The 61,752-nt window shown below is 42.0% G+C and overlaps 1 protein-coding gene across 1 annotated transcript; it reads left to right on the top strand.

Annotated features, from left to right (window-relative positions):
• Positions 1-4,018: 4,018 nt before the first annotated feature.
• Positions 4,019-32,810, top strand: LOC126457720 (alpha-amylase 2-like). The gene is made up of 11 exons (XM_050094255.1): positions 4,019-4,239; positions 11,319-11,470; positions 12,841-13,006; positions 20,111-20,226; positions 25,321-25,448; positions 25,545-25,667; positions 25,986-26,107; positions 30,727-30,943; positions 31,305-31,423; positions 31,501-31,656; positions 32,454-32,810. Exons 1-11 carry the CDS (start codon positions 4,066-4,068, stop codon positions 32,466-32,468), a joined length of 1,488 nt encoding a protein of 495 aa, XP_049950212.1. The 5' UTR covers positions 4,019-4,065; the 3' UTR covers positions 32,469-32,810.
• The last annotated feature ends 28,942 nt before the right edge of the window (positions 32,811-61,752 follow it).

Below are 61,752 nucleotides of genomic sequence, written 5' to 3' on the forward strand. Positions count from 1 at the left end.
AAATGTCTGACAGACAGCACAATTAGTTTGAACTCCTTCTATGCTATAGATGAATTCTTGAGTAGGAATAAATAAATCTACAGGTATAAGATATGCGTTTTGTGCTATTTAAAGGAATGGGGTAGGTGAAAAAATTTTAAGCTTGAAAAAAAAAAAAACCTTGATTCGTGAGTGCATATCTTATGCACTTGACACGTCCCAGATCATAGCGGTTGCCGTGAGATTGATCAATGTAACACGTAACTAACTAACTGACTTAAAGGTCCGAGGAGAAGCCCTGTTTCGCTCAATGGTTTAGAAAAGATGATAATGACAGTCGAAAACACGGGTGAGGTTGGTATGGCACCCTTAAGACGAAGGCGTCTTATCCCTTTGGTACTTACTGAAGACGTTGCTGTTGCTGTAACTGACCATGCAGTATATGCCCTTGTAAGTGCTAGGACTCGTGAATTGACACGATAATTGTCTATCCCATGATCCACATTACGGAAAATTTAGCAGTCTATTTTACATTGTTACCCGTACCAGATCAAAACGGTGGAGCAGCTGAAACCTCAAGGTACACTGCAACATTCTGAATTTGCTCTACCGTGCCTGGTATGGCTCGAAGTTGATTATATGTGGCCGAGCAGTGTTCTGTGTAGTGACGTGGCACATTTTAGACTACAGGGTGCAATGAAAAAAAAAACTGTTGAATTTTGAGTCCTGTTAAACCGTATGTTGTGCTCAAAGAGCCATTGCACTCGCCGTATGTGACTGTGTAGTGTGGATTCAAAAGCACCTTTATTCTCGGTCCGTCCTTCTTTGAAGGTAATACACCAACAGTGCACTGCGACGCCTGCTCGTTATCGAGACCTTCTTGTACAGCATTGATTCCTGCTTTGGCAGAGAGCAACTGTGTGGAAACTACTATTTTCATGACAGATGGGGTAACTTCTCATGTCACTCGCCCAATGAAAGATATGCTTATTGCGTGTTATCTCCAGATGGTTTTTCAGGTGTGTGACCTGCAAGATCAACTGATTTGAATACATGCTAATTTGGCTCTGAACATATACAAAAGAACGCGCTTACAGTGGACACTTTCGGTCTCTACTAGATCTGAAGGACAGTACACAGGAACACTTTGCTCAGATTCCACCGGAACTACTGCGAGCAACTGTTGGTAATATCGTTTTATGGATGCAGCATCTCGTCGAGGTCTCTGTTTCCCATACTGAGAAAACTCTGTAAGCGATGGTTATTAATTAAATCAACATTGTGTGTTTTTCACTTGTTTGACCTGTTCTGCCCACGTCCCGTACTTAACCCTTTACATATGGAAACATTTCTATACGTCTGTTTTGCATTCATAGCGCCAGATTAGCATCTTGTCACCAAAATTGGAACTACTTCTTTTCATCATTAACACACTACTAAGTTTCGCTGCCATACGAAGATTACAGCCCACTGCTGTATTTTGAGTCCTGTTAAACCGTAAGTTGTGCTCAAAGAGTATTTTAATTATTATCTCTTAAAATCTCTAGAAACTTAACACGGACTTGTAAAATTTATATACACACATAATCGCCGCTTTTTGGACTAAGACGCTATTAAGGAGATAGTAATGATATTTTGGCTCAGGTGTATTAAAAATATGTTCGAAGCCTACTTTTCACTATATAGGGTGATTTTTTTCCACCGTGTACTAACTCCACGGTCTGATCGATGAGAGGATATGCCAAAAAAGGTCTAATGAACTTATGTCCTGAATTGCATGCATGGTTTCCATGCTAGAGACCATTTATTCAGTCATATTTTGTTATAAAAATGGTTCAAATGGCTCTGAGCACTATGGGACTCAACTGCTGTGGTTATCAGACCCCTAGAACTTAGAACTACTTAATCCTAACTAACCTAAGGACATCACATACACCCATGCCCGAGGCAGGATTCGAATCTTCGACCGCAGCAACAGCGCGGCTCCAGACTGGAGCGCCTAGAACCGCACGGCCACCGCGGCCGGCCTACTTTGTTATAGGAACAGCAGTCTAATACGCGCTGTACCACGCAACGTTAGCTACAGTACGCATGTTTGCCTCCTAAAGGGTGGTACTGTTCCTGTACTGTTCCTCATACATTATGTCCTAGCGTCCTCCCCTGCCATAGTAATTGGCAATGTGTCCGTTCACTTCTCTTGCTGACCCATCTTGTAATGGATGTGTTATACAGTGTTGTACACAATAGTTCCGTATTCGAATCGAGAGCTTGCCGACATGGTCTTTACTTACAGAAAGGTAAATAGCAACGGGCGACGGGTAGCAAGGTTGTATCACACGACCTATCCACCCAACAACAAACACAGCAGTCAATGTTTGCAACGGTGATTCCCCGTTTGTCTGGATCGTTTCTGGAAGCAGAAAATCATGAAGGCCGTACCCGAAATGTTCAGACACCGGACTAGGAGGAAAATGTGATTAACATTGCGACCGGCGTGTCAGTAACAGGCAGATGACACTCCAGTAAAGGGTAAGCCAGACGATCGTGTGGAACATTCTCCATGACAATTGTTACTACCATTATCATTTACAGCATGTGCAGGGCTTACCAACGATTGACTTTTCACATTGAGAGCAGTTTTATGACTGGTTTCTTTACCAGGCGACCAAGATTGCGGGATTTTTGTCACCCATCTTATTCACAGATGAGGCCACCATTACGCGGAGTGGCATCTTCAACTTTCATAGCAGTCATCTGTGGGATAGTATGCGGAAGTCACATGGTATGGTGACAGTGAATCATCATAATCGGTACAACTGGAATGTGTAGGCCGGGATAATTGGCGACCTTATTTTGGGACCAGTCTTCGTTCCACGTCGCATAACAGACCGGAACTATCGGCGTTTCTCGCGGGTGTCTTTGCCTCCACTGCTGGAAGAATGATGATTCGAAGGATTATGTGGCTGCTACATGATGGTGCTGCAGTCTGCTTCACCGTTAAAGTCTGGACGCATCTCAGTCGTGTCTTCCCTGGTCGACGGACATCAACCCGTGCGAATCCTGGTTATGGGGCATCTTGAAAGTACTGTGTATGCAGAGCCCATTCCAGATGTGGAGACAATGGAACAGCATAGTCATGCTCCCTTTGACACTGTTCGGATGCAGCCTGGCCAATGTGGACGAGTGTGACAGAACATGCCACGGTTCGTACATGCATGGTAACCGTTTTCAACGCATACTATAACTGGCTGCATGGTACCGTGCGTATTAGACCACACTCTCTGTAACAATGTATGATCGAATGAATGGTCTCTAGCACGGAAACCATTTCCGGCCATTAGTTCATTGGACGTAATTTTGTTCCGTGTCCTCCCACCGATCAATCCCTAGAGTTTGTACACGGTGGAAAATATTACCCAGTATAATCTAACTGAAACAGTAGGAACATCATATCTAACAGAAATGTATATTTGGCAACAAAATTCTTAAATGACGTAAGGGAACCTGATGATAATGTATTGCGGAAAATACTTGTATCAAGCTGTAAATGGACATAAAAGGTGACTTAATCGTAAAATGTGCGAATTTATTAGAATTGCGTCAGATAGAGGTTCACCTCAACCGAATCCATTACAGTGTGAATAAATTTATAAAACATCAATGTCCTTCTCTGGAAAACTTATCCATGAACTTTCCCCACTTCCTTCTTGTGCAGTTGTAGCAAATAAATACGACGGAGAGGAAGAACAAGAAATGTCAGTTAATAATGACGGCCTACGACTTGCCACTCGGGCGGCTCTCCCGGCAGGAACGGAAGTAAACATTACGACGTTCTCCCGCTTCGAGGTACAAACACATCTGTATGTCGCAGGAAAAACAAGCTAGCAGTCATTATCGCTAACGAGATGTTTGTTCCTTGCCAGAGGCGTCCTTTACTTCATCGTTTGGAAAGTGCGCCACGATGCAAGAGAGCACGTTGCACACAGTATTGTTGATCAGGGGTGCACATTCTGTTAGTGGCAACATATAAAAGTGCGCCTTGCCTTCACCTGGCGGCTGCATCGATAGCGGTGTAGTCAGAGAGCGATGCTGTCCTTTCTGTGTCTAGTGACGGCTTCGTTGCTGGGCGTCAGAGCCCAGTGGGAACCCAACGTCGTGGACGGTCGCAGCACCATTGTCCACCTGTTCGAATGGAAGTGGACGGATGTCGCGGTAGAGTGCGAGAGGTTCCTGGCAAAAAAGGGCTATGCTGGCGTACAGGTGAGACACGAGAAAATGACACACTTTTCTTTGTCAAGATATAACGTCATGACGCAGAAGGCAGGAGACAATACTTTCACTTGTCAGCTATAATCATCTGTAGAGTTTCAAGAAAAAAAATCGGGTTTTAATAGATAAGAAATGCAAGGTAGAACTGAGACAAAAATAGAATAAATAGACCAATATGAGCAACCTCGTCAAAGTCAGTAACAGTGGATGACCTATTGTTGTTGTTGTTGTTGTTGTTGTTGTCTTCAGTCCTGAGACTGGTTTGAAGCAGCTCTCCATGCTACCCTATCATGTGCAAGCTTGTTAATCTCCCAGTACTTACTGCAACCTACATCCTTCTGAATCTGCTTAGTGTATTCATCTCTTGGTCTCCCTATACGATTTTTACTCTCCACGCTGCCCTCCAATGCTAAATTTGTGATCCCTTGATGCCTCAGAACATGTCCTACCAACCGGTCCTTTCTTCTTGTCAAGTTGTACCACATCTCCTCTTCTCCCCAATTCTATTCAATACCGCCTCATTAGTTATGTGATCTACCCATCTAATCTTCAGCTTTCTTATGTAGCACCACAATTCCAAAGCTTCTATTCTCTTCTTGTCCAAACTATTTATCGTCCATGTTTCACTTCCATACATGGAAACACTCGGTGCAATTACTTTCAAGATGTTAACAAATTTCTCTTCTTCAGAAACGCTTTTCTGGCCATTGCCAGTCTACATTTTGTATCCTCTTTACTTCGACTTTTATAAGTTATTTTATTGTCAAAATAGCAAAACTCATCTACTACTTCAAGTGTCTCATTTCCTAATCTAATTCTCTCAGCATCACCCGACTTGCCGAGGAGTTCTAGGCGCTAGAGTCTGGAACCGCGCGACCGCTACGGTCGCAGGTTCGAATCCTGCCTCGGGCATGGATGTGTGTGATGTCCATAGGTTAGTTAGGTTTAAGTAGTTCTAAGTTCTAGGGGACTGATGACCTCAGAATTTAAGTCCCATAGTGCTCAGAGCCGTTTGAACCATTTCACCCGACTTAATTCGACTACATTCCATTATTCTCGTTTTGGTTTTTTTGGTGACTATGTTATATCCTCCTTTCAAGACACTGTCCATTCCGCTCAACTGCTCTTCCAAGTCCTTTGCTGTCTCTGAAAGAATTACAATGTCATCGGCGAACCTCAAAGTTTTTATTTATTCTCCATGGATTTTAATACCTACTACGAATTTTTCTTTTGTTTCCTTTACTACTTGCTCAATATACAGATTGAATAACATCGGAGAGAGGCTACAACCCTGTCTCACTCCCTTCCCAACCACTGCTTCCCTTTCATGTCTCTCGACTCTTATAACTGACAACTGGTCTCTGCACAAATTGTAAATAGCCTTTCGCTCCCTGTATGTTGCCCCTGCCACCTTTAGAATTTGAAAGAGAGTATTCCAGTCAACATTGTCAAAAGCTTTCTCTAAGTCTACAAATGCGAGAAACGTAGGTTTGCCTTTCCTTAATCTTTCTTCTAAGATACGTCGTAAGGTCAGTATTGCCTCACGTCTTCCAATATTTCTATGGAATCCAAACTGATCTTCCCCGAGGTCGGCTTCTACCAGTTTTTCCATTCGTCTGTAACGAATTCGTGTTAGTATTTTGCCGCTGTGACTTATTAAACTGATAGTTCGGTAATTTTCACATCTGTCAACACCTGCTTTTTTGGGATAGGAATTATTATATTCTTCTTGAAGTCTGAGGTTATTTCGTCTGTCTCAAATATCTTGCTCACCAGTTGGTAGAGTTTTGTCAGGAATGGCTCTCCCAAGGCCGTCAGTAGTTCTAATGGAATGTTGTCTACTCCCGGGGCCTTGTTTCGACTCAGGTCTGTCAATGCTCTGTCAAACTCTTCACGCAGTATAGCAGCTCCCATTTCGTCTTCATCTCCATTCTCTTCCATTTCCATAATATTGTCCTCTACAACATCGCCCTTGTATAGACACTGTATACACTCCTTCCACCTTTCTGCTTTCCCTTCTTTGCTTAGAACTGGGTTTCCATCTGAGCTCTTGATATTCATACAAGTGGTTCTCTTTTCTCCAAAGGTCTTTTTAATTTTCCTGTAGGCAGTATCTATCGTACCTCTAGTGAGATAAGCCTCTACATAGTTGCATTTGTCCTCTAGCCATCCCTGCTTAGCCATTTTGCACTTCCTGTCGATCTCATTTTTGAGACATTTGTATTCCTTTTTGCCTGCTTCATTTACTGCATTTTTATATTTTCTCCTTTCATCAATTAAATTCAACATTTCTTCTGTTACCCAAGGTTTCTACTAGCCCTCGTCTTTTTACCTACTGGATCCTCTGCTGCCTTCCATACTTTATCCCTCAGAGCTACCCATTCTTCTTCTACTGTATTTCTTCCCCCCATTCCTGTCAATTGTTCCCTTATGCTACCCATTCTTCTTCTACTGTATTTCTTCCCCCCATTCCTGTCAATTGTTCCCTTATGCTCTCCCTGAAACTCTGTATAACCTCTGGTTTAGTCAGTTTATCCAGATCCCAACTTTTTGCAGTTTCTTCAGTTTTAATCTACATTTCATAACCAATAGATTGTGGTCAGAGTCCACATCTGCCCCTGGAAATATCTTACAATTTAAAACCTGGTTCCTAAATCTCTGACTTACCATTATATAATGTATCTGAAATCTGTCAGTATCTCCAGGCTTCTTCCATGTATACAACCTTCTTTTATGATTCTTGAACCAATTGTTAGATATGATTAAGTTATGCTCCTAACAAAATTCTACCACACGGCTTCCTCTTCCGTTTCTTACCCCCAATCCATATTCAACTACTATGTTTCCTTCTCTCCCTTTTCCTACTCTCGAATTCCAGTCACCCATGACTATTAAATTTTCGTCTCCGTTCACAACCTGAATAATTTCTTTTATCTCATCATACATTTCATCAATTTCTTCATCATCTGCAGAGCTAGTTGGCACATAAACTTGTACTACTGTAGTAGGTGTGGGTTTCGTGTCTATCTTGGCCACAATAATGCGTTCACTATGCTGTTTGTAGTAGCTTACCCGCACTCCTATTTTTTATTTATTATTAAACCTACTCCTGCATTTAATTTTGTATTTATAACCCTGTATTCACCTGGCCAAAAGTCTTGTTCCTTCTTCCGGCCGGAGTGTCCGAGCGGTTCTAGGCGCTACAGTCTGGAACCGCGTGGCCGCTGCAGTCGCAGGCTCGAATCCTGGCTCGGGCATGGATGTGTGTGATGTTCTTAGGTTAGTTAGGTTTAAGTAGTTCTAAGTTCTAGGGGATTGATGACCTCAGAAGTTAAGTCCCATAGTGCCCAGAGCCACCCATTTTCTTGTTCCTCCTGCCACCGAACTTCACTAATTCCCGCTATATCTGACTTTAACCTATCCATTTCCCTTTTTAAATTTTATAACCTACCTGCCCGATTAAGGGATCTGATATTCCAAGCTGCGATCCGTAGAGCCCCAGTTTTCTTTCTCCTGATAACGACGTCTTCTTGAGTAGTCCCTGCCCGGAGATCCGAATGGGTGGCTATTTTACCTCGGGAATATTTTACCCAAGAGGACGCCATTATCATTTAACCACACAGTAAAGCTGCGTGCCATCGGGAAAAATTACGGCTGTAGTTCCCCCTTGGTTTCAGCCGTTCGCAGTACCAGCACAGCAAGGCCGTTTTGGTTAGTGTTACAAGGCCAGATCAGTCAATCATCCAGACTGTGGCCCCTGCAACTACTGAAAAGGCTGCTGCCCCTCTTCAGGAACCACACGTTTGTCTGGCCTCTCAACAGATACCCCTCCGTTGTGGTTGCACCTACGGTACGGCTATGTGTATCGCTGAGGCACGCAAGCCTCCCCACCAACGGCAAGGTCCAGGGTTCATGGGGGGGGGATATTTGTTAATCACTAAAATTGTTATTGATTGGCACTCGTGGTCTAGGTGTAGCACCTTTTGACTAGCAATGAGTGGGGAAGAGGGGGGGGGGCAAAACAATACCTATTATTTCGATCCACCAGAAAATTTCGTGTGCGAAGTCTATCAGAAAAGGTATACCCTGAGACCACGAAGATCCGTGCTCTTTCTCTCCTCCGGTGTGGGTATGTGGAAGCTCCGCTCCTTTTCGCTTTCCGGTGAACCAGAAGAACTTGCTTGCAAATTAGTCGTGCAGTTCCACTGAGGTGGTGGAGTAGTCAGCGTAAGCACACAATCCATGATCATAAGCCAAAAAGCACTTTAATATGCTGTTGTAAACACTTCCTCGGTAATGGAAATGGTCTCTTTTCGTTTTTGATAAGTTTTGTTTGTGTTGATAAACGGAAGATGCTATGACATTGTGACGAAGGCTACTGTCTCTTTCAAATGAATTAAAAAAATTAAAAAAATAAAAACTAAAAGTCGATTTTTGAAATATTACACATAACACTCAGGTATATTTCAATATTGGTGCTTATAGATACAAAATGTATGTTACGTTTTACGTATAAAGCATTTCATGTGAAATATACCACATATTATATATATGATTTTGAAAATCAGCCTATTAATTAGTTAGCTAGTTACTTCTTCCACATGTCATTTGAACGATTCTTTTATAGAAATGATGTAGAACGAGTCAGTTTACAAGATATGTATACATGATTAGTGATGAAACAAATAAACACATGTTTTTAAAATCCTGCTTATGCAACGTGGTCACTGAAACATCATAGAAGGATATGTCAGTCAATGTTGTATAAAATCACAGTACGGATGTACATCTACATGCCCGGAAAAGCAATGGCTATAATTGTACGGTAAATACTTCCAGTAAAGCAAGTAATCCTTTAAAATGGAACTTAGGATCGGTAAATTCTCAGTTATTACCAAATGCATCTGAAGCCTTGCTTATCTAGCGACGTCGTAGCATCTCGTTTGCAACATATTGCACTTCATTTCTGGCTGCGCCACGTTTTACCTGGCTGAAATCGTATTATGATGGTAACACCAACAGCAAAAGGAAATGATATAAGGGGATTCATTAAGATCAGGAACGTAGGGCAGAGAGTGAGTGACTGCCAATAGTTAATTGACAGGCTTGTTCTCATCCAAATAATAGGTAACCGAAACCACCAACAATAGTTCACTTGTACATGCCGACGTCACAAGCAGAAGACGAAGAGATACAGAAAATATATGAGGATATTGAACGGGTAATTCACTATGTAAAAGGAATCACATTTTAATATCCGTGGAGACTGGAAAGCGGTAGTAGGGGAAGGAATAGAAAGATTTACTGGAGAATATGCGCTAGGTAGTAGGAATGAAAGAGGAGATAGGCTAATTGAGTTCTGCAATAAAATTCAGCTTGTAAGAGAGAATAAGTGTTCAAAATTACAAGACGGGGAGTTATACTTGGAATAGGCGTGGAGATACGGGAAGAATCCAGCTGATTACATCATGGCGTAATAGAGATTCTGAAATAGAAAATTGGTTTGCAAGCCTAGTATCAAACATCAGCCTTAATCTGAGAAAGAAATTTTCGAGGACGTACGTTTGGGGCACTGCGTTGCATGGTAGTGAATAATGGAGTGTGGGAAATAGAAGAGAATCGATGTTGTGCAGTAGAAGGATGTTGAATTTGATAATTAGGTGGGCTAGTAAGGTAAGGAATGAGGAGGATCTCTGCAGAATCAACTAAGAAAGTAACATACGGAAAACACTGACAAGGAAAAGGGGAAAAACGAAATGACATTTTTAAAGATATCAGGGAAAACCTTCCATGGTATCAGAGGGAACCGTGGAGGGTAAACACTGTACGGGAAGACCGAGACTGAAATACATGCAACAAATAATAAAGAAAATTGGATACAAGTCTAATTTGAGATCAAGAGACTGGCACAAGAGAGGAATTCGTCGAGGGCCGTATCGAAGCAGTGAGGGACAGACGTCACAGCTCGAGAATAGTCACGTTCATTATTTGGACAGAGTGAAAAATAAATTTAGATTTTATTATATGTAGTTTTTCATTTCCATATGAATAAGGTGATCCGACGGGAATCAAAATGACGTCTTTTTACAGTGTACAATGAATATTCTTGATGTGTTAATCCGTTATTCAGGAAAGACTGCTTGTGGATCCAATCGAAAGAATACGTTACCTGAAACGATGAACCGCCGCTCCTACAGGCTTCATGCTGCATTAAATTATGAATACCAATAAAACTATAGATATCGCCACTGTTACATCCTTAAATGAGTTTCTCATATCGGGGCAAATCAGTTTAAAATTACCTATAAAATTTCACTAGCATATGGTATACATAGCGTTCATGACAGGTCCTAAACAGTGGTTGCTTTATTTTAAACCATAAATGTTGTTTATGTACAAGAATTTAACAACAGGTACGACTTGGTAAGTTAAGACAGTGTTTCCATTTCCAGCTCTTTGTTGATGTTCACTGACGTGGGTTACGTTTTAAGCTTTAATTGCAGATTAAAACAGAGTTCTACCCTCTTTAACAAGCTGTTACTGGTACTGATATTCTCCATATTCATCTTTGGACAGTATATGGAACTTCGTTTTTGTAATTACTGGAGTTATCCGCATTTTCAACTTATGACACCTGGTACTCTAATTGTAAAAGTGAGTGTAATTTGAAGTATTATACCAAGTAATGTTCCAGATGAAACAATTACGATCGTTACATTTACTGGGAATTCTACGTCCATGAATTCCCTCGCTAGTGAAAAAAAAATTAAATTTATTTCAAAGAACAGAGGGCCCAAACACACCTGAGAACCTTTATATTTCTGTATTTGTCGATGTGAATAGTATGCTATTAAAAGATTATCTTCGTTTAACGTCTGATCTGCTTCTTCCTTCTCGTATGAAAACTTCATGTGCCGGGAGAATCAGCCCATTCAATGACTATCGTTGCTTGTCTGTTCCTTAACTTAAACATGTAGTATTACTAATCTACGTTTTGAAAAGCCAATATTTTTCAATGTGCACGAGTGACAAAATTGCTTGCTTGTATCTACATCCGCTTTTCGCTACAGGTTTCTCCTCCTAATGAGTGCATGGCTATTACCACCAAAAACAGGCCGTGGTGGGAGCGCTATCAACCCGTGTCTTACAGGCTCGTCAGCCGTTCTGGATCCGAAGCAGAGTTCGGTGATATGGTGAAACGTTGCAACAATGTTGGAGTCCGGTAAGTAAACAGCAAAATCTTCGGTACTAATTGCTATAGAGCATGAAAAATTGTAGAATGGAATAAATTTAACAATCCCCTATTCACTTTCTGTAGGTGAAACTGAAATTAGAAATCGAATTATGTGGTGTAATTAGCAAAATGATACAGGAAACTGTGTGAAGAGGTATCGTAAATAACTGAATGGATCTCAGACTTGCTATGACTACGCCAGAAGTATTCTGTACCTTCAGTCGAATTTCTTGTGAAAGTACTGAGCCGAGAAATACCTGTGTGATGTATAGTCACAAGTGGTACAAAGAATGGATACTTCATGATTAGGCACATGCAATTTGCGAATTTGTAGCGAAGTGTAATATTACTCGAATTAGTAGGCCTCTTCCGGTATGCTACACAGTTCACTATGAGCAAACGAAAGATACGACGAAAGTGATCACCAATAATGAGAACAAATTGCTTCATACAAATAACTGGAAATTTGATACCATAATGAGTTTAACAGTATCACCACATAAAATTAGATGTTAATTACTTCCCAAGCCATGAGAGCGTAGAACAGCTGATAGTGCGCTTCTTTCCGAGCCATAACAAAGATCAATTATCCGTTACCGGTCTCTAGAAGGTATTATTTGTACCGTAGACGAACAGGTTCGCCAAATACGTTAACGTATGATTCCAGCAAATGAACGGCTTTGAGAGCACAGCGGCAGGTGGTATAGCAGTGTTATTAATACTTTGTGGGCAGATTGTGCTTTCCTGTAAGAGTGGAACAGTTTTTCACGCAATCAGTTATTTGTATTGTCTGCGTACAAAGGTGAGAGATTAGTATGTGCAGCGAAAACCGCTCTCTCATGTAGCTCATCCGGCCAAAAGAGTTGGGTATGCATTAAAGCTATTGTACTAATCTTGGTCTGCCAAAAATTTCAAGCAGCACAACTAAACAGAACGTACTTTTCCAGAGATTTTCCGTTAATGGTTAAGGTCAACGCCAGTTCGAGTTCTTGAACTTCGAGAAGGGTAGAGGAAAACAGTTTCGACTAGAAGGACTACTTTCCCCAAGACATTTGTCATCTCATTACTACTTGTATTTGTAGATCACTTTTCCATAGGCTTGATCTCGAATCGTAAGGAGAACAGGATAAGGTATTGTGCATATTCTGGGTGTGAAAACATTGTTAATAATGATACGTAAGACTCTAGAGAATCCATAGTAATTTTAAAACTGTATGCTGTATTTGCAGTTAGACTCAGCTGATTTCGATTTCACGGAGCCTAACGTTTTAACACAGCTCTAAGGCCATCAGTGTAAGATCTTTTCACAACAGACACCAAATGATGATTCTGTGTAGGTAATGTTTTGCACCTTGCAGAATCTACGCTGACGCCGTTATCAACCACATGAGTGCGCCCTGGGACGGTCTGAGCGGTGTTGCAGGCAGCAAACCGAGTGGTTTCTACTACCCTGACGTCCCATACGGCCCGAATGACTTCCACTATCCTTCCTGCGAAATCACCAACTACCAGAATGCTAGCAATGTAAGTACTAAGCAGCTTCATACATAACAAACCAATAGTTCTCAGGATATTATTGTTGTTTTCAATGTACCAAATGAATCCATCAGATTGTCTGGACAGCTCACGACGGAAATTAGAGATCACTGAGGTGCAGCGACCGTCAGAATCTCTGAAGAGCATGAAAATTAAGCTTTTAGTACGATATAAGAATCCTAAAACATTTCTTTGTCTCAAATCAGCCTATCGTACAGGGTGGTAGCAATTAATACATTAAAAAACTAGAAACCCGCCTCGACTGCGAAAACAGCACCTAGTGTTTACCTAGGTTTCGGCGTAGATAACTACACCTTCTTCAGAACAATAAAACCCACAAGTGCCTAAAAAGACCTTTGTCAATTATTAAAAGAACATCATGGCTATACATTTATAAACGAAAAAAGGGGAACACAAACAGTACATATGTACAAAGTCTAAAACCGTTACTTAACTTAATGGTGTAACCTCCACCTCACACCGGCTTCTTTTAATAATTGACAAAGGTCTTTTTAGGCACTTGTGGGTTTTATTGTTCTGAAGAAGGTGTAGTTATTTACGCCGAAACCTAGGTAAACACTAGGTGCTTTTTTTTGCAGTCGAGGCGGGTTTCTAGTTTTTTAATATATTAACCAACGGCTGCTGACGCGCTGCAATGTTGAAGGTTCTGGTTGCAATTAAAGTGCAGCTATTCACAGAGGTTCACTGTGGCCTGAAATTATAGTACTGTAGCGAAATTTGGTAGATATTCTAACGCGTTAATGTGGAATCCATTTACCTGGGACAAAAATTAGTCCCAATTTTGGCCACCAGCGTCAAATCTGGCGCTGTGAATGCAAGCAAGACGTATAGAAATTATTCCGTAAGAAATGGTTTAGGAAGGGGACGTGGGCAGAAAAGGTTAAACAAGTGAGAAAGGCATAATGTTTATTTCGTTATCAACCGTCGCTTTCGCAACATGTTCAATATGAGCGCTGGAGACGTCGACGAGATGCTGCATCTGTAAAACATCATCAACAATTGGTCGCAATAGTTCCGGTGGATTCCAAGCAACGTGTTCCTATATAATGGCGTTGCTTTAGATATCCCCAGAGCCAAAACTCACATGGATGCAGATCAGATGAACTTGCGAGCCATGCATCTGGGAAACCTCTGCAGATAACACGTTAGTGGAAGGTTATATTAACCAGATCTTTCACTGGGCGAGCGTCATGGGGTGTTGCTGCATCTTGCTTTAAAACAGTAGTTTCCACAGTTGCGCTGTTCCAAAGCAGGAATCACATGGTGTTCAAGGACGTCCCGTGTGCATTCTTTTCAAAGAAGAACGGACTGAGAATAGAGGTGCTTCTAAACCCTCACCACAAAGTCACGTACAGCGAGTGCAATGGCTCTTCGTGCACAATACGTGGTTCAACAGTACCCAAAATTCGGCAGTACTGTGTATTCACAGCACCCTGTGTTGTAAAATATGCCTCGTCACTGCATAGCATATTGCCTGGCTGCATGTCATCCGTACCAGAAACCGAAGAGCAAATTCAGAAAGTTCTGAGGATCATGAGGTTTCAGTTGCTGCACCGTCTTGATCTTGTACGGGTACCAATGTGGAACAGACCGTAAAGTTTTCTGTACTGTTGACCATGGGATGGACAAGTCTCGTGGCACTGCACGAGCATTAGCGCTAACCAGGGCATGTCGTCCACGGTCAGTTATAGCAACAACGACCTCATCACTAACTCCCAGTGGCATAGGACGCCTTCCTCTTCCAGATGCCACACCAAGCTCACCCATGTCATCAAATTTCATTATCGTCTTCCTTAAGCCATTTAATGACATCAGACCTTTGAGTCGGTGACGCTCTCTCAGGGCAGCACTGTAACTACTGCCACTGACGTGAAACTGTCAATAATAGTGCATAGTCTTCTCATTAGCCATACTGTTCACGCAAGTCATGGCTTTTAAAATGACAGCATGGATGTCATACAATCATGCAAACAATGTACAGTGTCAGATTGGCACCTGGTAGCCAAAATTGGAACCAGCTTTTACGGACCGTAACATGGTTCCACATTAATGCAATAGGTTACCTACCATCTTTCGTTGCCGTACGATAATTACAGCCCGCACGGTAGTCCCGTGGGTAGCTGCACTTTCATTATAACCACCCGGTACTTGTGAATGTTCTATAAAGCAACAGTAAAAATCAGAAAATTTGTTGGGAAACATTTGTATCTCATCAGTTGTTCGAACAGTATTTCGCTGCACATGTTGAAATACTGGTCTGGGCTGTTTGTTGCTGCTACAGCATAGTGAGCCAAGTTTGTATCTGTTTCATAAAGATGACGATATGGTCAGTTCGTTGTTAGTTTATAATGTACTGTATGTTTGATTATGGAAATATCGCGTAAGCTACGTCTTTCTCAAAATGATGCTACAGAGCTTACAGCACCTGAGTGCTCGGATTATTACCAGACAGGCAAGGCTAACTCGGTGAAACACGCCAGTAGAGTGGTAATGAACAGCACAGGCAAGGAATTTCTCCACCAGTGGGATTCAGCTGTCTTGCCAATACCGTGAGTAAAGCGGCGCATTGCCATAACACGTCAGCTGCTCTCTTGAATATATAGCTGTTATTTTTGTAGAAGTTTCGTTCGCAGCCCAGCAATCTATGAGGATGTGGTGGCTATGCCACATAAGGGGACCACATGGAGTTACCAGCGGCAGCCATGAGTTCTGGTCTCCAAATTTGTACCGGCTTCTATCACTAAGTTTGCTTTTCCTACTTAGAGACACAGCAATTTGTGCCTTCTGGGCCCACCCCAGCAGCAGCCAGACTCCTGCCCAGGAGGCAGCATGTCACATCCCATGCACGGCAGCGGTCTCCTGTCACTGAAGTGTGCACACGTCTGTGGTACGCATCTACAGCCCCCAGGTTGCTGCCATCCACTGCTGACCTACCACAGCAAGATTTCTTACTGTCTTGATGCACTGCTGATGCCAGGTGTTTGTGATGTGGGTCACACAATGGAGTTACGTACCATGTACTGAGCACAATCATCAGCAAACCTGGGTGCTGTATGTTGCAGCCAGCTGGCCAGATGGTAGATGACATTGCCAGCAATCTGGCTCTTTTCCCATAGACCCGATAGATGGTCTCTACATCACACCAATGCAGCACTGATGTACAAGTTTATCGAACACCAGTAGGCTACCAGGGTAATAGACGAGAGCAGTAATCCATGGGTGGTTATGCCTAAGAAGCCTACAGATGGTTCCAAGAAGTATTGGTTCTTCTGACTACCGCCACAATAATAGAAAGAGGTGACAGATGCACACCCCATATCCAAAATCACATATATAATCGATATCTTGTAGCAGTGCCAGTATTTCTATCCCATGGATTTAAGTAGCGGATACCATCAGATGGAGGTGGACCAACCGAAGACAGCATTCACATTACCCAGGCCCTTTAACAGTACTGTAAGACGCCATTCAGACTGAAGACTGCTCATAAGATGTTTCAGCAATTGTTGGATGGAGTACTAAGGTGACCGAGGCCTCAACAATGGCTATGCGTTTGATATGTTTTCTTGAAAGAAGTAGAGAAAACTTGAGCTGTAAGTGTGATATGCTGTTGATTGGTCTTCAGTGAGACCCGACGAGCGGTGGTGGGTGCGCCTCCGCACTTGACAGGAACAGCCCCAGCACGCGGACGTCCACCAGCTGACTACCACAGCAAGATTGCCGACAGTCTTCGTGCGCCGCTGACGTTGTGCTGTGACTCAAGCAATTAGTTCGCGTGCCACACACTGAGCACAGACATGAGAAAAGCTGGGCAACAGCATGTTGCAGTCAGCTGATCAGATGCTAGTGGGAATCTCGCAAGCCATTTCGCCGTTTTTCTGTGGAGTGGGGACGTGTTTGTTACCTCGCACCAATGTAGCGCTAATACATGAGAAAAAAATAAAATATTAATTTTGACAGCCGCACATTTCTGGGCCTCGACCAACCTGCTACCCCACCTCAACCCGTTGCCAACTGCCATCTCGGCATTGTAGTCACCCATCAGCCCCTAGAATGGACTATAGTTAATATGTTTCAAAAGTGTTAACACAAGGATTCGTGGTAAGGCATCATACCTACATAAAGGGGTGATTGTATGTACTGTTATTGCTGCTTCCAATCAGTTAAACGAGTTGTCATTCGAGTTTCACCAAATTTTGTTCCCACTCATTGAAACTTAAATCCAACAGTTTTTTAAAGTGAAATTTCCTTCCTTAATATGTCAAATAAAGCGCCACAGAAAATATTACTGAATTATAACAGTCCTTCCTCGAAGCAATGAAACACAAATAACATTTCTTTTCCTAATGTTTATTATTATAGTACATGCCCAGTTAGCGAAAGTTGAATAACGGTAAGAACATATAGCAATTATATAGCTGTATGCTATTTAAACTTTATATAATGCATATAGCCATTTAGTGACTCTGAAAAATCCCGAAAATTCTCACTACAAAGTGTTCATTTCTGTGAACTACTAAGAGTAGAACTAATAGCTTTCCTACGTGCTGCTGAGTATAGGAATGGAATATTTCAAGTACTATTGCCAGCCAAGGGGGTAAATTACCATGTTTTTAACTACTATGCGTGACTGATAACATGCAAGTATCCAAATTTTATGTCTCTTCTTGTTCGGTGACATGTTGGCAAATGAACGAATATGGAGACATTAAGCGAAGAGAAACTACTTTTTCTTCTCGAGTGCCGCGTCAGCGGTGTACCATAGTCGGTCAGTAACTGCAGCTTGCCTAGTGTAGCGGATACTGTGTAGAGTATCAGGAAATTGTAACAGGAGGGAGTGCCGATTCAATCCAATGACATACGCACCATCATGGGTACTTCTCATCTAATAATAGACGTTCGAGTCCCGAAAACGGTTCCATTATCGCTTAATGTATATATGAACATCAACATAGTATATGTTGAAGACAGACCATCCGACAAATACTGCCTACAGACAGATAACATTACAGTTCCTGAGTTCATGCTTCCATTCTATCTTTAAGTGCAGGTGATATACAGAGTGTCGGTTTTATTTGGGTGTTCAGAAGACACAACTAGGTAATGAAAACACGCGACGATAGATATAAAACTCTATTACCCAAAATGACACGTCGCAGTTCTTAATATCAAATCGTCACATTTATAGCACATCATTTGAATCTTCCAATTGTTCAATTACTTTTTTGGTTCACTACCCATACCCATTAAGCAAACGGGTAGTCAGTAAGTGTATGATAAACCGACAATCTCTCATTCAATAGTGTTTAATTTTTGAATCAATCTCGACAATGGTTCAGTTTCCAACAAAAGTTACGCAGCAAAGTACACTGCTGGCCACCGTAAATGCAACACCAAGAAAGACAAGAGGTAGCACAACAAAATTTATTTTGTAGATAACATGTTGACCAAGTATCAAATGATTATGTTTACAGACGTCTGTGACATGTGGTTCCTGCCAGAATCAGTAGCCAGAGTAGCCGCCATTGTTGGAGATCACCCCTGCCACACGTCTCGGCATTGAGTCAAAGAGACGTTGGATGTGTTCCTGGGGTACAGCAGCCCAAGCAGCTTCCACACGTTGCCAAAGATCTTCTGGTGTGGCAGCTGGGGATGTAATCTGGGTCACTCGTTGAGCAACCATGGACCACATGTTTTCTATCGGCGAAAGATCCGGAGAGCGAGCCGGCCAGGGAAGCAATTCAATCTGGTTATTGACGAAGAACCTTTGGACAATGCGTGCCACATGTGGTCGCGCGTTATCCTGTTGAAATATGGCTGTGGCCGAGCCCTGAAGGTAAGGAAGGACAACTGGCTCCAGCACCTCGGATATGTAGCGCCGGCTATTTAAAGTACCGGCAGTGCGTACTAGAGGCGTGCGAGAGTAATATCCAATACCGCCCCATACCATAATACCCGGCGCAAGACCAGTGTGGCGGTGCATAATGCAGCTGTCCAGCATCCTCTCTCCACGGTGTCTCCACACTCGAATCCGACCATCGTGGTGCTGCAGACAGAAGCGTGCCTCGTCAGTGAAGACAACGTCATTCCATTCTGCCGTCCACATCCGTCTGTCATCACACCATTGGCGACGGAGACGTCTGTGGTTCTGCGTCAATGGTAGACGAAGCAATGGACGTCTTGCGGACAGACCACTCTGCTGTAAACGGCGTCGAATGGTACGCGCAGACACTGAGTGATGCGTTACAGACGCAATGTGCTGTGCTATGGTTCGGAATGTCAATGGGCGATCCGTCACTGCCATGCGCACAATTTGCCTATCAGCACGTGAAGTGGTGCACCGAGGTGAATGCGATCGACCACTTCGGTCCGTCGTACCCTCCTGCATCCAACGGTCACATATCCGCATTACAGTTGTTTGGTTTCGTCCAACACGACTAGCGATTTCTCTGTATGATAATCCACAATCTCGGTAAGCCACTATTCTTCCTCTGTCCAACTCGGATACTTGTTCAAAAGATGTTCGCTGTTGTCTACGAGGCATAACTGATCGTCTTGTGAAACAACCACAAGGTAAACACACGTGCCGAACGTACACTCGTCGAAATCGCCAAGCCTTAAATGGCGCTATGAGGTGGCGCCATAGGCGCACGTGATGTGCGTCTGCGCTGAAATTCTAATCAGTTGCATATCTCATCGCTGCAAACTCATGGTGTAAATTTCACTTGATTCGGATGCTTCCTTCAGGGTGTTGCATTTACGGTGGCCAGCAGTGTACTTCAGATCCGAGTAATCTATCTGCATTCCGTAGAATGAAGTAATGTGCTATAATGATAGAGCTATCACCCGCGTACGTTTTAAGCAGCTTATTACACATATGCAGCCGAGAGTCAAGTAGTTGTGATGTAGATTCTGTACCTTCGGAACAGATGCATACTTCGAGCACAGTTAGTAATTATTTTGGAAAGTGATTTGATTTATTTCTTCTTACATTCTGTGTTGAATGTCACCAGAATAACACCAGTAGCACTCTCTACGGCTAAATTTGGTCTATTTTGTGTGTAATTTCAGGTCCGAAACTGTGAGTTGTCGGGCCTCCATGACCTCAATGACGGGTCCGAATATGTGCGTGGCAAAATTGCGGAGTATATGAACAAACTTATCAGCTTTGGAGTTGCAGGTTTCAGGTAATTACATAACTAATACCACCAGTAACTTCTTTCTACGTGCTATTTTGGTTTATCTACACACTAAGTACTCGTAAATTATATCGGCCCAAAAATACCCGATGTGGATCATACTTGGGTCAAAGTGTCAGATGCCGTATCTAAGACGTAAACTAGAAACTACTTGATGTAAAACCACAACACAATATTAACAAAATCCTTTGTGAGTGGTTGCGGATCAGATGTAGACGTCTGTTAGAAATTGCTGCTTCTTAGCTTCATGTGGAACTAAGGTATGCAGTCAACGAAGGCAGTACCAAAACAACGAAACTTTGGTTATGAAGATACTATTGCCAAAACTCTTGTGTCTTTCGGTCGTAGGTGGTAGTTACGCTTTCTGGATACCTTTTCTTCCTCTGGCATATTGTCGCGTACATGAGGAACAACTAAATTCTTGATTCCTTTCTGGATTAACCTACGAAAATTCCAGTGTTTCTGACATCTTCGGAAATATGCGTATGTTCTTTGGAACATCTTATTGCCACTTGATTTACCGTGGTCACACACATCGAGAAATGTTTCATTGCTCCATGGCACTTCGCGCATCATTGTTTCACACTACTACTCTTTGTCAACAACAAAGGCCGTGCTTGACAATTGAAATCCATTTTCCGTTCAAAATAAACCTTAATACGCTGTGAACGCCACCCGTGAAAGATAACAACAAATGATTACTGAGTTGTCAGTCTGACCCTTGACAATACTCGATGGCTTTTGTACATTAAAATGTTAGGAGACCATCTTGTTAAATGTTCTGAAGTTTCCACCACTTTTCCTTTAGAATTTCATCACAGGTATCGATCTGAATGTTCCATGGCAAACCTTTGTCACTGTATGTGCTGGGTAAAAAACTAGTAACGTCAATAAACGATTTTCTATTGAGTTAGAGCACAAGCAGTTGTGTTTGCATTTTCCTTTCCTGGAATCATCAGGATGGACCGTTTGGAGTAGTCAAGGTTTCTAGAGCACAGCGCTTTGCCCAAAATGTAGCCGCGTGCCTGTCTGCCGACTGCACTTCTAACACTGGAAAGCTATTTCCACGAAATACAGGAAAATGTCTACCGGTTATGCAGTAGCTGACGCTATAATCGTCTTTCGGATGTTGATGTCATTCTTTCTTTCCGTACTTGGTGAGAAAAATTAGAGAGATATTCTGCCTTATGCAAGACAACTAAAAAAAAAAAAACGTTGTCTTGTATTAGGCGGATTATCACTCCAAAATAGCATTATGGTCAGGATGGCCTGGATACATTTTGCTGGAACGATGGGAATATTCTTCTGGCAGCATAACAACAGTTCCATTCAATTTTTGTGATAGTGTTACTAGTTTCTTTAACTACAAAGCACTAGTTTTCGACAACTGTTTCTTTTCAGATTTCTAAGAATAGAAGTCTTTTCCCACCTCGTCGTATTATTTGTCATTGGAAGGTTTTCGTACGTTGTGATGCTATCTATACCTGTCAATACTGATGAAAGAGGGAAGGTCTCCCTAAAGTGTTGAAAGATAGTATACGCTCTAAATCAACGTCTATTTCTACCAGTCGACATGCAACAGTCGTTAAATGCAATAGAATCGCCGCAAGGGACAATGGAGTTCATACGCCCCAAGCGGCTATGTTCATTTCGAATTTTCATTTATGTGAATGTCTGGTGATTCCCCGATTTCCTGCAACATCCTCGTCCAATCTCTGTCTCTAATTACATCGTTTCGATTACACATTAATTATTAACAAAAAATTTCGTTTTTTTCTTCGTATATGTTGCTACACCTAGCTTTGAATGAATAAAACTGCCAAAGAATTCCTTTACGAACACCAGTAACGTCGGTAACTAGTTGCGCCGAAAACTCAAACTATACGGGGTATCCCAAGACGAAGGGTCAACTTTCAGGGAAATCACAGAAACGATCATTCTAAGCTAAAAGTCAAGTACACATGGGCTCTAAATTGTGAAACTCAAGAGCTATGGACACTTCATCTTCCGTACTGTGTAACAAAATCTCTTCTACTGCACTCCACATTGTGAGAGGTGGTATCGTGGACCAAAACAAGGAAAAAATGCGCTCTGAAGTGCGTACCCTAGGAGCTATGAGCACGTGTTCATCTTCGCTAACGTCAAAGAAATCTCGGAAGGAATAGAAAAGATCTCTTCTGCAGTATCGAAGATGAAGTGCACATTGCACTTAGACATTTTTGCTTTGAGTGATAGTCCTTGTTTTATCCCTGAACATTGGCCATGCCCCCTGGGGACACGCTGTATTGTCACAACGTAACATACGTTGCGGACTATAACTGTGTCTGTAGAAGAACAAAATGTATTGTAACTGGTTTTTCTCAGATATTATAGCTAACGAATACAAGCACTACTAAAACAAGAGCATCACACTGAATACGTACCATAAAAGTATTCGTAAGTACAAGTAGGCTTTAGATGCTGTGAGCAGTTGGTGATGTCATGGTCACGAAATATATACATATTTGTAGCAAAGAAAAGGACAGCAGGATTTATCCCTTCATAGCGGTCAAGGATTACAAAACAGTTTCTACGGAACCGCGTGGAAACATCCGTATCCATGTAATTGGTGAATTCCGTTTTATAGGCTTTTGGCCATCTCTGTCGCAAACTTTTCGTCTGCTAATGCTGGAAACATCTTTAGAGGCTATACATACGAGATGGCAGTTTCAAACTTCAATAATCTCAGCAAGCCAAACTGTTTGCACGTATCAATGCAACTGTTGGTTCGTGACGTCATCAGTGTGCTGCCTAGGATCATGGCGTGGCACCGACTCGAGTTATGAAAAAGACTGGTGCTGTTAGCTTTATTTAGCTGTGAGGCCCGCAGCTCGCCCAGTCTGAGTGTCTGCAAAAGTTGCCAATATCTTACTGACATGAAGCACTGAAACAATAAAAAACATTCATGTGACACAAGTAGAGAGGTGGAGGCCACACATATTCGGAGAGAAATGATCTGGGGTTCCATTTATCGCCGTCTACCACTGACGAAGTACTGAGTACAGGTGTCAAGCCACTCGGACAGACTGTAAAAAAGAAACGTATTTGTGGAGCTAATTATGATACAACTATTCATGCACACACCAGTCATTTCTGGCTTGGGATAGATCGCCAAAGTAAATGTTCTCCCTCATAATATCCACACTGCATGTCCCACCTGGGAATTGCTTACTGTTATAGTTGTTAAGCTAAGCACAATATAGTGTGCTTTGAAAAAGCGATTGAATATGCGAAGTGGTGAGAAACGATTTTCGATCAAAGGTTCCATTAATGTCGAACTGTTATTGAGATGTTGAAGCAACTACGTGAATATACGTAGAACAGTTTCTTTGATTAAACAAATTATATTAGTACATTAAACACAAATTAAAAAAGTTTTGCACCACCTCGGTTCCGACAGTTCCAGAATATGTACAGAAAATTTGTATAGAGATCAACATAAACATTACTTCTACCCCTTTTTATTGCCCATGAAAACCGCACATTGCATGTTGTACCACCATATAGCGAGACCTTCAGAGGTGGTCGTCCAGATTGCTGTACACAGCGGTTCCTCTAATACCCAGTAGTACGTCCTCTTGCATTGATGCATGCCTGTATTCGTCGTGGCATACTATCCACAAGTTCATCAAGGCACTACTCAACGACGATTCGGCGTAGGTCCCTCAGAGTGGTTGGTGGGTCACGTCGTCCATTAACAGCCTTTTTCAATCTATCCCAGGCATGCTCGATAGGGTTCATGTCTGGAGAACATGCTGGCCACTCTGGTCGAGCGATGTCGTTATCCTGAAGGAAGTCATCCACAAGATGTTCACGATGGGGGTGAGAATTGTCGTCCATGAAGACGAATGCCTCGTCAATATGCTGCCAAAATGGTTGCACTATCGGTCGGAGGATGATGTTCACATGTCGTACAGCCGTTACGGCGCCTTCCATGACCACCAGCGGCGTACGTCGGCCTCAGATAATCCCATCCCAAAACAGCGGAGAACCTCCACCTTGCTGCATTCGCTGGACACTGTGTCTCAGGCGTTCTGCCTGACCGGGTTACCTCCAAACACGTCTCCGACGATTGTCAGGCTGAAGACATATGCGACACACATCGGTGAAGAGTCCATTCAGCATGTTGTTGGGCCCATATGTACCATGCTGCATGGTGTCGTGGATGCAAAGATCGATCTCGCCTTGGATGTTGGGAATAAACTTGCGCATCATGCAGCCTGTTGCGCACAGTTTGAGTCCTAACACGACGTCCTGTGAATGCACGAAAAGTATTATTCAACATGGTGGCGTTGCTGTCAGCCCTAATCCGTAGGTAGCGGTCATCCAAAGCAGTAGGAGCCCCTGGACGGCCTCAGCGAGGCATGTCATCGACAGTTCCTGTTTCTCTGTATCTCCTTTATGTCCGAACAACATCGCTTTGGTTCACTCCGAGACGCCTGAACACTTTTCCCTTGTTGAGAGCCCTTCCTGGCACAAAGTAACAATGCGGACGCGATCCAACCGCGGTATTGACCGTCTAGACATGGTTGAACTACAGGCAACACGAGCAGTGTGCCTCCTTTCTGGTGGAATGTCTGGAACGGATTGGCTGTCGGACCCCAGCCATCTAATAGGCGCTGCTCATGCATGGTTTTTTACGTCATTGGGCGGGTTTAGTGACATCTCTTAACAGTCTAAGGGACTGTCTGTGACGCAATATACAAAGTCAACGTATATCTTCAGGAGTTATGGCGACCGGGGTGATGCAAAACATACTTTGATGTGTGTATATGTTGTTCTCAACCGTTTCTGTGAGCATCTTTATACCACCTCACATCTCTACAGTATGTTCTTCACACCTGGTTGCATCTGCACCTTTGTATACATATTAATCTGGGAAATTATTAGCTTATAACTAACAATACTGATACAGGAGCTATCTAAACTTGCCTGACATCATGAAGTTCAGACTAAATGACGCTCAAATTAAAATATTAGTTACTTACGCATCCGTATACAATTACGTTTGCTTTCTTTACCTCCGTCCACTACTTCTTTTAGAATCGATGCAGCAAAACACATGTGGCCTAGCAATCTCGCTTTGATTTATGGCGCACTTAACGACCTCAACAGTTATTATTTTGGGAGTGGAAAGAGGCCATTCATCTATCAGGAAGTAATTGATCCAGGTAAGGCGTCAGCGAACGGTGCGTATAATCCTGTTTATATCTTAATATGTAAATGATACCTGTTCCAGTGATACTCATTTTACGCAACCTTTACAGGAAACGAAGGAGTGAAGAAAGTTGAGTACGTTGGCTTGGGAAGAGTCTGCGAATTCAAGTATGGAACGGAACTTGCAACTTGCTTCAACAGAAGTAATCCGATGAAGTACTTGTACAACTTCGGTAAGAATATGAGCTTAAGGTACAGTTTGTATGTATTATTTAACAAACAAATATCCTCTTCCTCGCTCTTTACGAAATATGTTAGGCATGTTTAAGCAAAAAGGAGTTGATGCTAGTTGCGAGATGTGTTGGTTGTATGACTGTTAAACTTAATTTGAACAGTGATAATAATAGCCACGTTCTATATACCACAGACGACAAAATTGTTTGCTACGTGACATTTTTACATTGAACACATCTGAAAATTTTGTGTTGGAACTACTTCTTTCATTAAATTTCTGCAGAAAATGACTGCAGCGATTTTGAAATGTTTCGCAGGTGAGTCATGGGGTCTGGTGAATGGCAACAACGCTCTAGTGTTCATCGATAACCATGATAATCAGAGGGGCCATGGTGGCGCTGGCGAAGTTCTCACATTCCAGACACCGAAGCTCTACAAAGTAAATGCTCATGGTTCATTCTGCTTTAAAGGTGATTTATAGTGTCATACTGTGTACATCATGTTAATGGCAACGTTATCAGTGTGGATGCACTGAGGGATTACTTACAACATAATGCTGCGTTACCAATAACGGAATGTCGGCTGACAGGCTACAAATTCAGAACAACATCATAGCACACAAGGTGTCGAATTGTGTAAAGGATCAAAACGTTATGCATTTCTGAAGGGATTAGGTGCTATAGAACTAATTTTAATTTATCTGAACAGAATGTACAGGAAATAGCATGACTAATAGCGAAAACTGAGAGACACAAAATCATTCTGATAAACATGAGTTCATATACGAGTTGTTTACTAAATAACTGTAATCGTGTGGTTACAAAAAACCGCTAACTTCAGTGCGAATTATTATTCCACTTACTACAAATGCATCTGAAATGTGACCTTTCTTTAACGTCCCTATCTCTTTGGGCTCAAACTTGCCGAAAATCCAAATTTTGTTCTTGAGTTACCGCACCAACCTTTCTACATCTACATAGATACTCCAAAAGCTGCTCGATGGAGGTTATCCTGTACCACTACCAGTCATTTCATTTCCCGTTCCACTCGCAAATAAAGCGAGGGAAAAACAACTGTCTGTATTCCTCCGTGCGAACCCAATTTTTTTTGTATCTTATCCTCTTGGTCCTTACCCGCAATGGATTTTGGCGGTTGTAGAATCGTTCTATAGTCACCTTCAAATGCCGGTTCTCTAAATTTTCTCCATAGTGTTTCTCGGAAGGGACCTGCCGTCCCTCCAGGGATTTACATTTGAGCCCCCGAATCATTTCCGTAACACTTACGTGTTTTTCGAACCTACCGGTAACAGATCTTGCAGCCCGCCTGTGAATTGCTTCGTGTCCTCCTTCAATCTGACCTGATAAGGATCCAAACACTCGAGCAGTACTCAAAAATAGGTCGTACCAGCGTTCTATATGGGATCTGCTTTATAAGTGAACCACATTTTCTTAAAATTGTCTCAATAAACCGAAGTTGACCATTCGCCTAGCCTGCCACACTTCCCTCATTCTCGTTCCATTTCATATCGCTTTGCAGCATTGCGTCCGCATGCTTAACAGACTTGTCTCTGTCCAGTAGGGCGCCAGTAATATTATATTCGAACATTACAGGTTTGTTCTTGCTACTCATTCACATTAACCTACATTTTTCCATACTTAAAGCTAGCTGCCACTTATTACACCAACTGGAAATTTTGTTTAAGTCGTGTCTTCCTATAGTTGCTCAACTTCGACACGTACTCCACAGCATCATCAGCAAAAGCAACCGCGGACTACTAAAACCCCTGCCCGCCATGTCATTTATATATGTAGAGAACAACATACTTCCCTGGGGCACTCCTGATGGTACCCTTGTTTCTGAAGAACACTCTCCGTCGAGAACGAGATGCTGGGTTCCATTACTTAATAAATCTTCTGGCCAGTCACATATCAGTGAACTTGTTATGCTTGTGCCTTGATTAACAGCCTGAAATGAGTCACCGTGTCAAATGTTTTCTGGAAATCTAAAAATATGGAATCTGCCTGTCACCCCTCACCCATAGTCCGCAGTATACCAGGTAAGATAAAGGCAAGCGGAGTTTCGCACGAGCGACGCTTTCTAAAACCAAGATGATTCGTGGACATAGGTTTCTCAGCTTCAAAAAGTTTATTGTATTCGAAATGAAAATATGTTCAAGGATTCTGCAGCAAACCGATGCTAGACACATTATTCTGGGATTTTGCTTGTCCGTTCTTTGACCCTTCTTGTATACTGGAGTCGCCAGCATTGTTTTCCACTCGCTAAGGACTTTGTACTGGGCGAGAGATTCACAATAAATGTACGCTAGATGAAGTGCCAATGGCGTACAGTACTGTTTGTAAAACCGAACTGGGATTCCATCCGGCCTTGTATATTACCATTAGGCTACCAGACGCGATTTAGGAAAACTACGAGAAATGCAAATTTGGATGCCGGGGGGGGGGGGGGGGGGGGGTTAAGCAAGTGCATGTCTTAAACACATTGGTAAGTAGCAAGTTTCAGTTGTAGCACATGTGTCACAATCAGTAACGAGAAGAAATTTTACCGTATGATGATGACGATGAATTATTAGTGTGCGCGCACGACAGCATGATCTTTAGCACTTGTATTAAAATTAAATGGGACGAGTGTATTTAAAGGTCGCAAAATTATTAAAACTGTAACTAAAAGGAAAAACATGTAACTACGGTAATCACGTACATTGTCAGATCGATAACTTAGAGGAAAAAGTAGGGAAAACAATTAATATAGTACAGCAGATAGCTGTGGCCCGAACATAGCTGGAATAAAAAGGATCAGCCAGTCACTAATATCTCCAGCACAAATGCTTAGGGTGGAGACCAGACACTTGATACTGTAAATTCTTCACCATTTTCGTCTCTTTGTCATGTAAAACAGAGGCAGTTCCCTGCCAAAATTCGCTTCCATGCTATCATCACACCGTAAACGGCACTCTGTTAAAGTGTGGCATTTAGTGATTTGCACGCCACAAGTGTCACAGACTGGCAGCTCCTCTCGCCAAAGTAGGAAACCATGTGTCAGAGAACAATGTCGAGCTCGGAGGCAGGTCAGGGTCACTTCATCCATTCACAGTGATCCGCAGAAGAAACAGATTGGCCGGGTATTTGGCGTCACTAAGCGCAGATTATTGTCTCTCATGGTCAGCCACTCTTCCCCTACCCCCACTCCCTCACAAACAGACCCACACACACAAAACTGCATGGATCGTCGACGCAACAGTGAACAGCCTTAAGGGTGTAAGTAGGCTGTTTAGGTTTTTTTATTGGTAACGCCACCTCTGTATGAAAATCACTGGCTGTGCTGTGTGCAGTCTGTGGCTGCTTTGCATTGTTGTAATACTCGCCATTGTAGTGTTAGGCAGCTGGCTGTGAACAGCGCGTAGCGTTGCGCAGTTGGAGGTGAGCCGCCAGCAGTGTGGGGAGAGAGATGGCGGAGTTTTGAAATTTGTCATGAACTGCTATTTTTATAAGGGGAATAGCACGTTGTGTCACGTCGTGTTCCTTGTAGCAGACCTTGACAGCTTGGTCTGCTCGTTCGTGTCCCCACATTCCCACATGCCCCGATGTCCAGCAGAATGATCCCTTCTTCTCCGCCATTGGATGATTTACTGCTGGTCCCGTATTGGCTGGGCCACTTTCTCAGCTGCATACTCCTGGTGCAGCGATTCTAGAGAATTAAGGGAATCGGAGAAAATGATAAACTGTTTACCCTGGAGACACCTGATCTGCTAGAGTGCATTCAGGATAACACGGAGCTCTCCAGTAAATATGGTATTCTTTGGAACTACCAGTGTATACAACTTTAAAACTGTGATGCCTATCTAAAATAGTAAAACTCACAGACAGAAATGTAAAATCTGGAGTGTAATATTTTTTCCAGTTCGTCAAGTCTAAACTAATTTTGGGCCTCTGTAGGAGCCAACCGTTAAAATCACTTACACCCCTCTCTAAAAATTCAAATGGGTCTGAGCACTATGGGACTAGAACTTAGAACTACTTAACCCTGACTAACCTAAGGACATCGCACACATCCATGCCCGAGGCAGGATTCGAACCTGTGACCGTAGCGGTCGCGCGGTTCCAGACTGAAGCGCCTAGAACCGCTCGGCCACACCGGCCGGCCATCATGATGTTCAAAACACAGTATAGTTATCAAAATTCTACAACAAATCAACGTTACCGAATGGGTCTGTACTCTGAAAGAAACCTGACAGGTGCACAACCAGGACGGCAGTCCTTCTGTTTATTAAGTGATTTAAACTGCTTCACTACATTGAGAATATCTAGTTTTAAGTTAGTGATGTTTTCAGTTGGTCTCGATGCAAGTTCTGGGATATTTACTCCGTCTTCTTTGGTGGCACCTCATCAGTAACATTACCATTATTACCGCACTGTGAAGGTATTGACTGCGTCTTGCCACTGGTGTATTTTACATGCGACCAGATTCTCTTTGGGAATTATGCTTGAGTTTGAGGCAGAATTTCGCTGTGGAATCTATTAAAAACATCTCGTATAGAACTCCGCGCTAAATTTCGAACTTATGTAAAATTTCGCCAATCTAGTAGGTATTGCGTTCTTTCATATTTCTCACGCTTCCGCGGTGCTTCTGCAATAGTGTTCTGACCTGTTTTGAATACCAAGAGGGATCAGTGTCATCTCTTATTAATTTATTTGGTATATGTTCCTTAGTTGCTGTCGATACCATTTCTTTGAATATAAAACACATTTACAACATAATTTACTGGTAAAGGCACTACGTCAATTCTACCAACATTTGATGAGATGGAAACTTCGATGTTCTAAATGGCGAGTCTTCGGCCTTTGTAAGGCGTAATTTAATATTTCTGCACTGCACAAGACGGTATTTAATGTTTTATTTTCTATAAAGTACTTGGAAAACGACCCATAGTTTACACCGGTTTATTTCAGTCCAGCTGTTGCGAAAACCAAACGATTAACTTTTTTTTACAGTTCGGGCATACCTTACGTGTTCGTCGTTAACCACTGAATTTGTTTGCAGATGGCGAGCGCATTCATGTTGGCTTGGCCTTACGGATTTCCACGAGTGATGTCTAGCTACGTATTCAGCACCTCTGACGATGGCCCACCACAGGACAGCAACCAGGCCATCATATCACCTACTATCAATGCGGATGACTCCTGCGCTAGACCATGGGTTTGCGAGCATCGATGGAGACAGATCTACAACATGGTCGGATTCAGGAATGCTGTCGGATGTGAGTGTGTGGGGCATCAGTATCCATTAGTTTTAGTCGCTACTAACACTTGTATAATGGGGCATCAGTATCCATTAGTTTTAGTCGCTACTAACACTTGTATAATGGGGCATCAGTATCCATTAGTTTTAGTCGCTACTAACACTTGTATAATAGCTCCCAAACTGTGACCTATATGAAGCAATGAAACAGTCACAGTGCACAGCAGTGATTGCCAAATTCTCATTTGAATAATTCAGAAAAATGTCTTCGGCTTTTTGTCCATTATTACCAATGTGAGGCGCAGAGGTGCATTGTACTACGTATTTATTCTTGCACTATGGTATGCATGGAATGCTCACTGCATTCTTCATGCCCACAGCTGGCGCTGTGGCCAACTGGTGGGACAATGGCAATTATCAGATTGCCTTCTCCAGGGGAAACGTTGGCTTTGTGGCGTTCAACAACGAGGCAAGTTCTGACCTAAAACGGACACTTCAGGTGAGATTCTGATTACTATCCTTCTGCACTCACAAGTAGATGTTCCGAAAACGTTTACAGCCATAGTACATCCACAGACGGGTCTTCCTGCTGGCACTTACTGTGACGTCATCTCCGGTAACGTGAGCGGGAGCAGCTGTACCGGTAAAAGCATCACTGTTAACTCCGATGGTACGGCCTACATCAGCATCACCTACAGCGAGGATGACGGTGTGGTTGCTATCCACACTGGCGTGAGTAGTTCCTACTAACTTAATAACATAAATATGCGAAATTTATTTACACAAATGATTCCTTCAGAGTTCGTGCCAGGATATCAAGAGCATTAGCTCTCTTATTCTCTAGCCATCTCACAATGTCAGAGAAAGAGCTGTGCCAATTATTGTATAATAACTTTATTCACTCATAATGTAATTTGGCCCATCCAGTTATTAACGGACGTCCGGAGACATTCCGCATAGGTTTTTCACAAAGTGACACTGCAGCTGCTGGTGGTATCGTAATTTTGGAGATACTTTTCAAGACTATGTCTCTGGTCAGATTATTAGGTGTAAGATGTGGAGAACAAGGTTATGTGATGGAAACTGGATACAGCTGGATAACCCAATTCGCATACTACTGAGACTAAAGCTGCTGCAAAATGTCATCACTCCGACAAGTTCATTTTTGCATCAAGATTGATTAGATTAATTCATGCTCCCTCTGCTCACAAATTTCCTGTCAGCCAAGTTACAGTAGTGTTCCTAAACGTCTTTATTGTAGTCGAATAGCTGATAGAAGCCAATAGATCTCTGGGAATAAGACTCGCTCGCCATTTTCAAACTTCGGAACTACATCGAAAGATAAGTCAATCACACAAATTCACCGTCCGTCGATAGGAAGGTATGCAAGATACGCTAACGAAACCGTCGACTGTTGACGTTAATAGAGTATCCTTTTCATGTAATATTTCAGATTCATGACATAATTTTGATTATTATGTATATAAATGCCTCATTTTAATTTATGTATTTTTCCTTTGTTTTTTCAGGCCAAGGTCTCATAAATTTTCGACTTCAAGAACAACATCTTATGGTTTTCAAGATGGTTTGCTGCGGCTTTTGTGAGCATTGTTGCTTGTTGTTAACTTGAAATGTTAAGTACTTTGCAGTCGCAACTGTAACCCAGTATCATACCATTCCTAGCGTTTTGTTTGGACTGCATCAGTATCTATTTAACACGTTGCGAACTGATGACGATTAACTTCCAATGTTCGAATTAACAATCTGTTATTTTCAATTTACATTTGTAATCTGGTTGCCCATATTGTGTGAAAATGTATGGGAATGACGTGGGGAACACACTGAAGCGCTGTACTCGTTGATAAATAAATTTTAAATCGCCAAAAGGGGAAAATAATTCCGTCGCCATAGTGTCCAAGAGTAATGATACTACTTACTGAAAATGAAATAAATAAATATAAGCAAAAATGTGAGACCAGCTCTAGAAAAGAATATCAATGGCCACATCGAGGGAGCAATGAAACGAGAATAATTCACTCACATATGTTCACTTGCCATACGAGTGAATGGTAACTCTGCACCTACCAGAAGCGAAATATTCTCAGCTAACATCTAGTTAGTGGTAAGGTGTAAATCAATTCACACATTACTATCTTTGTTCTCCTTTCTTTTATCAGTCTGTCCTACAGTGATTTTATTATGTGAGAAATATAATACACGGTTGTTTGCTTTGTAAGGAACTTTTATTACTTACGCAGGGAACGTTTTCAGGAGGGATGAGAGCATCAATCTCCGTATAAGAAAACTAAAAGGTATTAGCTGAAGTTAGTTATACCTCTAAATCTGTGCAGAACAAATGGAAGAAAATAAAATAAAAGAGCGATGAAGAAATAAAACACTTCTAGGATATTAATTTAGCGTGAAACGCCAATTACAACAGTAGATGTTTTTCGAATGTAAGCAAGGTATGTGTAATAAAGGTGAGAAAAACAGCACTACTTAATTACATATTAGTTACAGAAACACAAAAGGCAAATTGAAAATTCAAATTTAACACATTATTAATTTTTTATGGGTACGTATAAAACAAAGTTATCTTGTTCTATGTCATGAAGAAGATTCAGACAATATTACTTTTTGTTTACATTTTGTTTTTGTTTCTAACGTCTAAAATTAGAATGATTATATCAAATGACGAAATAGTCGTTCCAGAAATTATCGAAGTTGAGACCATTTTTTATGAAGCTGTTTGCTACTATTTAATGTAAATCCTTTCGACGAGGTTTTACATTGACAGAGAATGAAACCACTGAAATTTATTACAATCACGCCACTACATGTAATTAATCAACCACTATATAACTCATATTAGCTAAAAATGAACTAATTGAGAGCCGTTTTATGTATTTAACGTTAAACAGTTTTCATGATGATAACAGTTAACAAAAACTGTTAAACAAGCATTCTAGTTCACGAAGGATAGATCAAGTGTGTCTCTTTCTTACGTCTAAGAGTCTGATTTTGCGTGTTAGAGTGGAACAAGTATGATTCACTTGAAGCCTTTATATTCAGGCGTATTGTTTCAAAATGGTAATTGATGAATATTTTCTTGGCACCCAGATGGCAGTGTCTGAGACGTAATTTGCTTTGATGCAACAGCTGCGTGGCAGGCATACTGTCAGAATAATCAAGTAATGATTCCCAACATCTGTCTTGTTATTACGTATGTGGAAGCGTTCCTGATGGCTGACAGTTCTTGGTCCTTGTTTATCCTTGGATAGCCACCTTCTTTTTTTTTAAATTAACGGTGTATTTTTACAGTCGTGAAGACGGGAACAAAATTTACACTGTGTACTGTAGAGTACTTCTATGTATTTTATGCCAGAATTATCAAAATTGAGTTAATAATTCCCTGTGGTTTGGAAACGATAGCCTTATGTATTCGATATGAGGTGTCATTCCAGTACAGTTGGAAAACGTCTGCAGTTCTGTTCGAGTTTAAGGGAATACCAAGTGCCGTGAATGGGAATTTGGATTGAGGAGGGAGGCGTGGTAGGGTAATCCGTTGTGCGAGGCTACTTGTGGCGCAGTGGTTAGTGCAAGTGCTTAATGAGCAGGAGACCTGTGCTCGAATACTAGCTTTGGTAGAAATTTCCATTTGTCGCTTCAGTCTCCCCGTATACATCACAGATATGTGAGACTTGAAGAGGTCTATGGAACCATATGGTTTGATTTTTCACCCTTATGTATTATTTGTCATGTAGTGTGTAGAGAAACCTTGTTTTTTGAAGTAGTTCAGAACTTCCTAAATCGGTTTGTATTCATCTTTTTCTGGGTGCCCTTTTTGTGGTTTATTTGTGTCTCTCTCCTCCATGTCTTTGTTTTTGTATCATTAATGTCATTCGCAGTCATAATATGTTTAGAATAAAAGAAGAGCTAAGAGATGAATCGGTTAGAAGACTTATGCCTAAACACAAACGCTTTATCAGACAATTATCACATGCCATATAAAGAAACGTTGCAATGCATTCCTCGTAGGTGAAATGAAGTGTCTTTTCTTGTGCTTATTGTTTTTACTTTTATATATCTGGTTTTGTGTAATTTTGTAAAACGACGTGAATAAGCATTGTCCTAAATTTCGATGAATTCTTACGGTGGGTTAATGTACGACGCTTTTTTGAAAGATATTGTAAAGTTTCCACTTTGGCTGTTGTTTAAACTGGATATATTATGTGTTGTTGACACCTACTGCATATGAGAATGGCCTGTAAGATCAAAACTGTACAAGTGTTTAAATAACGTAAATAAGTGTAAAAAACAGGCGGAGAGGAAACTGTACGATGTCTTTTAACAAGGTATCACACATCAACATACAGACAGAATTCTCCGAAATTTAGAGAAATGAGTGCAATGCTGTTCAACTCATTTTACAAAATTACACGATAACAGATATACATAAAAACAAATGAGCCCAGAAAAAACATTCTTAATTTCGCTCACAGCGAATGCAATACAACGTTTCGTAGTTTGGCAATACAGCGGATTGTCGTACAACTGCAGATAGGTGTGGAAATAGTGTTATACATCACAAATATGTCGACTAACCATAAACTGACCCTTGCATTAACTATTAGATTAACAACGTATCCACTAACTAATTACTTTTAGTCTACTGAGACGCACATATGACTCTGGTTGCTTGCGAGATTCAGGAGTGCAATAACACTGGAGATGCTTAACAAAAAAGAAAACGCTTCTAGTAAAGAGAAAACTATAGTTAATTCAGTTTCACGTAAATGTTTTGTTGGGCTCTTCAGTACTCCTCCAAAAGCACAAAAGTGTCCTATTTAACGAGTATGCGATAAAGTGGTACTAGAACAAAATAGTAGTGAACGCGTGTGTTAGTGGTTCGCGATCGGCGCCAACCCCCATTTCGGAATGAGAAGAGTTGGTACATTGCCTGCAACATGAGATTTATTGCAACTTTCTGCGTGGGGGGAGCTGTCACGAAAGTCATTCATTTTGTTCATTATGGATTTATAGAGGTCACCGTGTCGATAGAATAGCGTTTTGAATTTATTTTCAATTTAAAAACTGTATATTGTTTCCAGAGAATACGCATTCCTTCAAATAACTGAAATACTCGGTGATGTTAAGGTTTGTCCATCAGTTCATGACAACAGCTATCTCTGTTTCGTTGTTAGGCGAACGTGTACAGAAAGAAACAATAAAGGAGGGACTTTCCCCTTGACGCTCCCTGAAACAAGTCACAAAGCTTTGTCCATTATCTACATCTATATCTATATTCTGCAAGCCATCTTATTTTGTTGCGGAGGGTATTTTGTATTCCACTGTCATTTCCTCATCTTCCTATTCCAGCCGAGTATGCCGCACGGGAAGAACGACTGTTGGAAGTTTCGGTGTGAGCTCGAATCTCTATAAGGTTTCCTCCATGGTCTTTAAATGAGATATAGTAGGAGGAAGCAATAGACGGACTGATTCTTCAAGGAGAGTACATTCTCGGAATTTCAACAGTAAAGCACTTTACTGATGCACAACGCCTCTTCTGTAGTGGCTGCGACTGGAGGCGGTTGAACATGTCCAAGACACTTTCGTTTGCTAAAGGAACATGTGACTAAACACGATGCTCTTATTTGGGTCGTATCTATTTCGTCTATCAGTTCTGTCCTGTATGGATCCTAAGCTGACGAGCAGTATTCAAGTATTGGTTGATCGAAGGTTTTTTAAGCTACCTTCTTTGTTATTGAGCTCCCTCCATGACGATTTTTCGAATGAATTTCAGTCTGTCATACGTATTTTCTTGCGTCAAGAAACAAGGCGTCATGTTGAACACTGATAAGCATTTTTGGTCTCGTGGACAACTTGTAAAGTCAATTAATTGTTTATTCACCAGAAGTCAGCAGTAAGAATATTCCGTTAAGGCGATTACTGCAATCCTTACAGAAACCTGTTTAAGAAATTTTGAATTCGTACACCCTTTTCAAACTACACTTCTTCCATAAGGATTTTATGATCAAAAAAATCATTTTTGACTGAATCTGTAATCAAAAGAAAATGGCTCTGAGCACTATGGGACTTAACATCTATGGTCATCAGTCCCCTAGAACTTAGAACTACTTAAACCTAACTAACCTAAGGACATCACACAACACCCAGCAATCACGAGGCAGAGAAAATCCCTGACCCCGCCGGGAATCGAACCCGGGATCCCGGGCGTGGGAAGCGAGAACGCTACCGCACGACCACGAGATGCGGGCAAACTGTAATCCAACCACACCCAAAACAAGATACAAAAATTATTTTCGTGAATACTTTTCCTCCTTTCTAGAGTCAGGACTAGAGTTTAATATACAGCTGCAAGGGATTGAACAAGTTCTCTTCTAACATAAAGCAATTCAAAATAAAATTAAAAACTTGTTTATTATCCATTATTTCCACAGACTATCTGAATATCTAGACTTAAGAACTCTTAAATTTATCTTAGCTACCCGTGGTCTAGGGGTAGCGTCTTTGATTCATAATCAAAACGTCTTCGGTCCCGGGTTCGATCCCTGCCACTGCCACGGCCTAAACTTTGATAAATAATCTGCATTGGCGGCCGAAGACTTCCGGCATAAGAAGTCAGCCCCATTCTGCCAACGGTCTTGTCAAAGAGGGCGGAGGAGCGGATAGAGGTTCAGGGCACTCTCTTGTCCTAGGGGTGGGAAATTGCCCCTAAAGGCGGAAGAATCAGCAATGATCAACGACATGAGGATGCAGAAGGCAATGGAAACCACTGCATTACAGACACGTAGCGTGTATCCACGGGACATGTGGCCTGTATTTGAAGAAGTGTCATGATGATCTCTCCATTGGCAAAAGATTCCGGAATAGTCCCCCATTCGGACCTCCGGGAGGGGACTGCCAAGGGGGAGGTTACCATGAGAAAAAGATTGAATAATCAACGAAAGGATAACGTTCTACGAGTCGGGGCGTGGAATGTCAGAAGCTTGAACGTGGTAGGGAAACTAGAAAATCTGAAAAGGGAAATGCAAAGGCTCAATCTAGATATAGTAGGGGTCAGTGAAGTGAAGTGGAAGGAAGACAAGGATTTCTGGTCAGATGAGTATCGGGTAATATCAACAGCAGCAGAAAATGGTATAACAGGTGTAGGATTCGTTATGAATAGGAGGGTAGGGCAGAGGGTGTGTTACTGTGAACAGTTCAGTGACCGGGTTGTTCTAATCAGAATCGACAGCAGACCAACACCGACAACGATAGTTCAGGTATACATGACGACGTCGCAAGCTGAAGATGAACATATAGTTAAAGTGTATGAGGATATTGAAAGGGTAATGCAGTATGTAAAGGGGGACGAAAATCTAATAGTCATGGGCGACTGGAATGAAGTTGTAGGGTAAGGAGTAGAAGAAAAGGTTACAGGAGAATATGGGCTTGGGACAAGGAATGAAAGAGGAGAAAGACTAATTGAGTTCTGTAACAAGTTTCAGCTAGTAATAGCGAATACCCTGTTCAAGAATCACTAGAGGAGGAGGTATACTTGGAAAAGGCCGGGAGATACGGGAAGATTTCAATTAGATTACATCATGGTCAGACAGAGATTAAGTGGGATACGGAAGTACTAAGGAATGACGAGATACGTTTGAAGTTCTCTAACGCTATAGATACAGCAATAAGGAATAGCGCAGTAGGCAGTACAGTTGGAGAGGAATGGACATCTGTAAAAAGGGCCATCACAGAAGTTGGGAAGGAAAACATAGGTACAAAGAAGGTAGCTGCGAAGAAACCATGGGTAACAGAAGAAATACTTCAGTTGATTGATGAAAGGAGGAAGTACAAACATGTTCCGGGAAAATCAGGAATACAGAAATACAAGTCGCTGAGGAATGAAATAAATAGGAAGTGCAGGGAAGCTAAGACGAAATGGCTGCAGGAAAAATGTGAAGACATCGAAAAAGATATGATTGTCAGAAGGAGGGACTCAGCATACGGAAAGTCAAAACAACCTTTGGTGACATTAAAAGCAACGGTGGTAACATGAAGAGTGCAACGGGAATTCCACTGTTAAATTCAGAGGAGAGAGCAGATAGGTGGAAAGAATACATTGAAAGCCTCTATGAGGGGGACGATTTGTCTGATGTGATAGAAGAAGAAACAGGAGTCGACTTAGAAGGGATAGGGGATCCAGTATTAGAATCGGAATTTAAAAGAACTTTGGAGGACTTACGGTCAAATAAGGCAGAAGGGATAGATAACATTCCATCAGAATTTCTAAAACCATTGGGGGAAGTGGCAACAAAACGACTATTCACGTTGGTGTGTAGAATATATGAGTCTGGCGATATACCATCTGACTTTCGGAAAAGCATCATTCACACAATTCCGAAGAAGGCAAGAGCAGACAAGTGCGAGAATTATCGCTCAATCAGCTTAACAGCTCATGCATCGAAGCTGCTTACAAGAATAATATACAGAAGGATGGAAAAGAAAATTGAGAATGAGCTAGGTGACGATCAGTTTGGCTTTAGGAAAAGTAAAGGGACGAGAGAGGCAATTCTGACGTTACGGCTAATTATGGAAGCAAGGCTAAAGAAAAATCAAGACACTTTCATAAGATTTGTCGACCTGGAAAAAGCGTTCGACAATATAAAATGGTGCAAGCTGTTTGAGATTCTGAAAAAAGTATGTGTAAGCTATAGGGAGAGACGGGTCATATACAATATGCACAACAACCAAGAGAGTATAATAAGAGTGGACGATCAAGAACGAAGTGCTCGTATTAAGAAGGGTGTAAGACAAGGCTGTAGCCTTTCGCCCCTACTCTTCAATCTGTACATCGAGGAAGCAATGATGGAAATAAAGAAAGGTTCAGGAGTGGAATTAAAATACAAGGTGAAAGGATATCAATGATACGATTCGCTGATGACATTGCTATCCTGAGTGAAAGTGAAGAAGAATTACATGATCTGCTGAACGGAATGAACAGTCTAATGAGTACACAATATGGTTTGAGAGTAAATCGGAGAAAGACGAAGGTAATGAGAAGTAGTAGAAATGAGAACAGCGAGAAACTTAACATCAGGAGTGATGGACACTAAGTCAATGAAGTTAAGGAATTCTGCTACCTAGGCAGTAAAATAACCAATGACGGACGGAGCAAGGAGGACATCAAAAGCAGACTCGCTATGGCAAAAAAGGCATTTCTGGCCAAGAGAAGTCTACTAATATCAAATACCGGCCTTAATTTGAGGAAGAAATTTCTGAGGATGTACGTCTGGAGTGCAACATTGTATGGTAGTGAAACATGGACTGTGGGAAAACCGGAACAGAAGAGAATCGAAGCATTTGAGATGTGGTGCTATAGACGAATGTTGAAAATTAGGTGGACTGATAAGGTAAGGAATGAGGAGGTTCTACGCAGAATCGGAGAGGAAAGGAATATGTGGAAAACACTGATAAGGAGAACGGACAGGATGATAGGACATCTGCTAAGACATAAGGGAATGACTTCCATGGTACGAGAGGGAGCTGTAGAGGGCAAAAACTGTAGAGGAAGACAGAGATTGGAATACGTCAAGCAAATAATTGAGGACGTAGGTTGCAAGTGCTACTCTGATATGAAGGGGTTAGCACAGGAAAGGAATTCGTGGCGGGCCGCATCAAACTAGTCAGTAGACTGATGACCAAAAAAAAAAAAACGTAGCAGTTATCGGTATTCACTATAAGGCTGCATGACAGACAATAATATACTGTAAAGACACTCAGTATTTACAGATAAAGGCAATTATTTTGTTTGGAAAATACTAATGAAATCAAGGTAATACTAACCTAAAGTTGTGTATAAGGGCATATTATAATTATGAACACTATCGAATTTCATAGAGCTTACCACGGCTAAGGATTCTCACAAAGTAAAACAGAGTTATTCAGAGGGAGCCAGAAACAGGTTTTTGAAGATCAGTTACAGAAAATAAACCACTGTCCTCTCGTAAGTAGCGGTGTGTGTAATTGCTGTCATACAAAACAACTTTACTACTGAAAATAACAGAATACACTAATTAAATCACGTAGCACGTCTGTGTAAGTGAAGAGGTAGGCTTGTCTCGTAGTGTTACCTTTTTATACTGGAGTTTGAGAAAAGACAAGAAAATAAAAGAATAATAATTCTTTTTTTGTAGAGTTCGGTTTGTTTAAAACTTTCATGTCGCAGTAAGAAACGCAAACGAGTTTACTGGAGCTGGTGACGAAACAAAAGCCTGGTAACGAAACAAAAGCCCTTGAGAATTTATTGCAGTGCAAGAGACAAAACAGAACTTCTGAATTTACATGGATTTTAGTAAATCATAGAAATAACGCCTGTAAATATTATTAACATCGAGGATGTAAAGATGCGTTGTCATGCCGTAATCCAAGACCATTACTGGGAAAATAGTGTAGTGTCCATCCTAACCAACATTTAAAATGCTTGGATGACCGAAGCCAGCTGTACAGGTGACAGCATGATCCAGCTGAGATACGTACGTTGGTAATTCAAAACATTATGACCACTGCACACTTTGGCGTTGGATGCTGCCTGATGACGTTGCGGGCACTTGATGCGGTAACAAAAGTATGTAAGCGGAACAGACACGAACGGGGCCGCACTTGGAGAAATCCAATCAGATAAGCGACTTTGACCAAGTGCAGATTATTATTACGTAGATTCGGCGAATGAGTATTTCGAAAACGACGAAGCTGGTCGAATGTTAATGTGCTACTGTCGTGAGCATCTACGGAAAGAGGTAGAAGCACAATGAAACTATCACTAGGCGCTAAATGGTTCTACATCCACGACCCTTCACAGAACGTGGGGTTCGGAGGCTCGTCTGCTCTGTAAAGTAGGAGCCAAAGGAGCACAATGCTGGTGCACACACAAGTTTTTCGGAGCACACTGTTCATAATACAATGTTGAACATGCAGCTCCGCAGCAGACCACCCCTACGTGTTCACATGTTGATACAACGACCTCGTCAGTTACGATTTCAGTGGCCAAGGGACGATACAGATTCGACTGGCTCTTCGGGTGAATCACAGTTTTGCTACAGTAGGTCGCTGGAACAAATGCCGTCATCGAGGTTGAACAGGGCCCCGAAACGTGCAGCATACCCAAAGACAGAGACTGGTGGGAGCAGTATTATGCTATAGGAGACATTCTTCTGCGCTGGGTTGGGACCATTGGTAGTAATCGAAGACACGCTGACACCTGCGATTCACCTGCTTGCTTTCATGCTTGATGTCTTCTTCCAGCTGCAAATTTGCCTGACTTAAATCCTGTGGAACCCATATGGGTCGCCATCACTGCATATGCAAATCAGCGGCCCGTTATTTACGCGAGTTATATGACCTGCGCGTAGACATCCACAAACCTACCAACGAACTGTCGGATCCCTGATACGCAGAAGCTGTGATGCATTTCTTTCCAAGGACGGGCAAACAAGCTAGCAGGTGGTCATCATATTTTGGCTCAGCGGTGTATATGGTATCGTAACTGCACGGTTACCAGATAAAGGGAAGCGGTAAAAAGACGATTCCATCTCTTGAAAGAAGACCATATTTCAAACAACCGTTGAACGGGTCACCATACTAGGCAACACTGGAGTAAATGAATAATAAAAATAGAGAAATTCAACAGAAATAATGTGGAATGAGGAGAAAGTGGATTCTTCACAACAAAACCAGGCGAAAGTCCATTTATGATAAGTCCGATGTTAATATTCCTTATTTAATTATCAGTGAAAGCTCAGCTTACAAATTTATTCCGACCCCAGGAAGAGAACGTTTTATCACCAGCTTTAGAATTTTCCGCACTTAAGTCCACAATTTTTTTTTTTTTTTTTTTTTTTTTTTTTTTTTTTTTTTTTTTTTTTTGGTTATGGACGAGGATGCACGAAGGAGAAACTAATAGACTATACAGTGCCTTAGATCTGAATCGAATGAACCCGTTTGATATTCGGATCTCTCCAACACAACGCAGATTTATTTGGTAAACTGCGCGCAAGGGAATGGAAATGCGTTGGCTCTGACAAGTGAACTATAGGTGTGATTCTTCCTGAAATTAATAGTGACCAAGGAATCCGTGCGAAACCTTCGCACTTTTATGGTTTTAAATAATGACATTATTTGCAATAGGTGAAGTCACGGGGATAAGGGCAGCTGTAGGAATGCAGAGAAAAACATCTTGGAAAATGAACGAACTACATGAAATAAAAATCATGCATTTACGATACATCTTAATTTATACGTGCATTTCCATGCACAAAATTTTTTTACAAACTTCTGTACAAATCATTACAGTACCTCGGTGTAAACGACACTTGTGCCCACATCTCGTGGTCGTGCGGTAGCGTTCTCGCTTCCCACGCCCGGGTTCCCGGGTTCGATTCCCGGCGGGGTCAGGGATTTTCTCTGCCTCGTGATGGCTGGGTGTTGTGTGCTGTCCTTAGGTTAGTTAGGTTTAAGTAGTTCTAAGTTCTAGGGCACTGATGACCATAGATGTTAAGTCCCATAGTGCTCAGAGCCATAAACGACACTTGACGTGTGAATAGAATCTCCATGTACTTCTCGTTGCTTTCAGGGATACAAAAATGTTGGCTGATTTAGTTACTCTTGAAAAGGAGAGTAAAGACGGGATTTCGTAAATACGATCTCCCCCTTTGAAGAGTTTGTCCCTGTGAGTTGTTTATACTAATCGTAACCGCAATTTTAATTGGCAACTGACTTCTTGTCATTTGATGAGACACTCTTTGACCAGACGATGTTAAGTTTATCCTGATATTACAGCAGTTTTCCCGGTGTCAATCAGCTGAACACTAATCGTAAATTAATTGAGTGTTACGAAAATGCGTGCATCACTGACTAAGCCCTGTTTAGCGTTCAGGTTCCTTATCAACATGACGATAGTGTTTTTCTTTGTTCTAAGTTTTTGAGTTGGTAATCCTGACGGATATAATGAATGTAAGAACTTTATAGGATGTTTGTCGTTTCGGAAGGTGTATTTGTTTGAAAACGTCAGCTCGCACGACGGGCGAAGATAATGGACTACTGCAGTAGTCTCGGTTATTATCTGCCACAATGCTGTGTACGAATTATCCAGTCAGTAGGTACTTTCAAAAAACAAAATGGTAAAACTAATAATATAACATGAAAAGGAGGTCTCCTATTAGGGATTAATAACTTAGCTTCGTAAAATGTAGGTACGAAGGTGGCCATCCATGAAGGCTTTATGACTGTGATATTTAAAAGTCTCTTTTATGTTTATATTTTCCAAATATAGTAATTTTTACCGCAGAATCGATATGCAGTGTCAGAAGCCGTTTAAGAAACGTTTCTAATGTGGCTCATTCATCCCTGTACAATTACTATGTGTTGAGAAAAAGGGGTGTTGACTTGAGAAAAAATATATATATGATAACAGTTGCAAAGGGGTTCATCTTTGTATATTGAATAGAAAATCGGTGACTTGGACCACCATTTATTGCAAAATAATCCACAGAAGCACAGCCCAAGATGAACATACTTAATAGTTAGCTCCCTCACACACTGGAGATGAGTAAAAGTCGGAGCTTAAAATCCATATAATTAAATACTTTTGAAACTGAGGAGTAGAGACCATTGGGAAGGGAAGAAAATAATCTGGTAACTAACTCATCAAGTCATTCAAGTAAATTAGGTACATGTCTTTGCACTGGACGTGATAACTGCATCGTTCTGGTGGGATAAGGAAAGCACACGCAGGAACCCAAATTGTTAACCATTGACTTCCAGAGTGAAACGTAGAACGAGATCCCTTGTTCTCAAATCGCGCCTGCTCCTGCTTAATCTCTTACAAGTCTCTTATCTTTGCAGTCAGAACTGACCCAGATTAAGAGGCGAAAAGATGGGTTGAAACTTCAGCAACTGCAGAAGGCATCTGTGGTGCAGGTGTTGGTCACGACCCCCATAGAGGTTAAGTTACTTGCCCTGGTCATCGTCCGACGAGTACTGCTTTACTTCGCGTCCTCACCAACAGGAACGCTTTTCTTCGTGTCCAGCACAAGACTCAAAAGGACGCTCCTGCACCATAGAGCAAATACATTGCTCTATCTTCCCGAACGTATATTATTATTTGAGTCAGTCGCTTAATTCGTCAGTTTAAATAAATTTACAACAAGCTGGTGCAACACCCTCAACCTTGAAGCTCTGACCGAAGGGAGAAAACTTGCATTGCAGCCCATATGGAAGGTGATGCCAATTTCCCCACAATGGGTAGTTATTAATTCAACGCCCAATCAATGAGTGTTCTATTTCCTGCGTGAAAAACTGGGACCGATAGCCTCCAAGTATTTTTGAAACTCAGGACCAGGCCTAAATGTGCGAAATTGCGCTCCATGTCTTCTGCAAGCGCTTCGCTATTGTCCAAAATACTACCAAAATTTTCCATAAGGTCCCTCTCTGGTCGCCGGACCGGCGCTATCCGCTATACCACGACATTCTGAAGCAAGCCTCATGGGTGCACAGTTGTCCTACTACAGCTCCCAAAATGTTATCTGCACCTCGCACAACCACCCAAAATTTCTGGAGGCATTCCATGCACTCGGCAATGCGGCTCCATTCGCGGCAGCGAGGGCAGGCTGCCAGCAGACGCCGGGACTGTTGAGTGAAATATCACAATTATATAACACTGTTGTATAACCTGTGTATCAAGTGAATGAACTGTTAATTGATTATAATTACACGTCAGTGAAGTGAATACTTGTTAGCTAGAGACAATGAGCAGTGACATTTTATGCGCTGTGAAACATATTACAGTTTGCTACATTCATCTGTTTTTGTTTATTGTGGAGAGATTGTTATGTATTATCTGGGAGAAAGAATCTGTATTGGTATAGAACGTATATTGCTTTAGTACTAAGATTGGATCATAGAATTCCTATAAACGTCCATCGTCAACCGTTATGGTGATGGCTTTCACCATAACGACGAGTAATTATTATTTTTAAAATTATAGTAAGCTTTAAGAGATATAGTGCATGCTACTGGTGCGAGGCGGACTTAGACGGCAAGGAACCTGCAGTCACACAGCAGTTACACGACACGAAATTGGCGCTCTCGACATCGCAGTGAGCATAGCTCGAGCGTAACCACACAAGTAGATACTACGCAACTGAAGCATAACAAGAAGATGTTTCAGAGACATGAAAGTACTTCTCCTGTTCACTACAACAGCAAAATTACGCACATAAACGTATTTTTACGTCACGTTTAAGAATAGGGAGGGGAGGATACTAAATCAGCATTGGGTGGGGGGAGGTTGGACCACCCATGAACCGGTGATACTGTCCCAGCCCACTCTGCACTACAGGATTGTTTAGACGCTGCCAGCCTGCCCACAGCCTCATCACGACTTAGAAAAACACTAGCCAGATCGACATACAAATCAATGCTCAATTAGCGGATAATATTTTGTTAGACGTAGGTTGTAAACTTTGCAGTCATCATGTAAGATTAAGTGAACATCAAAACCCCCATTGTGCTAACACAAAAAAGGGGAAAAAAATCTATCTCTCGACTAAGTAACTATAACTTTTAATTAAAATGAGACTCGTAGGCGGGTTCCAGCCCGATGTATTTCAACTTACTGTTTGGAAACAGGTCATTATCTGCAACCAGTCATGGTCCATCCTGTAATAAGATGACGAATGCTCAGACATCGGAAGATTTTTATAAGTACCGCTGTCCAGGAAGGTATTTCAAAAGCAAGTTAGTAGATGGGAAAGATAATTTTGTGATTATCTGTGTGAACGATCAAGGGGAAAACTGTAGGCTACTATGCCAGCTTGTGCTTTCTCTTGTCGCAGCCGCCCAATGAGGTTCACTAGGCGTGCCGTCCGTCATATATAAAACTATGATACAGTTGCTCATGCGATGATTGGAAAATTTAAAACAATATAAATTAATTTGAAGGTTATAATACAAACGATGAGTATGTGATAGTTACATATAATATGCTGAGGACAAGCCACTTTTGATGGCTACACAGGACAGTATGCCATCATTTTTACAAAGTAGTTGCACTATCCTCCTGAATTCCGACTACGAGACAATGGCTGGTCACACTTTGATCTTATTCTTGAAATAGCAGGTAGTGAACTCTACTTAGCACACAGCTGAACAAAAGGCAGATTGAACTAATAAAATATATACTGCATCAGTCTTAGTCTATAGTCAGATACATCTACTGATGGATGTCAGATGACTCAACCAAGCAGACAACACCTGCATACCCACAAACTGTCACAATGACATACAGCGCAAACTCCGCTGCAGAATGAAAATTTGATTCTGGAAACGTCTTACAGTCTGTAGCTAAGCCATGTCTCTACAATATTCTGTCTTGCAGGAGTGCTAGTCTTGTAAGTTTCGCACGGGAACTTCTGTGAAGTTTGGAAGGTAGGAGACGAGGTACTGGCGGAATTAAACTGTGAGGAGGGGTCGTCAGACGTATTTGGGTAGCTCAGTCGCTTTTCCCCGAAAGGCAAAGGTCCCGAGCATGAGTCTCGGTCCGGCATGAACTTTGAATCTAACCGGAAGTTTCGTTAAAAACCTGTTTGTTGCACCTCATAAAGGACGAATGTTCAGTTTACATTTCTCAGCCAATGTCACAATATCATTAAATTTAGCATTGTAATCATTTAACCTGTAATATTGTGTCGTTTAATTATTTATTATGCTTAACACTGTCCATTGTGTAAAGTGTAATTTCAACGTTAAGAAGCAAGTTTGATGCGCAGTACTCTATGCAAGTGGATTATATCTTTGTTTATAATGTTTGAATATGTGTCCCTTTCCGATGCTTTTCAGTTGTCTCCTGAATATGGCCCAATAAGCCGAAAATTGGTTTGAAATAAATAAAAATCAGTAGAGCAAAAAGAGTGTATGTTCTTCTTATTTAACCTTTAAGTATTACTAAACTCCCAGCTCAAAAATTACTCTGATGCCACAACAAATACATGTGCCTTATTATGTCTCACTGTAGCTTCAAAAAACAGAATTCGAAAAAAAGCTTAAAACTGTGAAACCTTAATTGTTTATTATTTAATTGGTTCTTGGTGATTTCTTCATGTTACGTCATTTCCCAGACAAAAATATACGAGGGAAAATCATAAAGTTTTAATTACCATATAAAAAAATAACGTTCGTTATCAATGTTTTTGCATGCCTCCTGTCCTGGTAATCCACGACAGTACCGTAGCATGCCACTGTGGAACGCAAAACAAGATGGTGCAGTCTTTTACCACTTTATCGAAGGTTCACGCTATTTTTGTTTTGAATCCTCTTACAATTGGCTGTGGTATGGTGGCATGGACATAGCATTGTGTACCAGTACTGTAGCTGGAAGCAACCAAACACTTAATTACTTAACTTTATATTTTATAAATGGTAATTAAAATAATACTGTTCATTTTTTTGCACTTCTTCCAAGAGACGTACTGCAATAAAGTCTGATCCTCATTCGAGTCTGTTTTTTAACATATAACTCGAAAGATTTTAGAAATATTACGACACATTCCGAACAAAAGATCTTCTTATTATGTCTAGTACCTCAGTGGAACTCCTCAGTTCGTACTCCTGCAGCAGATGAAGACGTTTTCGCATGTTGTTTATACCAAATCTCAATTACATAAGATGACTGCTGTTCCCAGTTATTCAAGGCTTTCCTCTGGTCTATATGGTCAGAAATGCGAAGAATGTAATTATGCGGTGAAAATGAAAAGCCAGCACCTATTACTGAATAAAATTCGATGTCCTTCGTGGAATATGTCCTTCTTCTGCATGTACAGTCTGTTAAGTAAGACCGTGGCCGCCATTACACACAGATGGTAAAAGAAATCGCCTTAGTTCTTTTACAACCGAACAAAGCGAAACTTTGTCTTCCATTCAGTGTGAATAAAGTATTAATTTATTTCGAATTCTTGCCTGGGATGCAAAAGAAGATACTTGAGTGCAGCTTACACGTCGCGTTTAGCAGTGAAGATTAGTGCCGACTGCCAAACGAGATTGGATACTGTAGGAAGGCAGAATACCTACGTACTTACAGCCAATTTTGGAGGAATTTATCGACTAACAGCTGGAAGATGAAATAATTGAAGAAAGTAATAGTGCATTGTGGGCAGGAATAGTCGTCGTGCCAAAAACTCAACGGATGGAACACGAAAATATAGGTTTATTTGTGATTACAGACATCTAAATGCGAAAACCATAGCGGATATCCAACCTATATCAAACATAACAGAAACCTGGAACCATTTAGAACTATGCTAACATTTCCCAACAATGGATTGAAGAATGGTTGCTATCAGATAAAGGTTGCACCGCAGGGTGGCCAGAAATCAGCGTTTTCGTCATCCTGGGTATACTACCCATACAGAAGAATGCAATTTCGATTAAAAATTCACGTGCAACGCCTCCGAGATTGTTGGACGGAGTACTCAGAAGTTTAAAACCACGGAAAGCTTGGAGCTTTTCGACAATATAAAATTGCTCAAATGGCTCTGACACCGAGCGAGGTGGCGCAGTGGCTAGCACACTGGACTCGCATTCGAGAGGATGACAGTTCAGTACCGCGTCCGGCCATCCTGATTTAGGTTTTCCGTGATTTCCCTAAATCGCTCCAGGCAAATGCCGGGATGGTTCCTTTGAAAGGACACTGCCGGCTTCCTTCCCCGTCCTTCCCTAATCCGCAGAGACCGATGACCTCGCTGGTTGGTCTCCTCCCCCATACAACCCAACCCAACCCCCAAATGGCTCTGAGCACTATAGGACTTAACATCTGAGGTCATCAGTCCGCTAGAACTTAGAACCACTTAATCCTAACTAACCCAAGGACATCACACACATCCATGCCCGAGGCATGCCCGAAGCGCCTAGAACCGCTCGGCCACAACAGCCGACTTTTCGACGACATAATCGTCTATTGGAGTGACATGGAACAGCATATGCAGCGATTAAGGGAAGTATTCCTAAGGTTAAAAAGCAGCGACGTTAACACTGAACACAGAAAAGCGTAATATTGTGATGTATTGGGTAGCATGCCTGGGTCATTTCGCAAGTAATCTTGGGGTAACGACAAATCTGAGAGTATTCAGAGCTATACGTGAATTTCCTGTACCAGAATCTGTAAAGTAGTTGCAGTCGTTCTTACGAGTTGCGAACTGTGACCACCGGTTCGTTAAAGGATTTGCGGATATTGTCAGGTTGTTGACACAGTTTTTAAAAAAGTTTACTAAATTTGTGAGGTCACAGGAGTGCCAGCATGATTTTAACGAGCTAAAGGAAGCTTTAACATCGAGTTATTGGTGTTTTCGGATTTCAACAGAAAATCTATTTTATCATGCGATGCATCAGGCCTAGCAGAACATCCGGTAGCTTTTGTATCAAGACAAGTAAAATTTGCAGAAAGAAATTATTCAGTAACGAAGAAAGAGATGGTAAGTCTTAAATAATGGTTCAAATGGCTCTGAGCACTATGGGACTCAACTGATGTGGTCATCAGTCCCCTAGAACTTAGAACTACTTAAACATAACTAACCTAAGGACATCACACACATCCATGCCCGAGGCAGGATTCGAACCTGCGACCGTAGCAGTCGCACGGTTCCGGACTGCGCGCCTAGAACCGCGGCCGGCGGTAAGTCTTATTTATGGAATCACATATTTCAAATGTTATCTGTTCAGTAAAAAGTTTAGATTAATAACAGATCATTCAGCATTAAAGTGGTTGTAGGAGTTAAAGGATCCTTCTAGTAGGTTGACGCGATGGGTGGGCTAGTGGATATCGAAGTCAAGCAGAAACCTGTGAAGAAACACGGAAATGCGGATAGCTTAAGTAGAAAAGTAACAGTATCTTGTATTCAGGGTAATGAGTATAAGGAATGGCAAACCGCACAGAGAGCGGATGACGGAAGTGAGCAGTATTTTATGGAGTCATAGTTTGTATGCAGGATTGATGGCTATGCAGAGAAACCAAGTAGGGATCGTGGGTAGTGGTACCAGCGAAGCTAAGGAACAGAGTGTTCAAGAAGGCCAAGGTCACATATTACCGGGTAAGGAGGTTGCAGACCTACCAACAGAAGAGTAGGGATTGGTGGAGGAATAGGCACACGGACGTAAATCAGTATGTGCGGAGTTGCATACAGTATGCAGAGAGAACAGATTTTTGTCGAACAAGAGAACCATTGCAGAGGTTACCTGAAGCATTAGCAAAATTCGAATTTCTGGAAACAGATGTTTTAGGTTGTAAGAGGTATGCGCTATATGCGCTGCCTGCAATAGGCAAGGCATAGGAGAGTCTCTGACCAGAGAGCAGTATGTAGTTAGTTGTCGCTTGTCGCTTGTGTGCAGTAGTCTGCAGTAGTCTGCGTGAGCCTGCGGTAGACGGCGTGTGTCTGCGCTTGTGTGCAGTCTGCTCTGGTCGGGACTCTGGAGGATGAGTATTATTACAGAAGGTAAAGAAGCAGCCTTGCAAATATCTAGTAATGTATGTTAACTGTCATCCAATTTCTTTTAAAAAAAATGCCCCAATAATAATTTTTAAAATATAAAGTAATTTTTTTTTAAAAAAGCATTCATTTCAATTTAAAGATTTTATCCAATGCATGATAATTCCTTTCACGAATCACAAACCATAGGTCAGCATTGCACGGAGCTGTGCCGAAAATTTTTTAGGTAAGAGCAGATATATTCGCAGTTTTTATTGAGGTAAGAATTTTTTTTTATTCACAATACAGGGCCGAGGCGAAGCGCTGCTGTCGTCCTAAAATTTACCAGGTTACTGAATTTTTTATTATTTTTGGGTTTAGGAATTTTTCTGTTTCGAACTTAACATTAAATGAGAAAAGAATTTTCTGGGTACATTAAATGTGAATGCATTTCTGCACGGTGATTATAAATGGGAACCAATTTTGTTCAGAGGTTACAATCCTTAAAATTCATTTAATTATTATTTCTGTGGGGAGGTTACACTGGGTTCATATTATTTTTATTATTTTGTGGGGAGGTTACACTTGGCGGCATCCGGCCAGGATCGTATTTCTTTGTGAATCTTCTGAAAAGTAGTCATATATCTGCTCTTATTTACTTAAACGTAGTTTGCATCTGGCGCAACGCATTTACTAATTTGTCACTCTTACTTTCACAGATCATCGGCAATTTGTTGCTCTTTGTTGTAATTGTTTGTTCTATTTCGCTTTGTCTTTGTTTCATTTGTGCTTAATTTTGAATAGTGAAAATGCCGCGAAAAACTGTTAACAGTACATCGCGATTTGCAATGAGTGAAATAGCCGAGTCGAATAATTTGACCGATAATATTTGCGACACTCAGTGTAATGATGACAATCCTCCATTTACACACAATCAGTGCGTACCGACCACTAGTAATGATTTTGATCGAAATGATGAACAAATAAATTCAATTGTGTCCTCTGTTAATTTAACGACAATTGATGACGCGGGACGATCTGTTACAATGAACGCTGCCCAGTTTCACACACCCGGTTTGCAAAATTTGAATTGTGAACAGATAAATTTTTCTGACGAAAATGAACAGTGTAATCAGAATACGTCAGATTTATTTAATTCCGGTGTAGTGACCAACAGTGCACATTCGATTGGCAAACATTTTCAAAAGTCGCAGAATAACCAAATGGTCACACAAAACGTGACAATTGCCGGTATGCCATCAAACAGCACAGAGAATACAGTATGTAATATTGGCTTGGATCAAATTATGGTAGTATTGCTACAACGGAATGAATATTTCAAACAACTTAAGGAATCGTACAAACAACTTAATGAAAAATACGACCAACTTAATGAATCGTGCAAACAATTAAATGAAAGTTTCAAACAGCGGAATGAAATACTAGATAACCATTACAAACAGTCGAATGAAAAACACGACAACCTTAATGAACAGAACGAACAACTTAGTGAACAGATTACAGGCGTTACCGCGCAATGTCATGATACTAAAGAACAATTACGTGACGAAATTGAGGCTTGTGTTAAGAACAGTAGTGAAGAAATTAGATCTGTTGCACAAGAATTAAGTAATACACATGCAGTCACAACAGAATCACTTAGAGATGAAATTAATGCAGTCACTGAACAATGTTCAGAAAACGCAACACAGATACACGACGAGTTTAATTTAAAGTCACCAGAACTTTCACACACTCTGGATACGGAAGTCGATAAGAAATTTGAACAACAGAACAGCCAAATTGACGAATATTAAAGTAACAGAGATGAAAAATGTTTCAGTCAATAACACGCCACAGCATACGGCACATTCCGAACATTTGTCACACTCACACAGCCAGTGTAACTTACGTAATTTACAGAGACCACGCGACTTAGAATATGAAGTGACACAGACAAAGAGATTCTTATGCAATCCTGAACATGGTTCACACATTCAGAGACGGTAACGTTGATTATAAGCAATTTTTATCCGTAAGAAAATCTAAGGTATTTAAAAATGACAGAGCACAGGTACACGCTTTGAACTGGATACGACAATTTGCTCTTGAATTTTCACCGGCATTGCCTGTAACGCAGAAGCTAAAATTTATTTGTAGCGCGTAATTGACCTCAGGGGATTCATTACGCTTTAATGAATATGTGCCGTAGCATGCACAGGGCCCCGAGCCGTAGTAGTGCTATTTCATCTTCAGTTTTCTGCACTGCTGCCTTCTCTTCTACTATCCTTTATACCTATTAAAACAGCTCTTCATCTATCGATCTATCTAGGATTAAGAAACGTGTAAAGAAAACCTGATACGACAAGTTATACCGAAAGTGACAGTTTTCATTAGACGCTCCAGAAATGACAACCATGACAACTTTAATAACAGACAAAAATTTAATCATCAGTATGTGTAAAATTATCAGCAACAGAGAACGCATTTTGGTAACAATAGAGGTTTTTCACCGCAACAGCATGAAAGCCAACCGGTTAGCATACCTAACCAAAAATGTAATGTACAAGGTCAGCCAAGTTTTAATGTTTCGCCGCCTGCACGTATAGCATCAGCTCCAATAAATAGTAACACACAGCAACAAGGAAATCAGTACGTACAGAAAAAACACCATTTCAATTCCTGTCGCAATGCTCCGTATAAAAATGACTATCATGACAGACGTAAAAGTAATGAGCACAATTTTCAGCGTACGTTTAATAACAGTCGGTCTTACCAACAGCAAAATCATCCGCAACAACATATTATCATGAATGAAGCAGACAGTAGATACCATCCCGAACGTAATACGTCAGGAAGAAATAACAGAACAGTACAAATAGTTGAAATGCCACAGCACCCCCCCCTAAAATAATAGCACGTCAGATGGAATTTGACTAAATACAGTACAGGTTGCATCTTCCAGCAACGTAAGCAATACTTTTGACACACAGAATCTTGTTCACGAAAATGTTATTACTTTTGACGACATCCGAGACAATCTTTTGCAGGAAAGACCAGTTATTCAAAAAACCATTTCACACCCTGTCATTGAAGTAAAAATTGGATCATCCAAATTTTCAGCAGTAATCGATTCTGGATCACCTATGTCAGTCATAAATGAGGAAACTTTCAAAGAATGTAACAAAGAGAATACCTATCCTACGTTACCATTAGGCAAAATGAAAGTAAAAGGAGCAGTATCTGGTAAAGGAGTAGATGTAAAATTACAGACACATTTATCATTTTGTATTGCAGGTCATACATTTCACTCAAATTTTTGGATTGTTCCGCTTTGACGACGGACGTTATTTTAGGTACGAATTTTCTGGTACAACACGACGCAATTATTGACTTTCAAAACTCCTATTTAATGTTAAAGGATGAAAATGTAGAACTGGCTTTAGAATTTCAGCACTCTTTATCTGCAGAAGAACAAACTATTAATCGTACAGAGGTCATTTCCGCATCACGTAACATAGACTGTCATTCCACATTGTTAACAGATACGTACGTACACAACTATAATACTCCAGACGAAGCCGACTATGACGTTATACAGATGATTTATGATAAAGTTAAACAGAGCAGTGCAAATACAGACGACGAAAGCACGCAACTACGCAAAATTCTTTTACAGCAAGCTCCAGTTTTTGACAACATTCCTGGTACTATGTCCGGTTTTATGTAAGAATTTCAAGTTAAACAGCACGACACATTTAAAGCCAAACATTATCCCATTCCGTATATTCACAGAGAGCAAGTTAAGAAAGAATTGCAAGCTATGCTTGACCAAGGAATTATTGAACCGGCAGTTAGTCCGTACATAAACCCGCTCCATATTATTAAGAAAAAGGATGGTTCACTTCGCTTCGTACTTGATTAGCGTCACATGAACGACATTATTATTAATGAAACAGATCGCCCACAGACACTAGAAGAACTTCTACAGAAATTTCATGGTACTGCTATATATTCCACATTAGATTTGAGATCGGGATTTTGACAAATTCAACTCCATCCGGACTGCAGAAATTACACGGCTTTTCTTTGTTTTGGTGACTGTTATCAATTTTGTAAATTACCGTTCGGTTTAACTATTTCTTCAGCAGCATTTATTCGCAGTTTGAATACAATACTTCCAACAGAACTTACAGACAGAATCACAACGTATGTAGTCGACATTCTTATTGCAGAAGCTAACTGGTCTGAACACAATCTGATTCTCGAACAACTGTTACGAACTTTTCGTGCACAAGGACTCACAGTTAATATCAGTAAATCGCACTTTGGCAAAACTTCTATAAAATTTCTTGGACATGTAATTTCAGCAGAAGGCATTGCGCCTGACCCGGAAAAACTTCAAGCTTTACGTGACATTACTGTTCCTACGACGAAGAAACAACTACGCAGCTTTTTGGGTTTAATTAACTTTTTTCGTAAATTTATTCATTACTCTGCTTTAGACACCCCTAGATTATGTCAATTGAGGTAAAAACACTATTTGGTCCTGGGATAGCCAAGCACATTCTGAATTTGTGAACCTGAAACAAGCTTTGTTGAATGCACCACTTTTATCATATCCAGATCTTACTAGAAATTTTTTCATTGCCACCGACAGTTCTAACACCGCTTTAGGCGTACACATTTTTCAGGAAATTGAAGAAGATGGCACTACAGCAATAAAAAACATCGCCTTTGCGAATCGCATTCTGTCACCTGCTGAACTCAATTATTCTGTTACAGAGCTTGAAACATTATGTGTTGTATGGGTATTTACGATATTTCGGCATTTTCTTTATGGAAGACATACGACCGTTTACACAGATCATAGAGCGATACAGTTTTTACTTTCCGCTAAATTTACATACGACAGATTAAGCAGATGGAAACTTCATTTACAGGAATTTAATTTTACAATTGTTCACGCTCCCGGTACACAAAATATTGTAGCAGACGCACTATTCCGTTCTCTTAACAACAATCAGCAAGACATCGCAACCAACTTCTGCAAAGCAAATTTCAACGTCATGTTCATTCAACAAGTTGCATTTGAAAATTTCATTTCGTCGTCATTACAAGACATAGCACAAGAGCAGAGTAAAGACAACGTGTGGAAAGAAATTAAATACCTTTGGCAAGATAAGAATAATGTTACCATTAGAAACCATTACACTGTACGCAATAACATTCTGTTTCGCCGCTCTCACCCTGACAGCAACAATTGGTTATTATGCATTCCGGACGAACTTGTTAACAAATTAATCTGATATACTCATTTAAGTTGCGCACATTACGGAGCCAGAAAATGTTTTCTTATACTGAGACAGAACTGTTATTTTACCAACATGGAGAAACGTATTCGACGAGTTTTAGCGTCATGTAAAATCTGCCAGAAAGCTAAGTCAGATACGACTTCACATATTCCTCCATTACATCCCATTGTACCTGTTAAATTGAGACACATGGCCGCTGTAGACATTTTTGGTCCGATTCCCAGAGCTAATAGAGGTTTTTGCTACATCTTTGTCGCTGTTGAACTCACTTCAAAATTTGTTACCTTCACTCCGTTACGCAAAGCTACTTCTAAAACTGTTTCCAAAGCATTTGTAAAACATTTTCTATTTCATGTAGGGCATGTGTTGAAAGTAATTTCCGACAGTGGACCACAGTTTCGATCTGCTATATGGATACGTATGTTACGAGCTGCTAGAAACATTTCTCCGATCTATATATCCAGGTACCACGGCCCCCAGGGTCTCAGCATTCATTTGCTGGGTACGGGCTTGGCGACCCCGGGGTTCCTGAGCTGGGGACTGGTAAGCGCCGCCAGTCGCCTGTCACCGTAAGCTCTGAGCATACTTCAGCGACTACCGTGCGGCGCGGCGGTGAAACGTTGTGTGTCTCGGGGAATGGGGATCTTGGCTTGACCGCCCGGATCGCGAGGATGGAATAAACCTCTATAAAAAAAACCTCAATCTCAAGGTGTGCTGCGCGCTGATGAGATGCATGGCTGTTGAGGTGGAACAGTCGTTAGCGGGCAACCTCTGGGGAACCTGCCGCACCTCAGTTGTATAAGGCTTACCTAGGCACGCGGGGCTCTGTCTGGGTGGACTTCTAGTTCCCTAGCTGCTCGTGGGATCGAGATGGAACCCTCGAACTTTTCTTCTTTTCCTCCCAGCGGAAAGGGTGGGCCGCTGGTAGGTTCTAACACCCAATCTAACAAGAGGGCTCGTGTAGCCATTCCTCCTGATTCAGGTACTAGTAACAGAACGCATGCTGCTTCCCAGAATGTGTTTCTCATAATGAAAAGAAAAGATGGGAGTTTTGAAAAAGTTTCGCCATTTTATACACAGAAGAGCTTAGAGGGTATTGCTGGCACGTTAAAGTCTGTAAAGCGCTTGCGCAATGGCACTTGCTGGTTGAAACATCTAGCTTCCAACAAGTCCAGAACCCTCAGAAGGCACAATTTCTTGGGGAGTTTGCGATAGAGACTGAATTTCACAACACCTTGAACTACAGCAAGGGTGTTGTGACTTGCAGAGACCTCGTTGACATTCCCCAAGACGAACTGAAGTCTGAATGGTCCCGGGAAGGAATTGTCGACGTGCAACACGTTATGAAACGGGTGGATGGTGCTATCATAAAAACTGACTCATTTATCCTTACGTTTAACAGCACCAAATTGCCAGAGCATGTGAAGGCAGGTTTCCTACGTCTCAGTGTACGGCCTTATTACCCCAACCCCATGCAGTGTTTTAAATGCCAACACTTTGGCCACACTACTCTCGGCTGTAAAGGGGAAGCCACTTGCGGGAAATGTGGTAAAGCCGCCCATGAGGGAGTTGGTTGCTGCTCTCCTCCCAAGTGTGTCAACTGCTCTGGGGATCACCCTGTGTGGAGTAGGGAATGCAGAGTTTTCCTTGAGGAACGGAAGATCCAGGAACTTAAAACCACTAAACGCATCCCGTATGGTGAGGCAAAGAAAATCTACAAGTCCATGCAGCCGCCCACGTTCGTTGCCTCCTTTTCTTCAGTTCTGAAACCGCCTGTCTTGAAAACCGATGCCGCTACACAAACGGAGGTTGCTACTGTCAGCACTAGCACCCGCGTTTGTCAGTGTACATGTGCTGCTGCCATTCCTGTGAAGCCTGCTGCTCCCCCCCCCCCCCCCCCGGCCTTATGACCAGACTGTGGTAGCTGACATCGTGGAACTTCCTGCCCCTTCCCGGGTCCAGTCTTGTGCACTGCCCAGCGCTGTTACACCCCCTACTGTTTCTGAGGTTTTGGCTCCAATGCCACCTCAGGCCAGAAAATCTAAGCCAAAGCCAAAGGTAAAGACTCGCCCACTGAAGGTGACTGAAGTTCTACAGTCTGCTGATGTTGATGTCATTCTCTCTGACGTCTCTCTCGACTCCTCTTCAGAGGTGATGGAGGTTGATGTCAGATTGGGGCAATCATCTCACCCCAAAACTGAACCTCCACCTGTTGTGGGCTCTCCTCCCCGACAGAAAGTGAGAATGAAGGTACTCCCACCCTGATAGATGGCTCCCATTATACAGTGGAACATGAATGGATTCTGGGCACATGTGGAGGAACTTAACCTCCTAGCACGGCAACGTCCCCTATGCTTGTGTTTACAGGAAACGCATTTCAAACCTTCTGATGCTCCTGTACTAAGGGGCTATGCGTTATATCGCAAAGATGACCTGACTGGAGAAAGGGCCAAAGGTGGAGTCGCTGTGTTTGTCAATAATGACCACCACTCCTCTGCTCTCCCCCTGGATACTGACCTACAAGTAGTTGCAGTTTAAATTCATTCACGTCGGAGGCTTACCGTTTGCTCCCTTTATTTACCCCCTCTGGATGCAGTGAACTTAGAGGCTCTCACAGATCTTATCGACCAACTCCCCCGCCCATTTCTCCTCCTGGGAGACTTCAATGCCCATCATTTCCTGTGGGGCTCCACTTCTCTTGGCGCTCGAGGTCGCATTTTGGAGAGCCTCCTGACATTTCAAGTGTTGTGCATCCTCAACACCGGTACTCCGACTCATTTCTCTACTGCTACTGGGTCATTCTCATCCATTGACCTATCTTTCTGCTCTCCAACCCTCACCGACTCTGTTCACTGGGAGGTCATTGACCACCTTCATTCCAGCGATCACTTCCCCATCCGCATTCATCTCCTGGATGGTGTATTGCTGGAGCAGAGGCCGCCATCGTGGATGACTGGCAGAGCAAACTGGCCACTGTTCACTCGGTTGGCTGTCTTTGAACGCCACAACAGTGTACAGGAATGGGTGGATCACATCACCCTTGTCATCCATCATGCTGCTGACCTGTCCATACCACGGTCTTCGGGCCCTCTTAAGCGTCGCCTTGTGCCTTGGTGGAGCGAACAGTGCCATTCAGCCATACGGGACAGGCGTGCGGCTCTTCGAAGATTTAAATGCCGCCCAACAGCGGCCAATCTTACCGCCTTTCGAATCGCGAGAGCCAGGGCACGCCGTGTCATTAAAGAGAGCAAGAAAAGGTCATGGCAGGAGTTCCTGGACTCCATCAACCGTTCCACTTGTTCCACAAAAGTATGGGAAGCCATCCGGAGGATTTCCGGTTAACACAGCCGTTTACCAATATCTGCAGTGCTGAACCAGGGATACTTCCAAACGACACCCACAGCCATTGCTCCGACGCTGGCAGAGCATTTTGCACAAAGTACTGCCACTGCAACCCAGGATCAAGCGTTTCGTCGCTACCGTGCGACTGTCGAAAGAGCGAACTTGGATTTTCGGTCGAACAGTTTTGAGGCCTACAACTCCCCTTTCTTCATGTGGGAACTTGAATCGGCACTTAATGAGACTTCCGACACTGCACCAGGTTACGACCGCATCCGGTACTCCATGCTGCGACATCTGCCAGCGACGTCAAAGGAAATCCTCCTTGAATGTTTTAATCTCATATGGCAGACAGGAGTGTTTCCTACCTCGTGGAGGGAGGCAATCCTCATCCCTCTCCTCAAACCGGGAAAGGACCGCACATGTCCCAGTGTTATCGTAGTATCGCCTTGACGAGCTGTGTCGGAAAGACCCTGGAACGTCTGGTCTGGCTGTTAGAGACCAGACAGCTCCTTAGCCGCTTTCAGTGTGGATTCCGAAAATTTCGGTCCACGGTCGACAACCTGACCCTCCTGGAGGCGGCTATTCAGTAGTCTTTCCTCCGTCAGCATCACTGTATTGGTATCTTCTTTGATATCAGTAAGGCATATGATACTACTTGGAAACACTGTATTCTTCCACAACTGCATCAATGGGGCTTTCGTGGCCGCCTCCCCATTTTCATTCGGTCTTTCCTGTCTCAGCGTTTTTTTCGGACCCGCGTTGGTAACACACTGTCTGATCGCTTCGAGCAAGAGAACGGTGTCCCCCAGGGCAGTGTTTTAAGCGTTACCCTCTTTGCCATAGCCATAAACAGTATAACGTCTACAGTGAGGAGTCCAGTACAGTGCTCCTTGTTTGTGGACGACTTTGCTGTTTTCTGTTCCTCTTCTAGTGTTGCAACCGCGAGCCGTCAGTTGCAGCTAACAGTGCGGCGGTTAGAGGAATGGGCTGGCCACTTACATAAAATATGGGCGAGCTTGTCACACAGTGAGCAAATGGGCTGCAAAGACGGGTTTTCGGTTTTCTGCCGATAAGTGTGTTTGTGTTCATTTTAATCGTTCTCGTCGTCTATTTACCTTGCCTGCCTTGCATATGTGGGATACTGTCCTACATTTTAGAGACACTGTGCGGTTTCTGGGCCTAATTTTTGACTCCAGGTTGTCATAGCTGCCACACCTACGTGACTTGAAAGCCAGAACTCTGAAGGCACTGAACATCCTCAAGTGCCTCAGCCACAGGTCTTGGGGAGCGGACAGGGCGCGTCTCCTTCAGTTTTATCGCGCTTTTGTGCGTTCACGGCTGGACTATGGGTGCACAGTATATGGGTCAGCGAGGCCGTCTTATTTGCGGATCCTTGACGCTGTTCACCATGTTGGGATTCGACTGGCCACGGGTGCTTATCGGACCAGTCCCATACCCAGCCTCTGTGCTGAGGCTGGCGAACCGCCACTTACCATCCGGCGGCAGCTCCTGCTGGTGCGCCAGGCATGTAAGTTTCTTGCAGCTCCCAGTTCGCCTGCTCACCATCTTGTTGCCCATCCACCTCTGGACCGCTTTTTTTTCCGCCGTCCCCGGGCTACGTTGACGTTTGGGATCCGTGTGCAACGTGTGCTAGA

Source organism: Schistocerca serialis, chromosome 2, assembly GCF_023864345.2.
Source record: "Schistocerca serialis cubense isolate TAMUIC-IGC-003099 chromosome 2, iqSchSeri2.2, whole genome shotgun sequence".
Taxonomy (NCBI): Eukaryota; Metazoa; Arthropoda; class Insecta; order Orthoptera; family Acrididae; genus Schistocerca; species Schistocerca serialis.

What these genes read in the sequence shown, in the direction of transcription:
- LOC126457720 (XM_050094255.1), top strand. Translation starts at nt 4,066, where the DNA reads ATGCTGTCCTTTCTGTGTCTAGTGACGGCTTCGTTGCTGGGCGTCAGA. An exon ending in AGGGCTATGCTGGCGTACAG is followed by an intron (nt 4,240 to 11,318) that starts GTGAGACACGAG and finishes TTTTCGCTACAG; the next exon opens with GTTTCTCCTCCTAATGAGTG. An exon ending in ACCTAAAACGGACACTTCAG is followed by an intron (nt 31,424 to 31,500) that starts GTGAGATTCTGA and finishes GTACATCCACAG; the next exon opens with ACGGGTCTTCCTGCTGGCAC.